At 38.6% G+C, this 69,056-nt stretch overlaps 9 protein-coding genes across 14 annotated transcripts; all 9 read left to right on the top strand.

The window, feature by feature from the left end:
* Nucleotides 1–2,831: 2,831 nt before the first annotated feature.
* LOC130407024 (uncharacterized) lies at nt 2,832–4,975 on the top strand. 2 transcript variants are annotated; one of them, XM_056729653.1, is made up of 6 exons: nt 2,832–3,195; nt 3,278–3,397; nt 3,484–3,603; nt 3,692–3,754; nt 3,834–4,103; nt 4,191–4,975. In XM_056729653.1, exons 1-6 carry the CDS (start codon nt 2,874–2,876, stop codon nt 4,826–4,828), a joined length of 1,533 nt encoding a protein of 510 aa, XP_056585631.1. In that variant the 5' UTR covers nt 2,832–2,873; the 3' UTR covers nt 4,829–4,975. The 2 variants fall into 2 exon arrangements, with proteins under 2 accessions (XP_056585631.1, XP_056585632.1); XM_056729654.1 differs by having other exon boundaries at nt 2,833–3,195; nt 3,852–4,103.
* An 11,847-nt stretch (nt 4,976–16,822) lies between these two features.
* Nucleotides 16,823–17,618, top strand: LOC130406915 (uncharacterized). The gene is made up of 3 exons (XM_056729495.1): nt 16,823–16,828; nt 16,908–17,160; nt 17,248–17,618. The coding sequence occupies exons 1-3, from the start codon at nt 16,823–16,825 to the stop codon at nt 17,616–17,618; spliced, it is 630 nt and encodes a 209-aa protein (XP_056585473.1).
* A 5,034-nt stretch (nt 17,619–22,652) lies between these two features.
* On the top strand, nt 22,653–24,396 carry LOC130406993 (uncharacterized). Its single transcript, XM_056729606.1, has 6 exons — nt 22,653–22,685; nt 22,768–22,887; nt 22,974–23,093; nt 23,182–23,244; nt 23,324–23,575; nt 23,663–24,396. The coding sequence occupies exons 1-6, from the start codon at nt 22,655–22,657 to the stop codon at nt 24,298–24,300; spliced, it is 1,224 nt and encodes a 407-aa protein (XP_056585584.1). The 5' UTR covers nt 22,653–22,654; the 3' UTR covers nt 24,301–24,396.
* A 4,585-nt stretch (nt 24,397–28,981) lies between these two features.
* LOC130406914 (uncharacterized) lies at nt 28,982–30,938 on the top strand. Its single transcript, XM_056729494.1, has 6 exons — nt 28,982–29,101; nt 29,184–29,303; nt 29,390–29,509; nt 29,598–29,660; nt 29,766–30,008; nt 30,096–30,938. The coding sequence occupies exons 1-6, from the start codon at nt 29,071–29,073 to the stop codon at nt 30,464–30,466; spliced, it is 948 nt and encodes a 315-aa protein (XP_056585472.1). The 5' UTR covers nt 28,982–29,070; the 3' UTR covers nt 30,467–30,938.
* A 1,482-nt stretch (nt 30,939–32,420) lies between these two features.
* LOC130406913 (uncharacterized) lies at nt 32,421–37,663 on the top strand. Its single transcript, XM_056729493.1, has 8 exons — nt 32,421–32,927; nt 33,046–34,788; nt 35,245–35,548; nt 35,631–35,750; nt 35,837–35,965; nt 36,044–36,106; nt 36,186–36,455; nt 36,543–37,663. Exons 2-8 carry the CDS (start codon nt 34,711–34,713, stop codon nt 37,178–37,180), a joined length of 1,602 nt encoding a protein of 533 aa, XP_056585471.1. The 5' UTR covers nt 32,421–32,927; nt 33,046–34,710; the 3' UTR covers nt 37,181–37,663.
* Nucleotides 37,664–38,743: 1,080 nt separating this feature from the next.
* Nucleotides 38,744–44,108, top strand: LOC130439801 (uncharacterized). 3 transcript variants are annotated; one of them, XM_056772353.1, is made up of 8 exons: nt 38,744–39,372; nt 39,491–41,234; nt 41,689–41,992; nt 42,075–42,194; nt 42,281–42,400; nt 42,489–42,551; nt 42,631–42,900; nt 42,988–44,108. In XM_056772353.1, the coding sequence occupies exons 2-8, from the start codon at nt 41,157–41,159 to the stop codon at nt 43,623–43,625; spliced, it is 1,593 nt and encodes a 530-aa protein (XP_056628331.1). In that variant the 5' UTR covers nt 38,744–39,372; nt 39,491–41,156; the 3' UTR covers nt 43,626–44,108. The 3 variants fall into 3 exon arrangements, with proteins under 3 accessions (XP_056628331.1, XP_056628330.1, XP_056628332.1); XM_056772352.1 differs by having other exon boundaries at nt 38,744–41,234; XM_056772354.1 differs by having other exon boundaries at nt 38,745–41,234; nt 42,649–42,900.
* Nucleotides 44,109–45,198: 1,090 nt separating this feature from the next.
* On the top strand, nt 45,199–50,277 carry LOC130439798 (uncharacterized). 3 transcript variants are annotated; one of them, XM_056772348.1, is made up of 8 exons: nt 45,199–45,818; nt 45,937–47,680; nt 48,135–48,438; nt 48,521–48,640; nt 48,727–48,846; nt 48,935–48,997; nt 49,077–49,346; nt 49,434–50,277. In XM_056772348.1, the coding sequence occupies exons 2-8, from the start codon at nt 47,603–47,605 to the stop codon at nt 50,069–50,071; spliced, it is 1,593 nt and encodes a 530-aa protein (XP_056628326.1). In that variant the 5' UTR covers nt 45,199–45,818; nt 45,937–47,602; the 3' UTR covers nt 50,072–50,277. The 3 variants fall into 3 exon arrangements, with proteins under 3 accessions (XP_056628326.1, XP_056628327.1, XP_056628325.1); XM_056772349.1 differs by having other exon boundaries at nt 45,199–47,680; nt 49,095–49,346; XM_056772347.1 differs by having other exon boundaries at nt 45,199–47,680.
* A 2,747-nt stretch (nt 50,278–53,024) lies between these two features.
* Nucleotides 53,025–56,695, top strand: LOC130439799 (uncharacterized). Its single transcript, XM_056772350.1, has 7 exons — nt 53,025–54,124; nt 54,579–54,882; nt 54,965–55,084; nt 55,171–55,290; nt 55,379–55,441; nt 55,521–55,772; nt 55,860–56,695. The coding sequence occupies exons 1-7, from the start codon at nt 54,047–54,049 to the stop codon at nt 56,495–56,497; spliced, it is 1,575 nt and encodes a 524-aa protein (XP_056628328.1). The 5' UTR covers nt 53,025–54,046; the 3' UTR covers nt 56,498–56,695.
* A 3,551-nt stretch (nt 56,696–60,246) lies between these two features.
* LOC130439792 (cardiac-enriched FHL2-interacting protein-like) lies at nt 60,247–62,998 on the top strand. The gene is made up of 7 exons (XM_056772333.1): nt 60,247–60,527; nt 60,983–61,286; nt 61,369–61,488; nt 61,575–61,694; nt 61,783–61,845; nt 61,943–62,194; nt 62,282–62,998. The coding sequence occupies exons 1-7, from the start codon at nt 60,450–60,452 to the stop codon at nt 62,917–62,919; spliced, it is 1,575 nt and encodes a 524-aa protein (XP_056628311.1). The 5' UTR covers nt 60,247–60,449; the 3' UTR covers nt 62,920–62,998.
* The last annotated feature ends 6,058 nt before the right edge of the window (nt 62,999–69,056 follow it).

Here is a 69,056-nt window from a genome sequence, read left to right as displayed (position 1 = left end):
CACACACGAGTTAAAAGAAATCGCTCAAAACATCTACATGTCAATTTTAGAATGGAGCTGAAAGTCTAATGTATATAATACTGAGACTGAGCTCACATGTGAGTTTTATTCGTTTCTCTTCTTGTAGAGTCTACGACTTTATTGATAAATCTCACACCGAATTTTTATCAACGACAATGAAAACCTCCAGACTTAAATCACCTCAGCTGCTCCGCGCAGATCGCGCGTCAACGGGAGCAGCGTGATCTCGCGACACTTGGATGTTTAACGCGAGCGGCTTATTTAATCGAACAGATTCGTTTAAATAATACACTTAGTTCAAAAAAATAAAGTCGCTAGATGTTCTCTGCTTGTTAAACATTTGACTCATGCTTTCAGCTGTTACGAATAGACAAAAAATTCCAACTTAAACGATTATTGTATTTTATGTCTTTATTTCAATGGTTTATTTTTAAGGCTCGCTTTGGTTTCCATTGGTTACTAATATTGTCGATGACGTCAGAGATCAACGCAAACTTGTTGACAGCGCGAGCAACTGCAGGAGTTACTAGTCTGTTTTCGCGATTACTTTTACATTTGCGGTTTGCAAAGAAGTACCATAAATACTTTTTTTAAGTTTAGTATTAAAGTAAGTAGGCTAGTTTGGTGTAGTTTCACATCATGGGACAAGTGAACTGTGGATGCTTGGGCCACGAGACGCCAGATCCGGAATACAACCAAACACAGGAGCAGTGTTGGGTAAGTTACTCTGAAACAGTGATAATTACTAATTACATATTCAATAGTGTCATTACATTACCGTACAAATTACTCCATCCAAAAAGTTTCATTACTTATTCCTAATTACTTTCTATATCTTACATCAATCTTGATTAGAAGTGATTCAAGGATAGACATCGAACGGCTTAATTAATTATTTCTAATAAATAACTACATCACTCATTCTTACTAACTGACCAAAGTATACCAATGTGAGAAGGATCATTAAAGCATACATTTAAACTTAGACTTGGTGTTAATGTCATGTCGACTATTGGATATATTACACTGTATTTAGTAGGGCTGCAACTAACGATTATTTTAATAATCGATTAATCTGTAAATAATTTTTTCGATTAATCGATGAATCGGATAAAAAAAAAAACCAAGAAAAGCATTCATTTCCAACCCTTTATTCAAAAACAGAACTAAAATCTTTAGAAAGTGCACAAGCATGTTGCTCCTTGAACATCCCTGAGCTGTTATAAAAATAATAAAATCAAATAAAAATGGACTAACACAAAAAACATACACATGTATGCTTTACATCTGCCAAATATATAGACTTTTTTTTAAAAAAAGTGCCACCTGAGCTGCCAGAACAATAAATAATTTATAAAAACTAAAGAACAATACAAATCAGAAAACTTAACAGGATTTGTTTGAATGTAAGAACTTGTTCTCTACACTACACTGCAGACAGACACTCGCAGATGCACACACTCGCAAACGCACACACTTTTGCAGACGCACACACTCACAAACACTGACACACACACTCTCTCTCAAATTCACTTGAAGGTTATTCATTCAATTACTACCATCATTGTAGTAAGTGCAAGCTTCATTTATACACCACATTTTAACAAAGCTTAAGATGACCAAGAGCTATAAAAGAACTTTAAAATTAAATTAAAAAGTACAACACACACAAATATATTTGTCAATAATAACCTATATGGGAGAAAGCACAGAATATACACTGCAAAAATTGCTTTTCTAACTTAGTAGTTTTGTCCCGTTGTCAGTCCAAATTTAAAAAAAAATCTTATGTCAAGAAACATGTACTAGACACATGAAAAAGCATAAGAAATTATGTCTTGTTTTCTGAAAAAACACCTCAAATTAAGTGATTGTTTGCTTAAAGCAAGAAAAATTATCTGCCAATGGGGTACAAAAATAATCTTAATGAGATATAATTTCAAACAGAAGTTTTAAGCATCAATTAATTTTCTTGTCTAGTAATCTTGATTTAAGATTTTTTTGATATTTGGACTGGAAATTAGACAAAATTACTAAGGAAGTTTTGCAGTGTAGCTATACATGACAACAGATTGATAAATGAATGGTCCAAAAAAGGCGAGTGAATAAAAACGTGTCTTTAGTCTTACAATGCAAAGTGCAAAGTAACTACACCACCCCTGATTATACTGTTATTAACGAGCTAATGCTAAATTGTGATGCTTGTCAATCTGGATAACGAGTAAACATCCGCACCAGGGACATTACGTTCTTCACTTCGAAACGGAACAAAAGTAGGATTCTGTAATGACTTAACCTGCTGTTGAACTCCTCATCACAGACTCAAACATGTTTGAGTTTCAGGTGTTGGATCATTGCCGCGTTGCTCCCGCCATGTCGCGTTTGCATATTTTGCAGTTAACAAACTTTTTCTGTTTATTTAGTGTGAAATGCTCCCGCAACTATGATGACTTGGGTCGTGGGGATTTCTCTGCCTCCGTCATGTATCTTTCCTCCGCTCGTTTTTTTATTTTTGCTCCGCCCTGTATATGAGGCGCCGAACTCTGCTAGCATCAGTGCGCGAGAGAGACCGAGTGTGTTTACTTCGCTCCGCGCTCAAATAAAGTTTTTTTTTAATAACCAAACGTCTCCGCGTCGCGCGACACAACGAATCGATAATGAAATTCGTTGACAACTTTTTTACTAATCGATTTTTATCGATTTTATCGATTCGTTGTTGCAGCCCTAGTATTTAGTTCAATTACATCATAAGAAACTGTAATTAAATGACAGAAAACTAAGAGTAATCCATCACATACTTTTTCAAGGGGATAGTAATTGAATTACAGTAACTAATTACTCAGTAACTAGTTATGACCAACACTGTACAGGAGCAAGAACAGAGAGGAGCACAGCGTCAAGATGACTCCACACCGAAGTCAGGGAAGGGATCCCGAGATGCTTGTCCATTGAGCATCGATACGTTGACACTTTCACCATCTCCTCCACCGATACAAGTCGCTCCATGCCCACCAGCTTCAACAGCTGAGAGGGTAAAATCCCGTCATCCGTCAAGGCTGGAACCGTTGGTTCTACGTTTTGATCCTCAACCCTCAACTGCAACACCTGAGAGATCAGAGGTGAGACGTTCAAGGAGGAAACGGATGAAAAGGGCTAAAAACATGTATCATGAAGGTAAGAATTTTTTTATAAAGACATGACAATATTACATGTGTCGAGGTAAAACTTTGAAACTCTCTTTCTCTTCATCCATCAGTGCCTAAACCGCTGGTGATACGTGTTGATCCTCAACCCGCGACTGCATCACCTGAGAGATCAGAGCAGAGAGTTTCAGCAAATAAACTGAAGAAGGGTGACAAGAAAACGGATCATGAAGGTAAGAGAAAGTTTATTAAGATGTGACAAGAGTGCATTTTGCTGGGGTAAAAACATCGTGACTCTCTAAATCCCATCATTCATCAGTGCCTGAACCGCTGGTGAGACATTTTGCACCTAAACCATCAACTTCATCACCTGAGAGATCAAAGATGAGACGTTCAAGGAGGAAACTGACGAAGGAAGCTCAAAACATGGATCCTGAAGGTAACAGAAAGTTTATAAAGATTTCACAGTTCAAACACTGTGTATGTTGAGGTAAAACCTTGAGACTCTCCATCTCTTCATTCATCAGGGTTTCATAGATCTGCCTCACCCGACCGGAATCCTGAACAGACGGAGGTGACAAAATATGAAGGTAAGAGAAAGTCTAGTTATGTATGACAAGACGAAACTAAGAAAATCAAGACTCACTTCATCTCCTTTGCCAATATCAGCTGGTCCACCAACACCAGCTCCAACAGTGCCTGAACCGCTGGTCACGTCACAGTTTGATCTCTTTAAACACCTGGTCCTCGTGGACATTGAAGATGAAGATGAGGTGCATATCATCTCTCCATTTGGGCTGAAGGACACCAGACACAGGAGACCTAAGCCCATCAGGAAAAAACAACCCATGTTTAGTTGGATGGAGGAGAACACAGAGATGCTGGAGAGTGAAAGATCAGGGAAGAAACCGAACAGTGGCAAAAAAACGGACCATGAAGGTAAGAGAAAGTGTATCATATGTGACGAGATAGTTCATTGTGTCGAGATAAAAACATTGTAACTCTTTCAATGTCTTCATTCTTCAGGATCATCCCCGTACATCCCATCCGAATATACCGAGGCGATATCACTGTCAGCACCTTCATCACAGTCTGATCTCATCCTCATGGACATGAATGATAACAGCGAGTCTGATGAGCCTGAGGTGGAGTTCATCTCTCCATTTGAGCTGAAGGACCATAGACACAGAAGACCGAAGCCCGTGACAAAAGATCAACCGATGTTTTGTTGGATGGAGAACACCGAAATGCAGGAGAGTGAAAGTGAAATGGATGAAGTCCACCCAGAAGCTCCAGAGCAGCAGGAGACACCTGTGAAAAAATCCCATCAAGAGAGCAACACTGACAAACAACAAACCCTTCAGAAGGAGACAGACGCTCATGAAAACATCATCATGACAGGTCCTTATGGTCCCGCTGGAGAAACCCAAGATCACCTGAATGGTCCAGAGAAGACAAAAGCTGCCAGCAAAACTAAAGGATTATTTGTTCTTCATCACTGGGTTGAGAAAAAGACCAAAGAACGACGGGAGAAGAAAATGAGAAAAGAAAGGGAAATAACAGAAACACAGTTACTGCGGGAGAGATACTTGAACAGTCCAGCATTGAAGCATTTGTGTGTTAATAAGAACAACTCTAACTATATCCCCATACTCCTTCTATAACTTATGTGCAAAATAATTAAGTTTATGTGCAAATAATTAAGTTTATGTGTGATAAAAAATAAGTATGTGTGCAAAAAAAATGAAGTATATGTGCAAAAAAAATGAAGTATATGTGTTAAAAAATGAAGTTTATGTGCAATAAACAATGAAGTATATGTGTTAAAAAATGTGTGCAAAAAAATTCTCTATATGTGCAATAAAATAAGTATGTGCAAATTTCCCTCCTGTACAGTTTTACTTAACATGTGTGCAATGAATAAACTTGTCTTCTTTTGAAAACATATTTTTGAAAATATTGAAAATATTACATACTGTACTGTGAGAATCTGGATTTCGTCCTGTCCTCTACAAATATTGCATCTGTGTTTAATACAAAGTTCATGTATCATATGTATTCATTCCTATTAATTCCTATTAATATTAGCTTCTATTCATATAAGATGTGCCTTTCATTCTTGTTGTTTAACCTCGTTGGAAGTTCTATCATGTCATGCTGTCTTATGTTGATATAAGTATCTGTTGTTCTCCATATCAAGGTTCCTAATGATGCCTATGGACGATTGTTCTGTTATTGTAATAATGAATATGTAATCATATCTGATTGTTCAGGAGGAAAGACTAAACAGATAGTCTGGTGATTTTCCACTGTTTTGGTGGTTTTATATGACGCCTCCTAAGACAAAATTATAAGTATTAGTCCTAAAACAATAAACATTGGACTCTGATTGAACAAGCACTTGTGTCTGTGTCAAACTTTGTCTCCTGGATCCAGAAACTCTGTGTGTTCCGTCGACTAGACTCTTCAACCGTAGAATATTGTTAGACAAGGGGACGTAAGAAGTTTACATTCTTTCAAGTACTTATAGCAATCTAGCAAAATATTGAAAATGAACATTCTGTATGATGGAAGAAACAATTATTAATAGTTTTTGTGAATGTGTTTTCATTAAATCTTTTTGGAATTAGTTTTGCACAGTATCTCTCACAAAAAAAAATATCAGAACATATTTGAATTCTTTTGATATTATTCTATACTTTTCTATAGTATCTAATATATTTGTCACGACCCAGGTCGGATCGGGACTTCTTCTGCACGTGGGTGTGTTGTTGTTTGTTGAGCACGAGGCTGGCTACCCGCTAACCGTGTGCTCAGTGTCTACGTCTCTCTCCCCGCCCCCGTGTTTCCTTAGGATTCCCCAACCACGGGTGATTTTCCACTCATGCTCACACACCTGTTTAGAATCTCACTTCTAGCTCATTAACTCCATCACACCTGTTAACCATGTTATCTCGTTAAGTTTCCTATATTACCCCTCTGTATCTGTTGTCCGTTGTCTGACCGTTGCATTGTATCTTGCCAGTTCAGACTGCCCTAGACGTAGCTGCGGCTCGTCTAAAGAAGTCTTTATTTTGTTCCTGCCTAGTCTGTCGTGTACTACCTTGTCACAGTTTTTCTCGAGCTTCTCTCCACGCTTCCACGCCTGCCTGTGAGTACACCAACCGGTGGCATCTGCCTTCCTCGTCTAATCTGTGGGGCTTTTTCCTACAGCTCGATCTGACGCCCCGGGACTACTCTTCCGTGTTTCACGAAACCCCGCACGGGATTGAGCTGCGCCTCTACTACCGGTCTACCGGTACCCGGAAGTCGGCCTCATCTCGCTGTGATAAAGCCCCGAGTTTTTGGACTTTCCCTGTGCTATTGACTTTGTCTCTCCAATAAAATCTTTTGTTCACCCCGCAATTGGGTCTCGCCTGTGTATTGACCATGACAGAACGGTCAGACCAAACTCATGACCCAGCGGGACAAGATCCACTGCGAGCGGCGTTAGTGCAGCAAGGAATTCTGCTTGGACAGCAAGCGTCTCGTCTCGCCGCAACCGCTCAGGAGATGGACTTACTCCAAGGACAGATGGCAGCACTGAAACACCAGGTCGCCGATGTCCTGCAAGGTTCCTTACAGTCGGCTGGAGCTCATCACTCGTCGACCCAGGGAACTCCGCTTCACCCTGAGCCACATGCCAACAGTCCTCCACTGTACGACGGAGACCCCAATTCGTGCCGAGCATTTCTCTCCCAGTGCGCCCTGGTATTCGCTCTCCAGCCCCGTCGGTATGGCTCTGAGGAAGTTCGGATCGCCTACATACTCACCTTGCTCACCGGGAAAGCCCGTCAGTGGGGAGTTGCGGTCTGGGAGTCCCAGGACCCCTGCTGCCGTTCTTTCCAGGAGTTCCGTGAGGAGATGACCAGACTGTTCGACAGGTCCGTTCGCGGTGATGAGGCGGCGGCTCAACTCTCTCGCACTTCCCAGGGTAAATTATCCATCACAGATTATGCCATTCAATTCAAAACCCTAGCAGCGGCATGTGAGTGGAATAGTGAAGCCCTACGAGCACGTTTCTTGGACGGTCTCAACCACTCTATTGCTGACGAGATCGCCGCACTGGACCCACCCAGAGACTTGGAGGACCTGATATGCCTATGTCTGAGAATCGAAAATCGGGTCAATGCTCGTCGTCGAAGACGTATTTCTCCCACCTCCTGGCGACGTCGAGACCACCACCAGCAGACTGACGGGGAGTCCGGACGGGAGCCCGTCCGGGAGACCAGTGTCATACATCGTCCGTCGACGGATGCAGAGCCTATGCAGGTCGGCCGTTCCCGTCTGACGCCCGCCCAGAAACATCAGCGGTTAGTGGATGGTCTCTGCTTCTATTGTGGCACCGGATCACATCGTTACACACTGTCCGGTAAAAGCCAGCGCTCACCCGTAGAAAGGAGAGTCCGGGTGGGCGTCATCGAAAGAACCTCTCCATCCCTACGCACCATGCTACCTTTTCGTCTTACCTTCGGTCACTCTACCCACATCGGGAAGGCTTTGATTGACTCGGGTGCTGAGGGAAACTTCCTGGATGCTACCACGGCTCGGAAGTGGGGTATCCCTGCCGTTCCTCTTCACCCGCCCATCTCAGCCGTGACTCTGACGGGCATGCCACTGTTCACTGTCACTCACACCACTCCTCACGTAAGTCTCTTCCTTTCGGGAAATCATTGTGAAAAGATTAGGCTGTTCATCCTCGATTCCCCCACAACCCCACTGGTATTAGGGCATCCGTGGTTGACACAGCATAATCCTCACATTGATTGGGTAAACACTTCTGTCTTAGCGTGGAGCCCTGCATGTCATGTGTCTTGTCTTGGTCCTGCTCCCTCGCCTGTTTCTGTGTTTCCTGTGTTGCAGGTTGATGTTGCCGATCTTACCGGGGTCCCGGGGGAATACCATGATCTTCGTACCGTGTTCTGCAAGTCCCGTGCCATGTCTCTCTGTAATACGATTCAAGTATGGAAGGAAGGAGTCGGGAACCGGAAGACATTTAAACAAACATTTAATAAAGTAATAATAGCCGGCGGCCCCTCACGGACGACCGCCGGCGCAATAACATTAACATTAACATAAACATAAACATAAACACAAATACAAACACAAGTTCGGGCCCGGTCCTCTCTCCTCGACGGTCCGGTCGCCATTGTTTCTTTATACGCTCCCAATCTCCTACGTGGTGCGAGGCCGGTGCGCGCACCACTGGCGCTAATTAACAATCACTTACCGGCCTCGAACCACGGTCTCGCCCCGCCTACTCTACTACACTCTCCCTCCTCATCGACCTTACGACTGTGCCATTGATCTTCTCCCAGGCACTTCTCCGCCCAGGGGTCGACTATTTTCTCTATCTGCTCCTGAAAGAGAGGCCATGGAGAAGTATATACGTACATCACTCAATGCCGGGCTCATTCGCCCTTCCTCCTCGCCAGCTGGTGCGGGTTTCTTCTTCGTAGAGAAGAAGGACGGCTCCCTGCGCCCTTGTATTGACTATCGGGGTTTGAACGAGATTACGGTAAAGAATAAATTCCCCTTACCTTTGATGTCGTCTGCCTTCGAATTGTTACAGGGGGCTCGGGTCTTTACCAAGCTAGACCTCCGCAATGCGTATCATCTGGTTCGCATCCGCGAGGGGGATGAGTGGAAGACGGCGTTTAATACACCATCGGGACACTATGAGTACTTGGTTCTTCCGTTTGGTCTAACCAATGCTCCTGCCGTCTTCCAGGGTCTCATTAATGACGTGCTGGGTGATATGATTAATCGATTCGTCTTCGTGTACCTGGACGACATTTTGATTTTTTCCCCTTCTCTACAGGAGCACACCCAGCATGTTCGTGAGGTCCTCCGGTGTCTTCTTGAGAACCAATTATTTGTCAAGGCGGAGAAGTGCGAGTTCCACTCCGATACGGTTTCGTTCCTCGGCCATGTGATCTCTCCTCGGGGCATTGGACCGGACGACTCCAAGGTCAAGGCTGTCGCTACATGGCCAGTTCCCGACTCTCGTAAAGCGTTGCAGCGGTTCCTGGGGTTCGCCAATTTCTATAGGCGCTTCATCCGGGGTTTCGGCCAAGTGGCTGCACCGCTCACTGCATTAACCTCCTCTAAGATCCCGTTTGGTTGGAACTCTCTTGCTCAGGTAGCCTTTGATAAACTTAAGTCCCGTTTTGTCTCTGCACCTGTGCTCTGTTTTCCAGACCCGGATCGCCAATTTATTGTCGAGGTCGATGCATCCGACGTCGGGGTAGGCGCAGTCTTGTCCCAACGTGCCGGCCATGATGAGAAGGTGCACCCCTGTGCCTTCTTCTCCCATCGCCTCAGCCCTGCCGAACGGAATTATGATATCGGTAACAGAGAGCTGCTGGCGGTTCGTCTAGCATTGGGGGAGTGGCGTCACTGGCTGGAAGGTGCAACACAACCATTTTTGGTCTGGACGGACCATAAGAATCTGGAATACGTCCGTTCAGCCAAAAGGTTGAATTCACGTCAGGCTCGCTGGGCACTGTTTTTTGGCAGATTCCACTTCACCCTCTCGTACCGGCCTGGCTCTAAAAACATCAAGCCAGACGCCCTGTCTCGCCTCTTCGAGGAACCAGGTAGAGAGAATCCCGTCGATCCCATCCTGCCTAGGGAGATGGTCGTCGGGGCTCTTGCCTGGGACATCGAACGGCGAGTAGAGGAGGCCGGCCGTGGGGTGCAAGTGCCGGAAGGTTGCCCAGCGGGTCGGTTGTTCGTGCCCGCTCCACTACGTTCTGCAGTCCTCCAGTGGTGTCACTCTTCAAAGCTGGTCGGCCATCCAGGAATTAAGGGGACCCTGGCTTCCGTACTCCAGCGGTTTTGGTGGCCATCAACCACCAACGATGTCAGACAGTTCGTGTTGGCTTGCCCGGTCTGTGCACAAAGTAAGACCACCCGTCGTCCACCCACAGGTCTGCTCCGCCCCCTTCCTATTCCCTCCCGGCCATGGTCTCACATAGCCCTGGATTTTGTCACTGGTCTTCCCCCGTCCAGAGGGTGCACTGTGATTCTCACGGTGGTGGACCGTTTCTCCAAAGCGGCTCATTTCGTCCCTCTCCCCAAACTTCCTTCGGCCCGAGAGATGGCTCAACTGATGGTGGATCACATCTTCCGGCTACACGGTCTTCCTGTAGATGTCGTTTCCGATAGGGGTCCTCAGTTTACCTCTCGGTTTTGGAAGGAGTTCTGTCGACAGATCGGGGCCTCAGCGAGTCTGTCTTCAGGTTTTCATCCTCAGACCAATGGACAATGTGAGCGAGCCAACCAGGATCTCGGACGGAGACTCCGCTGTCTGTCATCTAACAACCCTAATTCCTGGAGTCAACAGCTCTCTTGGGTGGAATACGCTCACAACTCCCTCCCTGCCTCTGCCACAGGTATGTCCCCTTTTGAATGTGCACTCGGTTATCAACCACCTCTGTTTCCCTCCCAGGAACTCGATGCTGCGGTTCCCTCAGCTCTGGCGTTCGTCCGGCGTTGCCATCGGACCTGGACGAGGGCCAGAGAGGTTTTGGCCCAAACCAATCTGAGAACCAAGTCAGCGGCCGATCGCCACCGGATCTCTCCTCCTGCCTATGTGTGTGGTCAACGGGTATGGCTTTCTACCAAGGATCTGCCTCTCCGGACGCCTTCTCGTAAGCTGGCGCCCAGGTTCATAGGGCCATTCCGGATCACCAAGGTGGTTAATCCGGTAGCCTTACGACTCAAGCTCCCTCCGACTCTTGGTCGAGTTCACCCTGTATTCCACGTTTCCAGGGTCAAGCCTTTTGTCACCTCCCCCCTTAATCCGGCCAGTTCCCAACCCACCCCCCCCCCGCCTCGTCTGGTGGATGGCGTCCCCGTTTATACCGTCAAGAAGTTACTTGATGTCCGCCGTCGGGGTAGGGGTTTCCAATACCTAGTGGACTGGGAGGGTTATGGCGCAGAAGAAAGGTCGTGGGTTCCCTCGCGAGATGTGTTGGACCGGTCGTTGATAGTGGAGTTCCACCGGAGGCAAGGTAAGCCCCCTCCCTGATCGCCCTGTGGCGCTGGTGGGGAGGGGGGTACTGTCACGACCCAGGTCGGATCGGGACTTCTTCTGCACGTGGGTGTGTTGTTGTTTGTTGAGCACGAGGCTGGCTACCCGCTAACCGCGTGCTCAGTGTCTACGTCTCTCTCCCCGCCCCCGTGTTTCCTTAGGATTCCCCAACACGGGTGATTTTCCACTCATGCTCACACACCTGTTTAGAATCTCACTTCTAGCTCATTAACTCCATCACACCTGTTAACCATGTTATCTCGTTAAGTTTCCTATATTACCCCTCTGTATCTGTTGTCCGTTGTCTGACCGTTGCATTGTATCTTGCCAGTTCAGACTGCCCTAGACGTAGCTGCGGCTCGTCTAAAGAAGTCTTTATTTTGTTCCTGCCTAGTCTGTCGTGTACTACCTTGTCACAGTTTTTCTCGAGCTTCTCTCCACGCTTCCACGCCTGCCTGTGAGTACACCAACCGGTGGCATCTGCCTTCCTCGTCTAATCTGTGGGGCTTTTTCCTACAGCTCGATCTGACGCCCCGGGACTACTCTTCCGTGTTTCACGAAACCCCGCACGGGATTGAGCTGCGCCTCTACTACCGGTCTACCGGTACCCGGAAGTCGGCCTCATCTCGCTGTGATAAAGCCCCGAGTTTTTGGACTTTCCCTGTGCTATTGACTTTGTCTCTCCAATAAAATCTTTTGTTCACCCCGCAATTGGGTCTCGCCTGTGTATTGACCATGACAATATTGTTAAAACAATTCTATTATACTTGGTAAATGATTTATTCCCAAATGCAAATGTTTGGTAAAAATCTATACTATTGTCAATTTTTTGGTTGATTTTAATGCCTAAGTTAAATCCTTTGTGGGCATAAAGAACAAAAAATGTTTAAAAAGTCAAAAATTGCTCTTTAGGTTCAATCTTATATAATTCCTCCCTCTGCCTTATGTTATTTTTATTTTTTCTCTTCCTCCTTGTATGATTATGATTTTTTGTGAGTGTAACTATCAATATTGTTTTCAATAGTTTCTGTGTGTTATATTGGTTTATTGGCATTAATAATAATAAGGTACTTACAAGGTCAACAAAGGAGACACAAACACACTGTGAGTCACTTTCCTTAATATAGGTAAGAATTTTTTCCTGTGGTTCTTTAAAAGCATAATTTGTGTTGCTTTGGGTTGTGTCAGTATGGAGGATTTTATTGGAAAGGATAGGAAAAAAACATGTTTATCGGTATAATGTATAGATTTTAGTTTGCCTCATCATGCTAGTTTTGAGGTAAATGAAGTCTTTAATTATCACTAACATTCAAATGTTGAGACACAGCCGACTGAACGTTTGCAACTACTTAAATTAAAATTGTAAAGTTGGACAGTCACTTCTACACAAAACATAAAATGTGTAAAAAATTGTGACACATATTCATTAGGTGTGCCCCAAACATTTTTTTAGCTGCAGTTTATTTGTAATTAAAGACACATTCAAACATATTTCCTGACAGACAGTGTTAAGTAGATTTTTAAGGTTTTTGTATGTGTGTTTTTTTTTTTTTGCTGGTTTTTACAGGAAGTCTGTTAAACTGGTGTTTCTTGGATTAGACGATGCAGGAAATCAAAGCTTCTACACACGCTGAAAGATGATCGATTAGGACAACATGTGCCTACACTTCATCACAGTGAGACATCATCAGTATTACACACCTGTACGATAAGTTATTCATATGGAAGCTCTGACTGCTTTCTTTTGCTTCTTTAACATCAGTTAACCATTGCTGGTTTGACAGAAGTAGGGGTCGCAAGATGGTTTCCAGAAAACATTTTTTATTATTAGGAACAGCTTATTTAATCAGTAAGTGTAACAAAACATAAAAATATAAGTTTAGTTAAAAGCCTTTGGAATCTCATCCCCCTCGATCATGACCCCTGAGGTAATTACATCACAATTTGATTGGCTGTACGGATGACCTCAGTCAGCTTACATTCAGGCACCATGTGCATTAAGGAGAGTTTGAGGGTCCACCTGCCCGTTCTGGCTCTGACCCGATGAAGACATGAAGATTCCAGGAGACCTTGTCATTCCACAGGCTACTCACTTCAGTGATGTCACATCAAATCCAGAGACTTCACTGCTGTAAGACAGGTATGATAACAATATTTAAAACAGATGCTAATCATATTATTCTCTCTGTAGGATGTTTGTGCTTGATAAGTATTTCCGGTATTCATAGGAATCCTGTTATCTGGAGCGATCCAGCGATAAGACTCTCATCGACACAGAAACAAATGAAAACATTGGGAATGATGTCTGCAGTCTCTCTCATCAGGTGTTTGACCCCATGCGGTTTGATCCACAGAGGCCAAAGGGAAGATCACCTCATGCTTTAATAGCATTCTCTGCAGCACCCAGGTACAGTTCACACTATAGTATACACTCACAAATTAATCTTGTTCATTAAGACAGTTCATTTGTGCTGGACTCGCCAATCAAATCCTTCTACTGTTTCTCTTCTGTGTATGTCTGCTAGGCACTGCGTCGGTCAAGAACTTTTCTATGGCAGAAATGAAGGTGGTGGTCGCTAAAACGGTGTCAAGGTTCAGAATTCTGCCCGGACCCAAACCAGTGCGTCGCATCTAAAACCTGCTCATGAGAGAAGAAGGAGGAATGATTTTAAACTTTCAACCTCTCACGCCGTCTCAGGACTAATAGCCTCCAAAAATACATTTAGAGAAAGCTGGACCCTTATACATTTCACTGTGATTTATATAAATATACATTAAACCTGTATGTCATTTTGTTTTAGAAATCTGTTCGTAAATGTTTATGGAAATTAAATATTTCACACAAGACGCCACTGATATATCTGCACAGGTGACACGCACTCAACCTGTGAAGTCCAGGACCCGGTTGCATAAAGTACTTTGAGTGTAATTTTCCCTTAAGCGTGCCCTTAAATATACCTTAAGTTTTACTTAAGTTATTCTCCTATTGTCTTTGGTGAAGGGAAATCACTTAGGAAAAACTTTAGGTGCTTTATGCAACTGGGCACAGGGGACTGTAGATGAGATGAGCGACATCTGGTGTTCACTGCTCGTGCAAAACACACCTGAAATAAACACAAGCAGAAAACAACCACGATATATTATAAACATTTTCAAGAAAAAACTTGACATTAGTTTAAATGATATAACAGCAAATACAGAAATAGTTTGTGGTGTTGTTACATTATTCCACCACTAGATGGCACTCAAACTTCTTGAGTTGTATAGATGTGTATAGGAAGGAGAGACGAGTGAGAAGAATTACTGAGCGTGTGCATGCATGTTAAGATGACCGATAGTGCTGATTAATAAAGTGAATAAGAAGGATTAACATTTCCAGTTTCTTGTCTTCATGAAGAAATAACATACTTTTAATGATATTACAGCAAATACAGTAAGAAAATACACCCTGGAGCTGCTTTAGGCAGACTATAAACCAATATATACTCCCTCACATCTGTTACTAACATGAGAGAATATTCAATAACACACACACGAGTTAAAAGAAATCGCTCAAAACATCTACATGTCAATTTTAGAATGGAGCTGAAAGTCTAATGTATATAATACTGAGACTGAGCTCACATGTGAGTTTTATTCGTTTCTCTTCTTGTAGAGGTCTACGACTTTATTGATAAATCTCACGCCGAATTTTTATCAACGACAATGAAAACCTCCAGACTTAAATCACCTCAGCTGCTCTGCGCAGATCGCGCGTCAACGGGAGCAGCGTGATCTCGCGACACTTGGATGTTTAACGCGAGCGGCTTATTTAATCGAACAGATTCGTTTAAATAATACACTTAGTTCAAAAAAATAAAGTCGCTAGATGTTCTCTGCTTGTTAAACATTTGACTCATGCTTTCAGCTGTTACGAATAGACAAAAAATTCCAACTTAAACGATTATTGTATTTTATGTCTTTATTTCAATGGTTTATTTTTAAGGCTCGCTTTGGTTTCCATTGGTTACTAATATTGTCGATGACGTCAGAGATCAGCGCAAACTTGTTGACAGCGCGAGCAACTGCAGGAGTTACTAGTCTGTTTTCGCGATTACTTTTACATTTGCGGTTTGCAAAGAAGTACCATAAATACTTTTTTTAAGTTTAGTATTAAAGTAAGTAGGCTAGTTTGGTGTAGTTTCACATCATGGGACAAGTGAACTGTGGATGCTTGGGCCACGAGACGCCAGATCCGGAATACAACCAAACACAGGAGCAGTGTTGGGTAAGTTACTCTGAAACAGTGATAATTACTAATTACATATTCAATAGTGTCATTACATTACCGTACAAATTACTCCATCCAAAAAGTTTCATTACTTATTCCTAATTACTTTCTATATCCTACATCAATCTTGATTAGAAGTGATTCAAGGATAGACATCGAACGGCTTAATTAATTATTTCTAATAAATAACTACATCAATCATTCTTACTAACTGACCAAAGTATACCAATGTGAGAAGGATACATTAAAGCATACATTTAAACTTAGACTTGGTGTTAATGTCATGTCGACTATTGGATATATTACACTGTATTTAGTTCAATTACATCATAAGAAACTGTAATTAAATGACAGAAAACTAAGAGTAATCCATCACATACTTTTTCAAGGGGAAAGTAATTGAATTACAGTAACTAATTTCTCAGTAACTAGTTATGACCAACACTGTACAGGAGCAAGAACAGAGAGGAGCACAGCGTCAAGATGACTCCACACCGAAGTCAGGGAAGGGATCCCGAGATGCTTGTCCATTGAGCATCGATACGTTGACACTTTCACCATCTCCTCCACCGATACAAGTCGCTCCATGCCCACCAGCTTCAACAGCTGAGAGGGTAAAATCCCGTCATCCGTCAAGGCTGGAACCGTTGGTTGTACGTTTTGATCCTCAACCCTCAACTGCAACACCTGAGAGATCAGAGGTGAGACGTTCAAGGGAGGAAACGGATGAAAAGGGCTAAAAACATGTATCATGAAGGTAAGAATTTTTTTTATAAAGACATGACAATATTACATGTGTCGAGGTAAAACGTTGAAACTCTCTTTCTCTTCATCCATCAGTGCCTAAACCGCTGTTGATACGTGTTGATCCTCAACCCGCGACTGCATCACCTGAGAGATCAGAGCAGAGAGTTTCAGCAAATAAACTGAAGAAGGGTGACAAGAAAACGGATCATGAAGGTAAGAGAAAGTTTATTAAGATGTGACAAGAGTGCATTTTGCTGGGGGTAAAAACATCGTGACTCTCTAAATCCATCATTCATCAGTGCCTGAACCGCTGGTGAGACATTTTGCACCTAAACCATCAACTTCATCACCTGAGAGATCAAAGATGAGACGTTCAAGGAGGAAACTGACGAAGGAAGCTCAAAGCATGGATCCTGAAGGTAACAGAAAGTTTATAAAGATTTCACAGTTCAAACACTGTGTATGTTGAGGTAAAACCTTGAGACTCTCCATCTCTTCATTCATCAGGGTTTCATAGATCTGCCTCACCCGACCGGAATCCTGAACAGACGGAGGTGACAAAATATGAAGGTAAGAGAAAGTCTAGTTATGTATGACAAGACGAAACTAAGAAAATCAAGACTCACTTCATCTCCTTTGCCAATATCAGCTCCAACAGTGCCTGAACCGCTGGTCACGTCACAGTTTGATCTCTTTAAAACACCTGGTCCTCGTGGACATTGAAGATGAAGATGAGGTGCATATCATCTCTCCATTTGGGCTGAAGGACACCAGACACAGGAGACCTAAGCCCATCAGGAAAAAACAACCCATGTTTAGTTGGATGGAGGAGAACACAGAGATGCTGGAGAGTGAAAGATCAGGGAAGAAACCGAACAGTGGCAAAAAAACGGACCATGAAGGTAAGAGAAAGTGTATCATATGTGACGAGATAGTTCATTGTGTCGAGATAAAAACATTGTAACTCTTTCAATGTCTTCATTCTTCAGGATCATCCCCGTACATCCCATATGAATATACCGAGGCGATATCACTGTCAGCACCTTCATCACAGTCTGATCTCATCCTCATGGACATGAATGATAACAGCGAGTCTGATGAGCCTGAGGTGGAGTTCATCTCTCCATTTGAGCTGAAGGACCATAGACACAAAAGACCGAAGCCCGTGACAAAAGATCAACCGATGTTTTGTTGGATGGAGAACACCGAAATGCAGGAGAGTGAAAGTGAAATGGATGAAGTCCACCCAGAAGCTCCAGAGCAGCAGGAGACACCTGTGAAAAAATCCATCCAGAGAGCAACACTGACAAACAACAAACCCTTCAGAAGGAGACAGACGCTCATGAAAACATCATCATGACAGGTCTTATGGTCCCGCTGGAGAAACCCAAGATCACCTGAATGGTCCAGAGAAGACAAAAGCTGCCAGCAAAACTAAAGGATTATTTGTTCTTCATCACTGGGTTGAGAAAAAGACAAAGAACGACGGGAGAAGAAAATGAGAAAAGAAAGGGAAATAACAGAAACACAGTTACTGCGGGAGAGATACTTGAACAGTCCAGCATTGAAGCATTTGTGTGTTAATAAGAACAACTCTAACTATATCCCCATACTCCTTCTATAACTTATGTGCAAAATAATTAAGTTTATGTGCAAATAATTAAGTTTATGTGTGATAAAAAATAAGTATGTGTGCAAAAAAAATGAAGTATATGTGCAAAAAAAATGAAGTATATGTGTTAAAAAATGAAGTTTATGTGCAATAAAAAATGAAGTATATGTGTTAAAAAATGTGTGCAAAAAAATTCTCTATATGTGCAATAAAATAAGTATGTGCAAATTTCCCTCCTGTACAGTTTTACTTAACATGTGTGCAATGAATAAACTTGTCTTCTTTTGAAAACATATTTTTGAAAATATTGAAATATTACATACTGTAGATGTTATCCCTGTAAAAGTACTTATAGCAATCTAGCAAAATATTGAAAATGAACATTCTGTATGACGGAAGAAACAATTATTAATAGTTTTTGTGAATGTGTTTTCATTAAATCTTTTTGGAATTAGTTTGCACAGTATCTCTCACAAAAAAAAATATCAGAACATATTTGAATTCTTTTGATATTATTCTATACTTTTCTATAGTATCTAATATATTGTTAAAACAATTCTATTATACTTGGTAAATGATTTATTCCCAAATGCAAATTTTAGGTAAAAATCTATACTATTGTCAATTTTTTGGTTGATTTTAATGCCTAAGTTAAATCCTTTGTGGGCATAAAGAACAAAAAATGTTTAAAAAGTCAAAAATTGCTCTTTAGGTTCAATCTTATATAATTCCTCCCTCTGCCTTATGTTATTTTTATTTTTTCTCTTCCTCCTTGTATGATTATGATTTTTTGTGAAGTGTAACTATCAATATTGTTTTCAATAGTTTCTGTGTGTTATATTGGTTTATTGGCATTAATAATAATAAGGTACTTACAAGGTCAACAAAGGAGACACAAACACACTGTGAGTCACTTTCCTTAATATAGGTAAGAATTTTTTCCTGTGGTTCTTTAAAAGCATAATTTGTGTTGCTTTGGGTTGTGTCAGTATGGAGGATTTTTATTGGAAAGGATAGGAAAAAACATGTTTATCGGTATAATGTATAGATTTTAGTTTGCCTCATCATGCTAGTTTTGAGGTAAATGAAGTCTTTAATTATCACTAACATTCAAATGTTGAGACACAGCCGACTGAACGTTTGCAACTACTTAAATTAAAATCGTAAAGTTGGACAGTCACTTCTACACAAAACATAAAATGTGTAAAAAATTGTGACACATATTCATTAGGTGTGCCCAAACATTTTTTTAGCTGCAGTTTATTTGTAATTAAAGACACATTCAAACATATTTCCTGACAGACAGTGTTAAGTAGATTTTTAAGGTTTTTGTATGTGTGTTTTTTTTTTTGCAGGTTTTTCCAGGAAGTCTGTTAAACTGGTGTTTCTTGGATTAGACAATGCAGGAAATCAAAGCTTCTACACACGCTGAAAGATGATCGATTAGGACAACATGTGCCTACACTTCATCACAGTGAGACATCATCAGTATTACACACCTGTACGATAAGTTATTCATATGGAAGCTCTGACTGCTTTCTTTTGCTTCTTTAACATCAGTTAACCATTGCTGGTTTGACAGAAGTAGGGGCTGGTTTCCAGAAAACATTTTTTATTATTAGGAACAGCTTATTTAATCAGTAAGTGTAACAAAACATAAAAATATAAGTTTAGTTAAAAGCCTTTGGAATCTCATCCCCCTCGATCATGACCCCTGAGGTAATTACATCACAATTTGATTGGCTGTAGGGATGACCTCAGTCAGCTTACATTCAGCACCATGTGCATTAAGGAGAGTTTGAGGGTCCACCTGCCCGTTCTGGCTCTGACCCGATGAAGACATGAAGATTCCAGGAGACCTTGTCATTCCACAGGCTACTCACTTCAGTGATGTCACATCAAATCCAGAGACTTCATTGCTGTAACACAGGTATGATAACAATATTTAAAACAGATGCTAATCATATTATTCTCTCTGTAGGATGTTTGTGCTTGATAAGTATTTCCGGCTATTCATCGGAATCCTGTTATCTGGAGCGATCCAGCGATAAGACTCTCATTGACACAGAAACAAATGAAAACATTGGGAATGATGTCTGCAGTCTCTCTCATCAGGTGTTTGACCCCATGCGGTTTGATCCACAGAGGCCAAAGGGAAGATCACCTCATGCTTTAATAGCATTCTCTGCAGCACCCAGGTACAGTTCACACTATAGTATACACTCACAAATTAATCTTGTTCATTAAGACAGTTCATTTGTGTTGGACTCGCCAATCAAATCCTTCTACTGTTTCTCTTCTGTGTATGTCTGCTAGGCACTGCGTCGGTCAAGAACTTTTCTATGGCAGAAATGAAGGTGGTGGTCGCTAAAACGGTGTCAAGGTTCAGAATTCTGCCCGGACCCAAACCAGTGCGTCGCCTCTAAAACCTGCTCATGAGAGAAGAAGGAGGAATGATTTTAAACTTTCAACCTCTCACGCCGTCTCAGGACTAATAGCCTCCAAAAATACATTTAGAGAAAGCTGGACCCTTATACATTTCACTGTGATTTATATAAATGTACATTAAACCTGTATGTCATTTTGTTTAAGAAATCTGTTCGTAAATGTTTATGGAAATTAAATATTTCACACAGCACGCCACTGATATATCTGCACAGGTGACACGCACTCAACCTGTGAAGTCCAGACCCGGTTGCATAAAGTACTTTGAGTGTAATTTTCCCTTAAGCGTGCCCTTAAATATACCTTAAGTTTTACTTAAGTTATTCTCCTATTGTCTTTGGTGAAGGGAAATCACTTAGGAAAAACTTTAGGTGCTTTATGCAACTGGGCACAGGGACTGTAGATGAGATGAGCGACATCTGGTGTTCACTGCTCGTGCAAAACACACCTGAAATAAACACAAGCAGAAAACAACCACGATATATTATAAACATTTTCAAGAAAAAACTTCACATTAGTTTAAATGATATAACAGCAAATACAGAAATAGTTTGTGGTGTTGTTACATTATTGCACCACTAGATGGCACTCAAACTTCTTGAGTTGTATAGATGTGTATAGGAAGGAGAGACGAGTGAGAAGAATTACTGAGCGTGTGCATGCATGTTAAGATGACCGATAGTGCTGATTAATAAAGTGAATAAGAAGGATTAACATTTCCAGTTTCTTGTCTTCATGAAGACATAACATAGTTTTAATGATATTACAGCAAATACAGTAAGAAAATACACTCTGGAGCTGCTTTAGGCAGACTATAAACCAATATATACTCTCTCACATCTGTTACTAACATGAGAGAATATTCAATAACACACACACGAGTTAAAAGAAATCGCTCAAAACATCTACATGTCAATTTTAGAATGGAGCTGAAAGTCTAATGTATATAATACTGAGACTGAGCTCACATGTGAGTTTTATTCGTTTCTCTTCTTGTAGAGTCTACGACTTTATTGATAAATCTCACACCGAATTTTTATCAACGACAATGAAAACCTCCAGACTTAAATCACCTCAGCTGCTCTGCGCAGATCGCGCGTCAACGGGAGCAGCGTGATCTCGCGACACTTGGATGTTTAAACGCGAGCGGCTTATTTAATCGAACAGATTCGTTTAAATAATACACTTAGTTCAAAAAAATAAAGTCGCTAGATGTTCTCTGCTTGTTAAACATTTGACTCATGCTTTCAGCTGTTACGAATAGACAAAAAATTCCAACTTAAACGATTATTGTATTTTATGTCTTTATTTCAATGGTTTATTTTTAAGGCTCGCTTTGGTTTCCATTGGTTACTAATATTGTCGATGACGTCAGAGATCAACGCAAACTTGTTGACAGCGCGAGCAACTGCAGGAGTTACTAGTCTGTTTTTCGCGATTACTTTTACATTTGCGGTTTGCAAAGAAGTACCATAAATACTTTTTTTAAGTTTAGTATTAAAGTAAGTAGGCTAGTTTGGTGTAGTTTCACATCATGGGACAAGTGAACTGTGGATGCTTGGGCCACGAGACGCCAGATCCGGAATACAACCAAACACAGGAGCAGTGTTGGGTAAGTTACTCTGAAACAGTGATAATTACTAATTACATATTCAATAGTGTCATTACATTACCGTACAAATTACTCCATCCAAAAAGTTTCATTACTTATTCCTAATTACTTTCTATATCCTACATCAATCTTGATTAGAAGTGATTCAAGGATAGACATCGAACGGCTTAATTAATTATTTCTAATAAATAACTACATCACTCATTCTTACTAACTGACCAAAGTATACCAATGTGAGAAGGTACATTAAAGCAACATTTAAACTTAGACTTGGTGTTAATGTCATGTCGACTATTGGATATATTACACTGTATTTAGTTCAATTACATCATAAGAAACTGTAATTAAATGACAGAAAACTAAGAGTAATCCATCACATACTTTTTCAAGGGGAAAGTAATTGAATTACAGTAACTAATTACTCAGTAACTAGTTATGACCAACACTGTACAGGAGCAAGAACAGAGAGGAGCACAGCGTCAAGATGACTCCACACCGAAGTCAGGGAAGGGATCCCGAGATGCTTGTCCATTGAGCATCGATACGTTGACACTTTCACCATCTCCTCCACCGATACAAGTCGCTCCATGCCCACCAGCTTCAACAGCTGAGAGGGTAAAATCCCGTCATCCGTCAAGGCTGGAACCGTTGGTTGTACGTTTTGATCCTCAACCCTCAACTGCAACACCTGAGAGATCAGAGGTGAGACGTTCAAGGCAGGAAACGGATGAAAAGGGCTAAAAACATGTATCATGAAGGTAAGAATTTTTTTATAAAGACATGACAATATTACATGTGTCGAGGTAAAACGTTGAAACTCTCTTTCTCTTCATCCATCAGTGCCTAAACCGCTGGTGATACGTGTTGATCCTCAACCCGCGACTGCATCACCTGAGAGATCAGAGCAGAGAGTTTCAGCAAATAAACTGAAGAAGGGTGACAAGAAAACGGATCATGAAGGTAAGAGAAAGTTTATTAAGATGTGACAAGAGTGCATTTTGCTGGGGTAAAAACATCGTGACTCTCTAAATCCCATCATTCATCAGTGCCTGAACCGCTGGTGAGACATTTTGCACCTAAACCATCAACTTCATCACCTGAGAGATCAAAGATGAGACGTTCAAGGAGGAAACTGACGAAGGAAGCTCAAAACATGGATCCTGAAGGTAACAGAAAGTTTATAAAGATTTCACAGTTCAAACACTGTGTATGTTGAGGTAAAACCTTGAGACTCTCCATCTCTTCATTCATAAGGGTTTCATAGATCTGCCTCACCCGACCGGAATCCTGAACAGACGGAGGTGACAAAATATGAAGGTAAGAGAAAGTCTAGTTATGTATGACAAGACGAAACTAAGAAAATCAAGACTCACTTCATCTCCTTTGCCAATATCAGCTCCAACAGTGCCTGAACCGCTGGTCACGTCACAGTTTGATCTCTTTAAACACCTGGTCCTCGTGGACATTGAAGATGAAGATGAGGTGCATATCATCTCTCCATTTGGGCTGAAGGACACCAGACACAGGAGACCTAAGCCCATCAGGAAAAAACAACCCATGTTTAGTTGGATGGAGGAGAACACAGAGATGCTGGAGAGTGAAAGATCAGCGAAGAAACCGAACAGTGGCAAAAAAACGGACCATGAAGGTAAGAGAAAGTGTATCATATGTGACGAGATAGTTCATTGTGTCGAGATAAAAACATTGTAACTCTTTCAATGTCTTCATTCTTCAGGATCATCCCCGTACATCCCATATGAATATACCGAGGCGATATCACTGTCAGCACCTTCATCACAGTCTGATCTCATCCTCATGGACATGAATGATAACAGCGAGTCTGATGAGCCTGAGGTGGAGTTCATCTCTCCATTTGAGCTGAAGGACCATAGACACAGAAGACCGAAGCCCGTGACAAAAGATCAACCGATGTTTTGTTGGATGGAGAACACCGAAATGCAGGAGAGTGAAAGTGAAATGGATGAAGTCCACCCAGAAGCTCCAGAGCAGCAGGAGACACCTGTGAAAAAATCCCATCCAGAGAGCAACACTGACAAACAACAAACCCTTCAGAAGGAGACAGACGCTCATGAAAACATCATCATGACAGGTCCTTATGGTCCCGCTGGAGAAACCCAAGATCACCTGAATGGTCCAGAGAAGACAAAAGCTGCCAGCAAAACTAAAGGATTATTTGTTCTTCATCACTGGGTTGAGAAAAAGACCAAAGAACGACGGGAGAAGAAAATGAGAAAAGAAAGGGAAATAACAGAAACACAGTTACTGCGGGAGAGATACTTGAACAGTCCAGCATTGAAGCATTTGTGTGTTAATAAGAACAACTCTAACTATATCCCCATACTCCTTCTATAACTTATGTGCAAAATAATTAAGTTTATGTGCAAATAATTAAGTTTATGTGTGATAAAAAATAAGTATGTGTGCAAAAAAAATGAAGTATATGTGCAAAAAAAATGAAGTATGTTTAAAAAATGAAGTTTATGTGCAATAAAAAATGAAGTATATGTGTTAAAAAATGTGTGCAAAAAAATTCTCTATATGTGCAATAAAATAAGTATGTGCAAATTTCCCTCCTGTACAGTTTTACTTAACATGTGTGCAATGAATAAACTTGTCTTCTTTTGAAAACATATTTTTGAAAATATTGAAAATATTACATACTGTAGATGTTATCCCTGTAAAAGTACTTATAGCAATCTAGCAAAATATTGAAAATGAACATTCTGTATGATGGAAGAAACAATTATTAATAGTTTTTGTGAATGTGTTTTCATTAAATCTTTTTGGAATTAGTTTTGCACAGTATCTCTCACAAAAAAAATATCAGAACATATTTGAATTCTTTTGATATTATTCTATACTTTTCTATAGTATCTAATATATTGTTAAAACAATTCTATTATACTTGGTAAATGATTTATTCCCAAATGCAAATTTTGGTAAAAATCTATACTATTGTCAATTTTTTGGTTGATTTTAATGCCTAAGTTAAATCCTTTGTGGGCATAAAGAACAAAAAATGTTTAAAAAGTAAAAAATTGCTCTTTAGGTTCAATCTTATATAATTCCTCCCTCTGCCTTATGTTATTTTTATTTTTTCTCTTCCTCCTTGTATGATTATGATTTTTTGTGAAGTGTAACTATCAATATTGTTTTCAATAGTTTCTGTGTGTTATATTGGTTTATTGGCATTAATAATAATAAGGTACTTACAAGGTCAACAAAGGAGACACAAACACACTGTGAGTCACTTTCCTTAATATAGGTAAGAATTTTTTCCTGTGGTTCTTTAAAAGCATAATTTGTGTTGCTTTGGGTTGTGTCAGTATGGAGGATTTTTATTGGAAAGGATAGGAAAAAACATGTTTATCGGTATAATGTATAGATTTTAGTTTGCCTCATCATGCTAGTTTTGAGGTAAATGAAGTCTTTAATTATCACTAACATTCAAATGTTGAGACAGAGCCGACTGAACGTTGCAACTACTTGAATTAAAATCGTAAAGTTGGACAGTCACTTCTACACAAAACATAAAATGTGTAAAAAATTGTGACACATATTCATTAGGTGTGCCCAAACATTTTTTTAGCTGCAGTTTATTTGTAATTAAAGACACATTCAAACATATTTCCTGACAGACAGTGTTAAGTAGATTTTTAAGGTTTTTGTATGTGTGGTTTTTTTTTTTGCAGGTTTTTACAGGAAGTCTGTTCAACTGGTGTTTCTTGGATTAGACAATGCAGGAAATCAAAGCTCTACACACGCTGAAAGATGATCGATTAGGACAACATGTGCCTACACTTCATCACAGTGAGACATCATCAGTATTACACACCTGTACGATAAGTTATTCATATGGAAGCTCTGACTGCTTTCTTTTGCTTCTTTAACATCAGTTAACCATTGCTGGTTTGACAGAAGTAGGGGTCGCAAGATGATTCCAGAAAACATTTTTTATTATTAGGAACAGCTTATTAATCAGTAAGTGTAACAAAACATAAAAATATAAGTTTAGTTAAAAGCCTTTGGAATCTCATCCCCCTCGATCATGACCCCTGAGGTAATTACATCACAATTTGATTGGCTGTAGGGATGACCTCAGTCAGCTTACATTCAGCACCATGTGCATTAAGGAGAGTTTGAGGGTCCACCTGCCCGTTCTGGCTCTGACCCGATGAAGACATGAAGATTCCAGGAGACCTTGTCATTCCACAGGCTACTCACTTCAGTGATGTCACATCAAATCCAGAGACTTCACTGCTGTAAGACAGGTATGATAACAATATTTAAAACAGATGCTAATCATATTATTCTCTCTGTAGGATGTTTGTGCTTGATAAGTATTTCCGGTATTCATCGGAATCCTGTTATCTGGAGCGATCCAGCGATAAGACTCTCATCGACACAGAAACAAATGAAAACATTGGGAATGATGTCTGCAGTCTCTCTCATCAGGTGTTTGACCCCATGCGGTTTGATCCACAGAGGCCAAAGGGAAGATCACCTCATGCTTTAATAGCATTCTCTGCAGCACCCAGGTACAGTTCACACTATAGTATACACTCACAAATTAATCTTGTTCATTAAGACAGTTCATTTGTGTTGGACTCGCCAATCAAATCCTTCTACTGTTTCTCTTCTGTGTATGTCTGCTAGGCACTGCGTCGGTCAAGAACTTTTCTATGGCAGAAATGAAGGTGGTGGTCGCTAAAACGGTGTCAAGGTTCAGAATTCTGCCCGGACCCAAACCAGTGCGTCGCCTCTAAAACCTGCTCATGAGAGAAGAAGGAGGAATGATTTTAAACTTTCAACCTCTCACGCCGTCTCAGGACTAATAGCCTCCAAAAATACATTTAGAGAAAGCTGGACCCTTATACATTTCACTGTGATTTATATAAATGTACATTAAACCTGTATGTCATTTTGTTTTAGAAATCTGTTCGTAAATGTTTATGGAAATTAAATATTTCACACAGCACGCCACTGATATATCTGCACAGGTGACACGCACTCAACCTGTGAAGTCCAGGACCCGGTTGCATAAAGTACTTTGAGTGTAATTTTCCCTTAAGCGTGCCCTTAAATATACCTTAAGTTTTACTTAAGTTATTCTCCTATTGTCTTTGGTGAAGGGAAATCACTTAGGAAAAACTTTAGGTGCTTTATGCAACTGGGCACAGGGACTGTAGATGAGATGAGCGACATCTGGTGTTCACTGCTCGTTGCAAAACACACCTGAAATAAACACAAGCAGAAAACAACCACGATATATTATAAACATTTTCAAGAAAAAACTTCACATTAGTTTAAATGATATAACAGCAAATACAGAAATAGTTTGTGGTGTTGTTACATTATTGCACCACTAGATGGCACTCAAACTTCTTGAGTTGTATAGATGTGTATAGGAAGGAGAGACGAGTGAGAAGAATTACTGAGCGTGTGCATGCATGTTAAGATGACCGATAGTGCTGATTAATAAAGTGAATATGACCAGGATCAACATTTCCAGTTTCTTGTCTTCATGAAGACATAACATAGTTTTAATGATATTACAGCAAATACAGTAAGAAAATACACTCTGGAGCTGCTTTAGGCAGACTATAAACCAATATATACTCCTCACATCTGTTACTAACATGAGAGAATATTCAATAACACACACACGAGTTAAAGAAATCGCTCAAAACATCTACATGTCAATTTTAGAATGGAGCTGAAAGTCTAATGTATATAATACTGAGACTGAGCTCACATGTGAGTTTTATTCGTTTCTCTTCTTGTAGAGTCTACGACTTTAGTGATAAATCTCACACCGAATTTTATCAACGACAATGAAAACCTCCAGACTTAAATCACCTCAGCTGCTCTGCGCATATCGCGCGTCAACGGGAGCAGCGTGATCTCGCGACATTTGGATGTTTAACGCGAGCGGCTTATTTAATCGAACAGATTCGTTTAAATAATACACTTAGTTCAAAAAAAAAGTCGCTAGATGTTCTCTGCTTGTTAAACATTTGACTCATGCTTTCAGCTGTTACGAATAGACAAAAAATTCCAACTTAAACGATTATTGTATTTTATGTCTTTATTTCAATGGTTTATTTTTAAGGCTCGCTTTGGTTTCCATTGGTTACTAATATTGTCGATGACGTCAGAGATCAACGCAAACTTGTTGACAGCGCGAGCAACTGCAGGAGTTACTAGTCTGTTTTCGCGATTACTTTTACATTTGCGGTTTGCAAAGAAGTACCATAAATACTTTTTTTAAGTTTAGTATTAAAGTAAGTAGGCTAGTTTGGTGTAGTTTCACATCATGGGACAAGTGAACTGTGGATGCTTGGGCCACGAGACGCCAGATCCTGAATACAACCAAACACAGGAGCAGTGTTGGGTAAGTTACTCTGAAACAGTGATAATTACTAATTACATATTCAATAGTGTCATTACATTACCGTACAAATTACTCCATCCAAAAAGTTTCATTACTTATTCCTAATTACTTTCTATATCCTACATCAATCTTGATTAGAAGTGATTCAAGGATAGACATCGAACGGCTTAATTAATTATTTCTAATAAATAACTACATCAATCATTCTTACTAACTGACCAAAGTATACCAATGTGAGAAGGATCATTAAAGCATACATTTAAACTTAGACTTGGTGTTAATGTCATGTCGACTATTGGATATATTACACTGTATTTAGTTCAATTACATCATAAGAAACTGTAATTAAATGACAGAAAACTAAGAGTAATCCATCACATACTTTTTCAAGGGGAAAGTAATTGAATTACAGTAACTAATTACTCAGTAACTAGTTATGACCAACACTGTACAGGAGCAAGAACAGAGAGGAGCACAGCGTCAAGATGACTCCACACCGAAGTCAGGGAAGGGATCCCGAGATGCTTGTCCATTGAGCATCGATACGTTGACACTTTCACCATCTCCTCCACCGATACAAGTCGCTCCATGCCCACCAGCTTCAACAGCTGAGAGGGTAAAATCCCGTCATTCCGTCAAGGCTGGAACCGTTGGTTGTACGTTTTGATCCTCAACCCTCAACTGCAACACCTGAGAGATCAGAGGTGAGACGTTCAAGGAGGAAACGGATGAAAAGGGCTAAAAACATGTATCATGAAGGTAAGAATTTTTTTATAAAGACATGACAATATTACATGTGTCGATGTAAAACGTTGAAACTCTCTTTCTCTTCATCCATCAGTGCCTAAACCGCTGGTGATACGTGTTGATCCTCAACCCGCGACTGCATCACCTGAGAGATCAGAGCAGAGAGTTTCAGCAAATAAACTGAAGAAGGGTGACAAGAAAACGGATCATGAAGGTAAGAGAAAGTTTATTAAGATGTGACAAGAGTGCATTTTGCTGGGGTAAAAACATCGTGACTCTCTAAATCCCATCATTCATCAGTGCCTGAACCGCTGGTGAGACATTTTGCACCTAAACCATCAACTTCATCACCTGAGAGATCAAAGATGAGACGTTCAAGGAGGAAACTGACGAAGGAAGCTCAAAACATGGATCCTGAAGGTAACAGAAAGTTTATAAAGATTTCACAGTTCAAACACTGTGTATGTTGAGGTAAAACCTTGAGACTCTCCATCTCTTCATTCATCAGGGTTTCATAGATCTGCCTCACCCGACCGGAATCCTGAACAGACGGAGGTGACAAAATATGAAGGTAAGAGAAAGTCTAGTTATGTATGACAAGACGAAACTAAGAAAATCAAGACTCACTTCATCTCCTTTGCCAATATCAGCTGGTCACCAACACCAGCTCCAACAGGGCCTGAACCGCTGGTCACGTCACAGTTTGATCTCTTTAAACACCTGGTCCTCGTGGACATTGAAGATGAAGATGAGGTGCATATCATCTCTCCATTTGGGCTGAAGGACACCAGACACAGGAGACCTAAGCCCATCAGGAAAAAACAACCCATGTTTAGTTGGATGGAGAAGAACACAGAGATGCTGGAGAGTGAAAGATCAGGGAAGAAACGGAACAGTGGCAAAAAAACGGACCATGAAGGTAAGAGAAAGTGTATCATATGTGACGAGATAGTTCATTGTGTCGAGATAAAAACATTGTAACTCTTTCAATGTCTTCATTCTTCAGGATCATCCCCGTACATCCCATATGAATATACCGAGGCGATATCACTGTCAGCACCTTCATCACAGTCTGATCTCATCCTCATGGACATGAATGAGAACAGCGAGTCTGATGAGCCTGAGGTGGAGTTCATCTCTCCATTTGAGCTGAAGGACCATAGACACAGAAGACCGAAGCCCGTGACAAAAGATCAACCGATGTTTTGTTGGATGGAGAACACCGAAATGCAGGAGAGTGAAAGTGAAATGGATGAAGTCCACCCAGAAGCTCCAGAGCAGCAGGAGACACCTGTGAAAAAATCCCATCCAGAGAGCAACGTGACAAACAACAAACCCTTCAGAAGGAGACAGACGCTCATGAAAACATCATCATGACAGGTCCTTATGGTCCCGCTGGAGAAACCCAAGATCACCTGAATGGTCCAGAGAAGACAAAAGCTGCCAGCAAAACTAAAGGATTATTTGTTCTTCATCACTGGCTTGAGAAAAAGACCAAAGAACGACGGGAGAAGAAAATGAGAAAAGAAAGGGAAATAACAGAAACACAGTTACTGCGGGAGAGATACTTGAACAGTCCAGCATTGAAGCATTTGTGTGTTAATAAGAACAACTCTAACTATATCCCCATACTCCTTCTATAACTTATGTGCAAAATAATTAAGTTTATGTGCAAATAATTAAGTTTATGTGTGATAAAAAATAAGTATGTGTGCAAAAAAAATGAAGTATATGTGCAAAAAAAATGAAGTATATGTGTTAAAAAATGAAGTTTATGTGCAATAAAAAATGAAGTATATGTGTTAAAAAATGTGTGCAAAAAAATTCTCTATATGTGCAATAAAATAAGTATGTGCAAATTTCCCTCCTGTACAGTTTTACTTAACATGTGTGCAATGAATAAACTTGTCTTCTTTTGAAAACATATTTTTGAAAATATTGAAAATATTACATACTGTAGATGTTATCCCTGTAAAAGTACTTATAGCAATCTAGCAAAATATTGAAAATGAACATTCTGTATGACGGAAGAAACAATTATTAATAGTTTTTGTGAATGTGTTTTTCATTAAATCTTTTGAATTAGTTTTGCACAGTATCTCTCACAAAAAAAATATCAGAACATATTTGAATTCTTTTGATATTATTCTATACTTTTCTATAGTATCTAATATATTGTTAAAACAATTCTATTATACTTGGTAAATGATTTATTCCCAAATGCAAATGTTTGGTAAAAATCTATACTATTGTCAATTTTTTGGTTGATTTTAATGCCTAAGTTAAATCCTTTGTGGGCATAAAGAACAAAAAATGTTTTAAAAAGTCAAAAATTGCTCTTTAGGTTCAATCTTATATAATTCCTCCCTCTGCCTTATGTTATTTTTATTTTTTCTCTTCCTCCTTGTATGATTATGATTTTTTGTGAAGTGTAACTATCAATATTGTTTTCAATAGTTTCTGTGTGTTATATTGGTTTATTGGCATTAATAATAATAAGGTACTTACAAGGTCAACAAAGGAGACACAAACACACTGTGAGTCACTTTCCTTAATATAGGTAAGAATTTTTTCCTGTGGTTCTTTAAAAGCATAATTTGTGTTGCTTTGGGTTGTGTCAGTATGGAGGATTTTTATTGGAAAGGATAGGAAAAAACATGTTTATCGGTATAATGTATAGATTTTAGTTTGCCTCATCATGCTAGTTTTGAGGTAAATGAAGTCTTTAATTATCACTAACATTCAAATGTTGAGACACAGCCGACTGAACGTTTGCAACTACTTAAATTAAAATCGTAAAGTTGGACAGTCACTTCTACACAAAACATAAAATGTGTAAAAAATTGTGACACATATTCATTAGGTGTGCCCAAACATTTTTTTAGCTGCAGTTTATTTGTAATTAAAGACACATTCAAACATATTTCCTGACAGACAGTGTTAAGTAGATTTTTAAGGTTTTTGTATGTGTGGTTTTTTTTTTTGCAGGTTTTTACAGGAAGTCTGTTCAACTGGTGTTTCTTGGATTAGACAATGCAGGAAATCAAAACTTCTACACACGCTGAAAGATGATCGATTAGGACAACATGTGCCTACACTTCATCACAGTGAGACATCATCAGTATTACACACCTGTACGATAAGTTATTCATATGGAAGCTCTGACTGCTTTCTTTTGCTTCTTTAACATCAGTTAACCATTGCTGGTTTGACAGAAGTAGGGGTCGCAAGATGGTTTCCAGAAAACATTTTTTATTATTAGGAACAGCTTATTTAATCAGTAAGTGCTAACCAAACATAAAAATATAAGTTTAGTTAAAAGCCTTTGGAATCTCATCCCCCTCGATCATGACCCCTGAGGTAATTACATCACAATTTGATTGGCTGTAGGGATGACCTCAGTCAGCTTACATTCAGCACCATGTGCATTAAGGAGAGTTTGAGGGTCCACCTGCCCGTTCTGGCTCTGACCCGATGAAGACATGAAGATTCCAGGAGACCTTGTCATTCCACAGGCTACTCACTTCAGTGATGTCACATCAAATCCAGAGACTTCACTGCTGTAAGACAGGTATGATAACAATATTTAAAACAGATGCTAATCATATTATTCTCTCTGTAGGATGTTTGTGCTTGATAAGTATTTCCGGTATTCATCGGAATCCTGTTATCTGGAGCGATCCAGCGATAAGACTCTCATCGACACAGAAACAAATGAAAACATTGGGAATGATGTCTGCAGTCTCTCTCATCAGGTGTTTGACCCCATGCGGTTTGATCCACAGAGGCCAAAGGGAAGATCACCTCATGCTTTAATAGCATTCTCTGCAGCACCCAGGTACAGTTCACACTATAGTATACACTCACAAATTAATCTTGTTCATTAAGACAGTTCATTTGTGTTGGACTCGCCAATCAAATCCTTCTACTGTTTCTCTTCTGTGTATGTCTGCTAGGCACTGCGTCGGTCAAGAACTTTTCTATGGCAGAAATGAAGGTGGTGGTCGCTAAAACGGTGTCAAGGTTCAGAATTCTGCCCGGACCCAAACCAGTGCGTCGCCTCTAAAACCTGCTCATGAGAGAAGAAGGAGGAATGATTTTAAACTTTCAACCTCTCACGCCGTCTCAGGACTAATAGCCTCCAAAAATACATTTAGAGAAAGCTGGACCCTTATACATTTCACTGTGATTTATATAAATGTACATTAAACCTGTATGTCATTTTGTTTAAGAAATCTGTTCGTAAATGTTTATGGAAATTAAATATTTCACACAGCACGCCACTGATATATCTGCACAGGTGACACGCACTCAACCTGTGAAGTCCAGGACCCGGTTGCATAAAGTACTTTGAGTGTAATTTTCCCTTAAGCGTGCCCTTAAATATACCTTAAGTTTTACTTAAGTTATTCTCCTATTGTCTTTGGTGAAGGGAAATCACTTAGGAAAAACTTTAGGTGCTTTATGCAACTGGGCACAGGGACTGTAGATGAGATGAGCGACATCTGGTGTTCACTGCTCGTGCAAAACACACCTGAAATAAACACAAGCAGAAAACAACCACGATATATTATAAACATTTTCAAGAAAAAACTTGACATTAGTTTAAATGATATAACAGCAAATACAGAAATAGTTTGTGGTGTTGTTACATTATTGCACCACTAGATGGCACTCAAACTTCTTGAGTTGTATAGATGTGTATAGGAAGGAGAGACGAGTGAGAAGAATTACTGAGCGTGTGCATGCATGTTAAGATGACCGATAGTGCTGATTAATAAAGTGAATATTACATCAGGATTAACATTTCCAGTTTCTTGTCTTCATGAAGACATAACATAGTTTTAATGATATTACAGCAAATACTGTAAGAAAATACACTCTGGAGCTGCTTTAGGCAGACTATAAACCAATATATACTCCCTCACATCTGTTACTAACATGAGAGAATATTCAATAACACACACACGAGTTAAAAGAAATCGCTCAAAACATCTACATGTCAATTTTAGAATGGAGCTGAAAGTCTAATGTATATAATACTGAGACTGAGCTCACATGTGAGTTTTATTCGTTTCTCTTCTTGTAGAGTCTACGACTTTATTGATAAATCTCACACCGAATTTTTATCAACGACAATGAAAACCTCCAGACTTAAATCACCTCAGCTGCTCTGCGCAGATCGCGCGTCAACGGGAGCAGCGTGATCTCGCGACACTTGGATGTTTAACGCGAGCGGCTTATTTAATCGAACAGATTCGTTTAAATAATACACTTAGTTCAAAAAATAAAGTCGCTAGATGTTCTCTGCTTGTTAAACATTTGACTCATGCTTTCAGCTGTTACGAATAGACAAAAAATTCCAACTTAAACGATTATTGTATTTTATGTCTTTATTTCAATGGTTTATTTTTAAGGCTCGCTTTGGTTTCCATTGGTTACTAATATTGTCGATGACGTCAGAGATCAACGCAAACTTGTTGACAGCGCGAGCAACTGCAGGAGTTACTAGTCTGTTTTCGCGATTACTTTTACATTTGCGGTTTGCAAAGAAGTACCATAAATACTTTTTTTAAGTTTAGTATTAAAGTAAGTAGGCTAGTTTGGTGTAGTTTCACATCATGGGACAAGTGAACTGTGGATGCTTGGGCCACGAGACGCCAGATCCGGAATACAACCAAACACAGGAGCAGTGTTGGGTAAGTTACTCTGAAACAGTGATAATTACTAATTACATATTCAATAGTGTCATTACATTACCGTACAAATTACTCCATCCAAAAAGTTTCATTACTTATTCCTAATTACTTTCTATATCCTACATCAATCTTGATTAGAAGTGATTCAAGGATAGACATCGAACGGCTTAATTAATTATTTCTAATAAATAACTACATCACTCATTCTTACTAACTGACCAAAGTATACCAATGTGAGAAGGATACATTAAAGCATACATTTAAACTTAGACTTGGTGTTAATGTCATGTCGACTATTGGATATATTACACTGTATTTAGTTCAATTACATCATAAGAAACTGTAATTAAATGACAGAAAACTAAGAGTAATCCATCACATACTTTTTCAAGGGGAAAGTAATTGAATTACAAGTAACTAATTACTCAGTAACTAGTTATGACCAACACTGTACAGGAGCAAGAACAGAGAGGAGCACAGCGTCAAGATGACTCCACACCGAAGTCAGGGAAGGGATCCCGAGATGCTTGTCCATTGAGCATCGATACGTTGACACTTTCACCATCTCCTCCACCGATACAAGTCGCTCCATGCCCACCAGCTTCAACAGCTGAGAGGGTAAAATCCCGTCATCCGTCAAGGCTGGAACCGTTGGTTGTACGTTTTGATCCTCAACCCTCAACTGCAACACCTGAGAGATCAGAGGTGAGACGTTCCAGGAGGAAACGGATGAAAAGGGCTAAAAACATGTATCATGAAGGTAAGAATTTTTTTATAAAGACATGACAATATTACATGTGTCGAGGTAAAACGTTGAAACTCTCTTTCTCTTCATCCATCAGTGCCTAAACCGCTGGTGATACGTGTTGATCCTCAACCCGCGACTGCATCACCTGAGAGATCAGAGAAGAGAGTTTCAGCAAATAAACTGAAGAAGGGTGACAAGAAAACGGATCATGAAGGTAAGAGAAAGTTTATTAAGATGTGACAAGAGTGCATTTTGCTGGGGTAAAAACATCGTGACTCTCTAAATCCCATCATTCATCAGTGCCTGAACCGCTGGTGAGACATTTTGCACCTAAACCATCAACTTCATCACCTGAGAGATCAAAGATGAGACGTTCAAGGAGGAAACTGACGAAGGAAGCTCAAAACATGGATCTGAAGGTAACAGAAAGTTTATAAAGATTTCACAGTTCAAACACTGTGTATGTTGAGGTAAAACCTTGAGACTCTCCATCTCTTCATTCATCAGGGTTTCATAGATCTGCCTCACCCGACCGGAATCCTGAACAGACGGAGGTGACAAAATATGAAGGTAAGAGAAAGTCTAGTTATGTATGACAAGACGAAACTAAGAAAATCAAGACTCACTTCATCTCCTTTGCCAATATCAGCTGGTCCACCAACACCAGCTCCAACAGTGCCTGAACCGCTGGTCACGTCACAGTTTGATCTCTTTAAACACCTGGTCCTCGTGGACATTGAAGATGAAGATGAGGTGCATATCATCTCTCCATTTGGGCTGAAGGACACCAGACACAGGAGACCTAAGCCCATCAGGAAAAAACAACCCATGTTTAGTTGGATGGAGGAGAACACAGAGATGCTGGAGAGTGAAAGATCAGGGAAGAAACCGAACAGTGGCAAAAAAACGGACCATGAAGGTAAGAGAAAGTGTATCATATGTGACGAGATAGTTCATTGTGTCGAGATAAAAACATTGTAACTCTTTCAATGTCTTCATTCTTCAGGATCATCCCCGTACATCCCATATGAATATACCGAGGCGATATCACTGTCAGCACCTTCATCACAGTCTGATCTCATCCTCATGGACATGAATGAGAACAGCGAGTCTGATGAGCCTGAGGTGGAGTTCATCTCTCCATTTGAGCTGAAGGACCATAGACACAGAAGACCGAAGCCCGTGACAAAAGATCAACCGATGTTTTGTTGGATGGAGAACACCGAAATGCAGGAGAGTGAAAGTGAAATGGATGAAGTCCACCCAGAAGCTCCAGAGCAGCAGGAGACACCTGTGAAAAAATCCCATCCAGAGAGCAACACTGACAAACAACAAACCCTTCAGAAGGAGACAGACGCTCATGAAAACATCATCATGACAGGTCCTTATGGTCCCGCTGGAGAAACCCAAGATCACCTGAATGGTCCAGAGAAGACAAAAGCTGCCAGCAAAACTAAAGGATTATTTGTTCTTCATCACTGGCTTGAGAAAAAGACCAAAGAACGACGGGAGAAGAAAATGAGAAAAGAAAGGGAAATAACAGAAACACAGTTACTGCGGGAGAGATACTTGAACAGTCCAGCATTGAAGCATTTGTGTGTTAATAAGAACAACTCTAACTATATCCCCATACTCCTTCTATAACTTATGTGCAAAATAATTAAGTTTATGTGCAAATAATTAAGTTTATGTTTGATAAAAAATAAGTATGTGTGCAAAAAAAATGAAGTATATGTGCAAAAAAAATGAAGTATATGTGTTAAAAAATGAAGTTTATGTGCAATAAAAAATGAAGTATATGTGTTAAAAAATGTGTGCAAAAAAATTCTCTATATGTGCAATAAAATAAGTATGTGCAAATTTCCCTCCTGTACAGTTTTACTTAACATGTGTGCAATGAATAAACTTGTCTTCTTTTGAAAACATATTTTTGAAAATATTGAAAATATTACATACTGTAGATGTTATCCCTGTAAAAGTACTTATAGCAATCTAGCAAAATATTGAAAATGAACATTCTGTATGACGGAAGAAACAATTATTAATAGTTTTTGTGAATGTGTTTTCATTAAATCTTTTTGGAATTAGTTTTGCACAGTATCTCTCACAAAAAAAAATATCAGAACATATTTGAATTCTTTTGATATTATTCTATACTTTTCTATAGTATCTAATATATTGTTAAAACAATTCTATTATACTTGGTAAATGATTTATTCCCAAATGCAAATTTTTGGTAAAAATCTATACTATTGTCAATTTTTTGGTTGATTTTAATGCCTAAGTTAAATCCTTTGTGGGCATAAAGAACAAAAAATGTTTAAAAAGTCAAAAATTGCTCTTTAGGTTCAATCTTATATAATTCCTCCCTCTGCCTTATGTTATTTTTATTTTTTCTCTTCCTCCTTGTATGATTATGATTTTTTGTGAAGTGTAACTATCAATATTGTTTTCAATAGTTTCTGTGTGTTATATTGGTTTATTGGCATTAATAATAATAAGGTACTTACAAGGTCAACAAAGGAGACACAAACACACTGTGAGTCACTTTCCTTAATATAGGTAAGAATTTTTTCCTGTGGTTCTTTAAAAGCATAATTTGTGTTGCTTTGGTTTGTGTCAGTATGGAGGATTTTTATTGGAAAGGATAGGAAAAAACATGTTTATCGGTATAATGTATAGATTTTAGTTTGCCTCATCATGCTAGTTTTGAGGTAAATGAAGTCTTTAATTATCACTAACATTCAAATGTTGAGACAGAGCCGACTGAACGTTTGCAACTACTTAAATTAAAATCGTAAAGTTGGACAGTCACTTCTACACAAAACATAAAATGTGTAAAAAATTGTGACACATATTCATTAGGTGTGCCCAAACATTTTTTTAGCTGCAGTTTATTTGTAATTAAAGACACATTCAAACATATTTCCTGACAGACAGTGTTAAGTAGATTTTTAAGGTTTTTGTATGTGTGGTTTTTTTTTGCAGGTTTTTACAGGAAGTCTGTTAAACTGGTGTTTCTTGGATTAGACAATGCAGGAAATCAAAACTTCTACACACGCTGAAAGATGATCGATTAGGACAACATGTGCCTATACTTCATCACAGTGAGACATCATCAGTATTACACACCTGTACGATAAGTTATTCATATGGAAGCTCTGACTGCTTTCTTTTGCTTCTTTAACATCAGTTAACCATTGCTGGTTTGACAGAAGTAGGGGTCGCAAGATGATTTCCAGAAAACATTTTTTATTATTAGGAACAGCTTATTTAATCAGTAAGTGTAACAAAACATAAAAATATAAGTTTAGTTAAAAGCCTTTGGAATCTCATCCCCCTCGATCATGACCCCTGAGGTAATTACATCACAATTTGATTGGCTGTAGGGATGACCTCAGTCAGCTTACATTCAGCACCATGTGCATTAAGGAGAGTTTGAGGGTCCACCTGCCCGTTCTGGCTCTGACCCGATGAAGACATGAAGATTCCAGGAGACCTTGTCATTCCACAGGCTACTCACTTCAGTGATGTCACATCAAATCCAGAGACTTCACTGCTGTAAGACAGGTATGATAACAATATTTAAAACAGATGCTAATCATATTATTCTCTCTGTAGATGTTTGTGCTTGATAAGTATTTCCGGTATTCATCGGAATCCTGTTATCTGGAGCGATCCAGCGATAAGACTCTCATCGACACAGAAACAAATGAAAACATTGGGAATGATGTCTGCAGTCTCTCTCATCAGGTGTTTGACCCCATGCGGTTTGATCCACAGAGGCCAAAGGGAAGATCACCTCATGCTTTAATAGCATTCTCTGCAGCACCCAGGTACAGTTCACACTATAGTATACACTCACAAATTAATCTTGTTCATTAAGACAGTTCATTTGTGTTGGACTCGCCAATCAAATCCTTCTACTGTTTCTCTTCTGTGTATGTCTGCTAGGCACTGCGTCGGTCAAGAACTTTTCTATGGCAGAAATGAAGGTGGAGGTCGCTAAAACGGTGTCAAGGTTCAGAATTCTGCCCGGACCCAAACCAGTGCGTCGCCTCTAAAACCTGCTCATGAGAGAAGAAGGAGGAATGATTTTAAACTTTCAACCTCTCACGCCGTCTCAGGACTAATAGCCTCCAAAAATACATTTAGAGAAAGCTGGACCCTTATACATTTCACTGTGATTTATATAAATGTACATTAAACCTGTATGTCATTTTGTTTAAGAAATCTGTTCGTAAATGTTTATGGAAATTAAATATTTCACACAGCACGCCACTGATATATCTGCACAGGTGACACGCACTCAACCTGTGAAGTCCAGGACCCGGTTGCATAAAGTACTTTGAGTGTAATTTTCCCTTAAGCTTGCCCTTAAATATACCTTAAGTTTTACTTAAGTTATTCTCCTATTGTCTTTGGTGAAGGGAAATCACTTAGGAAAAACTTTAGGTGCTTTATGCAACTGGGCACAGGGACTGTAGATGAGATGAGCGACATCTGGTGTTCACTGCTCGTGCAAAACACACCTGAAATAAACACAAGCAGAAAACAACCACGATATATTATAAACATTTTCAAGAAAAAACTTGACATTAGTTTAAATGATATAACAGCAAATACAGAAATAGTTTGTGGTGTTGTTACATTATTGCACCACTAGATGGCACTCAAACTTCTTGAGTTGTATAGATGTGTATAGGAAGGAGAGACGAGTGAGAAGAATTACTGAGCGTGTGCATGCATGTTAAGATGACCGATAGTGCTGATTAATAAAGTGAATATTACATCAGGATTAACATTTCCAGTTTCTTGTCTTCATGAAGACATAACATAGTTTTAATGATATTACAGCAAATACAGTAAGAAAATACACTCTGGAGCTGCTTTAGGCAGACTATAAACCAATATATACTCCCTCACATCTGTTACTAACATGAGAGAATATTCAATAACACACACACGAGTTAAAAGAAATCGCTCAAAACATCTACATGTCAATTTTAGAATGGAGCTGAAAGTCTAATGTATATAATACTGAGACTGAGCTCACATGTGAGTTTTATTCGTTTCTCTTCTTGTAGAGTCTACGACTTTATTGATAAATCTCACACCGAATTTTTATCAACGACAATGAAAACCTCCAGACTTAAATCACCTCAGCTGCTCTGCGCAGATCGCGCGTCAACGGGAGCAGCGTGATCTCGCGACACTTGGATGTTTAACGCGAGCGGCTTATTTAATCGAACAGATTCGTTTAAATAATACACTTAGTTCCAAAAAATAAAGTCGCTAAATGTTCTCTGCTTGTTAAACATTTGACTCATGCTTTCAGCTGTTACGAATAGACAAAAAATTCCAACTTAAACGATTATTGTATTTTATGTCTTTATTTCAATGGTTTATTTTTAAGGCTCGCTTTGGTTTCCATTGGTTACTAATATTGTCGATGACGTCAGAGATCAACGCAAACTTGTTGACAGCGCGAGCAACTGCAGGAGTTACTAGTCTGTTTTCGCGATTACTTTTACATTTGCGGTTTGCAAAGAAGTACCATAAATACTTTTTTTAAGTTTAGTATTAAAGTAAGTAGGCTAGTTTGGTGTAGTTTCACATCATGGGACAAGTGAACTGTGGATGCTTGGGCCACGAGACGCCAGATCCGGAATACAACCAAACACAGGAGCAGTGTTGGGTAAGTTACTCTGAAACAGTGATAATTACTAATTACATATTCAATAGTGTCATTACATTACCGTACAAATTACTCCATCCAAAAAGTTTCATTACTTATTCCTAATTACTTTCTATATCCTACATCAATCTTGATTAGAAGTGATTCAAGGATAGACATCGAACGGCTTAATTAATTATTTCTAATAAATAACTACATCAATCATTCTTACTAACTGACCAAAGTATACCAATGTGAGAAGGATCATTAAAGCATACATTTAAACTTAGACTTGGTGTTAATGTCATGTCGACTATTGGATATATTACACTGTATTTAGTTCAATTACATCATAAGAAACTGTAATTAAATGACAGAAAACTAAGAGTAATCCATCACATACTTTTTCAAGGGGAAAGTAATTGAATTACAGTAACTAATTACTCAGTAACTAGTTATGACCAACACTGTACAGGAGCAAGAACAGAGAGGAGCACAGCGTCAAGATGACTCCACACCGAAGTCAGGGAAGGGATCCCGAGATGCTTGTCCATTGAGCATCGATACGTTGACACTTTCACCATCTCCTCCACCGATACAAGTCGCTCCATGCCCACCAGCTTCAACAGCTGAGAGGGTAAAATCCCGTCATCCGTCAAGGCTGGAACCGTTGGTTGTACGTTTTGATCCTCAACCCTCAACTGCAACACCTGAGAGATCAGAGGTGAGACGTTCCAGGAGGAAACGGATGAAAAGGGCTAAAAACATGTATCATGAAGGTAAGAATTTTTTTATAAAGACATGACAATATTACATGTGTCGAGGTAAAACGTTGAAACTCTCTTTCTCTTCATCCATCAGTGCCTAAACCGCTGGTGATACGTGTTGATCCTCAACCCGCGACTGCATCACCTGAGAGATCAGAGAAGAGAGTTTCAGCAAATAAACTGAAGAAGGGTGACAAGAAAACGGATCATGAAGGTAAGAGAAAGTTTATTAAGATGTGACAAGAGTGCATTTTGCTGGGGTAAAAACATCGTGACTCTCTAAATCCCATCATTCATCAGTGCCTGAACCGCTGGTGAGACATTTTGCACCTAAACCATCAACTTCATCACCTGAGAGATCAAAGATGAGACGTTCAAGGAGGAAACTGACGAAGGAAGCTCAAAACATGGATCTTGAAGGTAACAGAAAGTTTATAAAGATTTCACAGTTCAAACACTGTGTATGTTGAGGTAAAACCTTGAGACTCTCCATCTCTTCATTCATCAGGGTTTCATAGATCTGCCTCACCCGACCGGAATCCTGAACAGACGGAGGTGACAAAATATGAAGGTAAGAGAAAGTCTAGTTATGTATGACAAGACGAAACTAAGAAAATCAAGACTCACTTCATCTCCTTTGCCAATATCAGCTGGTCCACCAACACCAGCTCCAACAGTGCCTGAACCGCTGGTCACGTCACAGTTTGATCTCTTTAAACACCTGGTCCTCGTGGACATTGAAGATGAAGATGAGGTGCATATCATCTCTCCATTTGGGCTGAAGGACACCAGACACAGGAGACCTAAGCCCATCAGGAAAAAACAACCCATGTTTAGTTGGATGGAGGAGAACACAGAGATGCTGGAGAGTGAAAGATCAGGGAAGAAACCGAACAGTGGCAAAAAAACGGACCATGAAGGTAAGAGAAAGTGTATCATATGTGACGAGATAGTTCATTGTGTCGAGATAAAAACATTGTAACTCTTTCAATGTCTTCATTCTTCAGGATCATCCCCGTACATCCCATATGAATATACCGAGGCGATATCACTGTCAGCACCTTCATCACAGTCTGATCTCATCCTCATGGACATGAATGAGAACAGCGAGTCTGATGAGCCTGAGGTGGAGTTCATCTCTCCATTTGAGCTGAAGGACCATAGACACAGAAGACCGAAGCCCGTGACAAAAGATCAACCGATGTTTTGTTGGATGGAGAACACCGAAATGCAGGAGAGTGAAAGTGAAATGGATGAAGTCCACCCAGAAGCTCCAGAGCAGCAGGAGACACCTGTGAAAAAATCCCATCCAGAGAGCAACACTGACAAACAACAAACCCTTCAGAAGGAGACAGACGCTCATGAAAACATCATCATGACAGGTCCTTATGGTCCCGCTGGAGAAACCCAAGATCACCTGAATGGTCCAGAGAAGACAAAAGCTGCCAGCAAAACTAAAGGATTATTTGTTCTTCATCACTGGCTTGAGAAAAAGACCAAAGAACGACGGGAGAAGAAAATGAGAAAAGAAAGGGAAATAACAGAAACACAGTTACTGCGGGAGAGATACTTGAACAGTCCAGCATTGAAGCATTTGTGTGTTAATAAGAACAACTCTAACTATATCCCCATACTCCTTCTATAACTTATGTGCAAAATAATTAAGTTTATGTGCAAATAATTAAGTTTATGTTTGATAAAAAATAAGTATGTGTGCAAAAAAAATGAAGTATATGTGCAAAAAAAATGAAGTATATGTGTTAAAAAATGAAGTTTATGTGCAATAAAAAATGAAGTATATGTGTTAAAAAATGTGTGCAAAAAAATTCTCTATATGTGCAATAAAATAAGTATGTGCAAATTTCCCTCCTGTACAGTTTTACTTAACATGTGTGCAATGAATAAACTTGTCTTCTTTTGAAAACATATTTTTGAAAATATTGAAAATATTACATACTGTAGATGTTATCCCTGTAAAAGTACTTATAGCAATCTAGCAAAATATTGAAAATGAACATTCTGTATGACGGAAGAAACAATTATTAATAGTTTTTGTGAATGTGTTTTCATTAAATCTTTTTGGAATTAGTTTTGCACAGTATCTCTCACAAAAAAAAATATCAGAACATATTTGAATTCTTTTGATATTATTCTATACTTTTCTATAGTATCTAATATATTGTTAAAACAATTCTATTATACTTGGTAAATGATTTATTCCCAAATGCAAATTTTTGGTAAAAATCTATACTATTGTCAATTTTTTGGTTGATTTTAATGCCTAAGTTAAATCCTTTGTGGGCATAAAGAACAAAAAATGTTTAAAAAGTCAAAAATTGCTCTTTAGGTTCAATCTTATATAATTCCTCCCTCTGCCTTATGTTATTTTTATTTTTTCTCTTCCTCCTTGTATGATTATGATTTTTTGTGAAGTGTAACTATCAATATTGTTTTCAATAGTTTCTGTGTGTTATATTGGTTTATTGGCATTAATAATAATAAGGTACTTACAAGGTCAACAAAGGAGACACAAACACACTGTGAGTCACTTTCCTTAATATAGGTAAGAATTTTTTCCTGTGGTTCTTTAAAAGCATAATTTGTGTTGCTTTGGTTTGTGTCAGTATGGAGGATTTTTATTGGAAAGGATAGGAAAAAACATGTTTATCGGTATAATGTATAGATTTTAGTTTGCCTCATCATGCTAGTTTTGAGGTAAATGAAGTCTTTAATTATCACTAACATTCAAATGTTGAGACAGAGCCGACTGAACGTTTGCAACTACTTAAATTAAAATCGTAAAGTTGGACAGTCACTTCTACACAAAACATAAAATGTGTAAAAAATTGTGACACATATTCATTAGGTGTGCCCAAACATTTTTTTAGCTGCAGTTTATTTGTAATTAAAGACACATTCAAACATATTTCCTGACAGACAGTGTTAAGTAGATTTTTAAGGTTTTTGTATGTGTGGTTTTTTTTTTGCAGGTTTTTACAGGAAGTCTGTTAAACTGGTGTTTCTTGGATTAGACAATGCAGGAAATCAAAACTTCTACACACGCTGAAAGATGATCGATTAGGACAACATGTGCCTATACTTCATCACAGTGAGACATCATCAGTATTACACACCTGTACGATAAGTTATTCATATGGAAGCTCTGACTGCTTTCTTTTGCTTCTTTAACATCAGTTAACCATTGCTGGTTTGACAGAAGTAGGGGTCGCAAGATGATTTCCAGAAAACATTTTTTATTATTAGGAACAGCTTATTTAATCAGTAAGTGTAACAAAACATAAAAATATAAGTTTAGTTAAAAGCCTTTGGAATCTCATCCCCCTCGATCATGACCCCTGAGGTAATTACATCACAATTTGATTGGCTGTAGGGATGACCTCAGTCAGCTTACATTCAGCACCATGTGCATTAAGGAGAGTTTGAGGGTCCACCTGCCCGTTCTGGCTCTGACCCGATGAAGACATGAAGATTCCAGGAGACCTTGTCATTCCACAGGCTACTCACTTCAGTGATGTCACATCAAATCCAGAGACTTCACTGCTGTAAGACAGGTATGATAACAATATTTAAAACAGATGCTAATCATATTATTCTCTCTGTAGATGTTTGTGCTTGATAAGTATTTCCGGTATTCATCGGAATCCTGTTATCTGGAGCGATCCAGCGATAAGACTCTCATCGACACAGAAACAAATGAAAACATTGGGAATGATGTCTGCAGTCTCTCTCATCAGGTGTTTGACCCCATGCGGTTTGATCCACAGAGGCCAAAGGGAAGATCACCTCATGCTTTAATAGCATTCTCTGCAGCACCCAGGTACAGTTCACACTATAGTATACACTCACAAATTAATCTTGTTCATTAAGACAGTTCATTTGTGTTGGACTCGCCAATCAAATCCTTCTACTGTTTCTCTTCTGTGTATGTCTGCTAGGCACTGCGTCGGTCAAGAACTTTTCTATGGCAGAAATGAAGGTGGAGGTCGCTAAAACGGTGTCAAGGTTCAGAATTCTGCCCGGACCCAAACCAGTGCGTCGCCTCTAAAACCTGCTCATGAGAGAAGAAGGAGGAATGATTTTAAACTTTCAACCTCTCACGCCGTCTCAGGACTAATAGCCTCCAAAAATACATTTAGAGAAAGCTGGACCCTTATACATTTCACTGTGATTTATATAAATGTACATTAAACCTGTATGTCATTTTGTTTAAGAAATCTGTTCGTAAATGTTTATGGAAATTAAATATTTCACACAGCACGCCACTGATATATCTGCACAGGTGACACGCACTCAACCTGTGAAGTCCAGGACCCGGTTGCATAAAGTACTTTGAGTGTAATTTTCCCTTAAGCTTGCCCTTAAATATACCTTAAGTTTTACTTAAGTTATTCTCCTATTGTCTTTGGTGAAGGGAAATCACTTAGGAAAAACTTTAGGTGCTTTATGCAACTGGGCACAGGGACTGTAGATGAGATGAGCGACATCTGGTGTTCACTGCTCGTGCAAAACACACCTGAAATAAACACAAGCAGAAAACAACCACGATATATTATAAACATTTTCAAGAAAAAACTTGACATTAGTTTAAATGATATAACAGCAAATACAGAAATAGTTTGTGGTGTTGTTACATTATTGCACCACTAGATGGCACTCAAACTTCTTGAGTTGTATAGATGTGTATAGGAAGGAGAGACGAGTGAGAAGAATTACTGAGCGTGTGCATGCATGTTAAGATGACCGATAGTGCTGATTAATAAAGTGAATATTACATCAGGATTAACATTTCCAGTTTCTTGTCTTCATGAAGACATAACATAGTTTTAATGATATTACAGCAAATACAGTAAGAAAATACACTCTGGAGCTGCTTTAGGCAGACTATAAACCAATATATACTCCCTCACATCTGTTACTAACATGAGAGAATATTCAATAACACACACACGAGTTAAAAGAAATCGCTCAAAACATCTACATGTCAATTTTAGAATGGAGCTGAAAGTCTAATGTATATAATACTGAGACTGAGCTCACATGTGAGTTTTATTCGTTTCTCTTCTTGTAGAGTCTACGACTTTATTGATAAATCTCACACCGAATTTTTATCAACGACAATGAAAACCTCCAGACTTAAATCACCTCAGCTGCTCTGCGCAGATCGCGCGTCAACGGGAGCAGCGTGATCTCGCGACACTTGGATGTTTAACGCGAGCGGCTTATTTAATCGAACAGATTCGTTTAAATAATACACTTAGTTCCAAAAAATAAAGTCGCTAAATGTTCTCTGCTTGTTAAACATTTGACTCATGCTTTCAGCTGTTACGAATAGACAAAAAATTCCAACTTAAACGATTATTGTATTTTATGTCTTTATTTCAATGGTTTATTTTTAAGGCTCGCTTTGGTTTCCATTGGTTACTAATATTGTCGATGACGTCAGAGATCAACGCAAACTTGTTGACAGCGCGAGCAACTGCAGGAGTTACTAGTCTGTTTTCGCGATTACTTTTACATTTGCGGTTTGCAAAGAAGTACCATAAATACTTTTTTTAAGTTTAGTATTAAAGTAAGTAGGCTAGTTTGGTGTAGTTTCACATCATGGGACAAGTGAACTGTGGATGCTTGGGCCACGAGACGCCAGATCCGGAATACAACCAAACACAGGAGCAGTGTTGGGTAAGTTACTCTGAAACAGTGATAATTACTAATTACATATTCAATAGTGTCATTACATTACCGTACAAATTACTCCATCCAAAAAGTTTCATTACTTATTCCTAATTACTTTCTATATCCTACATCAATCTTGATTAGAAGTGATTCAAGGATAGACATCGAACGGCTTAATTAATTATTTCTAATAAATAACTACATCAATCATTCTTACTAACTGACCAAAGTATACCAATGTGAGAAGGATCATTAAAGCATACATTTAAACTTAGACTTGGTGTTAATGTCATGTCGACTATTGGATATATTACACTGTATTTAGTTCAATTACATCATAAGAAACTGTAATTAAATGACAGAAAACTAAGAGTAATCCATCACATACTTTTTCAAGGGGAAAGTAATTGAATTACAGTAACTAATTACTCAGTAACTAGTTATGACCAACACTGTACAGGAGCAAGAACAGAGAGGAGCACAGCGTCAAGATGACTCCACACCGAAGTCAGGGAAGGGATCCCGAGATGCTTGTCCATTGAGCATCGATACGTTGACACTTTCACCATCTCCTCCACCGATACAAGTCGCTCCATGCCCACCAGCTTCAACAGCTGAGAGGGTAAAATCCCGTCATCCGTCAAGGCTGGAACCGTTGGTTGTACGTTTTGATCCTCAACCCTCAACTGCAACACCTGAGAGATCAGAGGTGAGACGTTCAAGGAGGAAACGGATGAAAAGGGCTAAAAACATGTATCATGAAGGTAAGAATTTTTTTATAAAGACATGACAATATTACATGTGTCGAGGTAAAACGTTGAAACTCTCTTTCTCTTCATCCATCAGTGCCTAAACCGCTGGTGATACGTGTTGATCCTCAACCCGCGACTGCATCACCTGAGAGATCAGAGCAGAGAGTTTCAGCAAATAAACTGAAGAAGGGTGACAAGAAAACGGATCATGAAGGTAAGAGAAAGTTTATTAAGATGTGACAAGAGTGCATTTTGCTGGGGTAAAAACATCGTGACTCTCTAAATCCCATCATTCATCAGTGCCTGAACCGCTGGTGAGACATTTTGCACCTAAACCATCAACTTCATCACCTGAGAGATCAAAGATGAGACGTTCAAGGAGGAAACTGACGAAGGAAGCTCAAAACATGGATCCTGAAGGTAACAGAAAGTTTATAAAGATTTCACAGTTCAAACACTGTGTATGTTGAGGTAAAACCTTGAGACTCTCCATCTCTTCATTCATCAGGGTTTCATAGATCTGCCTCACCCGACCGGAATCCTGAACAGACGGAGGTGACAAAATATGAAGGTAAGAGAAAGTCTAGTTATGTATGACAAGACGAAACTAAGAAAATCAAGACTCACTTCATCTCCTTTGCCAATATCAGCTGGTCCACCAACACCAGCTCCAACAGTGCCTGAACCGCTGGTCACGTCACAGTTTGATCTCTTTAAACACCTGGTCCTCGTGGACATTGAAGATGAAGATGAGGTGCATATCATCTCTCCATTTGGGCTGAAGGACACCAGACACAGGAGACCTAAGCCCATCAGGAAAAAACAACCCATGTTTAGTTGGATGGAGGAGAACACAGAGATGCTGGAGAGTGAAAGATCAGCGAAGAAACCGAACAGTGGCAAAAAAACGGACCATGAAGGTAAGAGAAAGTGTATCATATGTGACGAGATAGTTCATTGTGTCGAGATAAAAACATTGTAACTCTTTCAATGTCTTCATTCTTCAGGATCATCCCCGTACATCCCATATGAATATACCGAGGCGATATCACTGTCAGCACCTTCATCACAGTCTGATCTCATCCTCATGGACATGAATGATAACAGCGAGTCTGATGAGCCTGAGGTGGAGTTCATCTCTCCATTTGAGCTGAAGGACCATAGACACAGAAGACCGAAGCCCGTGACAAAAGATCAACCGATGTTTTGTTGGATGGAGAACACCGAAATGCAGGAGAGTGAAAGTGAAATGGATGAAGTCCACCCAGAAGCTCCAGAGCAGCAGGAGACACCTGTGAAAAAATCCCATCCAGAGAGCAACACTGACAAACAACAAACCCTTCAGAAGGAGACAGACGCTCATGAAAACATCATCATGACAGGTCCTTATGGTCCCGCTGTAGAAACCCAAGATCACCTGAATGGTCCAGAGAAGACAAAAGCTGCCAGCAAAACTAAAGGATTATTTGTTCTTCATCACTGGGTTGAGAAAAAGACCAAAGAACGACGGGAGAAGAAAATGAGAAAAGAAAGGGAAATAACAGAAACACAGTTACTGCGGGAGAGATACTTGAACAGTCCAGCATTGAAGCATTTGTGTGTTAATAAGAACAACTCTAACTATATCCCCATACTCCTTCTATAACTTATGTGCAAAATAATTAAGTTTATGTGCAAATAATTAAGTTTATGTGTGATAAAAAATAAGTATGTGTGCAAAAAAAATGAAGTATATGTGCAAAAAAAATGAAGTATATGTGTTAAAAAATGAAGTTTATGTGCAATAAAAAATGAAGTATATGTGTTAAAAAATGTGTGCAAAAAAATTCTCTATATGTGCAATAAAATAAGTATGTGCAAATTTCCCTCCTGTACAGTTTTACTTAACATGTGTGCAATGGATAAACTTGTCTTCTTTTGAAAACATATTTTTGAAAATATTGAAAATATTACATACTGTAGATGTTATCCCTGTAAAAGTACTTATAGCAATCTAGCAAAATATTGAAAATGAACATTCTGTATGATGGAAGAAACAATTATTAATAGTTTTTGTGAATGTGTTTTCATTAAATCTTTTTGGAATTAGTTTTGCACAGTATCTCTCACAAAAAAAAATATCAGAACATATTTGAATTCTTTTGATATTATTCTATACTTTTCTATAGTATCTAATATATTGTTAAAACAATTCTATTATACTTGGTAAATGATTTATTCCCAAATGCAAATGTTTGGTAAAAATCTATACTATTGTCAATTTTTTGGTTGATTTTAATGCCTAAGTTAAATCCTTTGTGGGCATAAAGAACAAAAAATGTTTAAAAAGTCAAAAATTGCTCTTTAGGTTCAATCTTATATAATTCCTCCCTCTGCCTTATGTTATTTTTATTTTTTCTCTTCCTCCTTGTATGATTATGATTTTTTGTGAAGTGTAACTATCAATATTGTTTTCAATAGTTTCTGTGTGTTATATTGGTTTATTGGCATTAATAATAATAAGGTACTTACAAGGTCAACAAAGGAGACACAAACACACTGTGAGTCACTTTCCTTAATATAGGTAAGAATTTTTTCCTGTGGTTCTTTAAAAGCATAATTTGTGTTGCTTTGGGTTGTGTCAGTATGGAGGATTTTTTATTGGAAAGGATAGGAAAAAACATGTTTATCGGTATAATGTATAGATTTTAGTTTGCCTCATCATGCTAGTTTTGAGGTAAATGAAGTCTTTAATTATCACTAACATTCAAATGTTGAGACAGAGCCGACTGAACGTTTGCAACTACTTAAATTAAAATCGTAAAGTTGGACAGTCACTTCTACACAAAACATAAAATGTGTAAAAAATTGTGACACATATTCATTAGGTGTGCCCAAACATTTTTTTAGCTGCAGTTTATTTGTAATTAAAGACACATTCAAACATATTTCCTGACAGACAGTGTTAAGTAGATTTTTAAGGTTTTTGTATGTGTGTTTTTTTTTTTGCAGGTTTTTACAGGAAGTCTGTTCAACTGTTGTTTCTTGGATTAGACAATGCAGGAAATCAAAACTTCTACACACGCTGAAAGATGATCGATTAGGACAACATGTGCCTACACTTCATCACAGTGAGACATCATCAGTATTACACACCTGTACGATAAGTTATTCATATGGAAGCTCTGACTGCTTTCTTTTGCTTCTTTAACATCAGTTAACCATTGCTGGTTTGACAGAAGTAGGGGTCGCAAGATGATTTCCAGAAAACATTTTTTATTATTAGGAACAGCTTATTTAATCAGTAAGTGTAACAAAACATAAAAATATAAGTTTAGTTAAAAGCCTTTGGAATCTCATCCCCCTCGATCATGACCCCTGAGGTAATTACATCACAATTTGATTGGCTGTAGGGATGACCTCAGTCAGCTTACATTCAGCACCATGTGCATTAAGGAGAGTTTGAGGGTCCACCTGCCCGTTCTGGCTCTGACCCGATGAAGACATGAAGATTCCAGGAGACCTTGTCATTCCACAGGCTACTCACTTCAGTGATGTCACATCAAATCCAGAGACTTCACTGCTGTAAGACAGGTATGATAACAATATTTAAAACAGATGCTAATCATATTATTCTCTCTGTAGGATGTTTGTGCTTGATAAGTATTTCCGGTATTCATCGGAATCCTGTTATCTGGAGCGATCCAGCGATAAGACTCTCATCGACACAGAAACAAATGAAAACATTGGGAATGATGTCTGCAGTCTCTCTCATCAGGTGTTTGACCCCATGCGGTTTGATCCACAGAGGCCAAAGGGAAGATCACCTCATGCTTTAATAGCATTCTCTGCAGCACCCAGGTACAGTTCACACTATAGTATACACTCACAAATTAATCTTGTTCATTAAGACAGTTCATTTGTGTTGGACTCGCCAATCAAATCCTTCTACTGTTTCTCTTCTGTGTATGTCTGCTAGGCACTGCGTCGGTCAAGAACTTTTCTATGGCAGAAATGAAGGTGGTGGTCGCTAAAACGGTGTCAAGGTTCAGAATTCTGCCCGGACCCAAACCAGTGCGTCGCCTCTAAAACCTGCTCATGAGAGAAGAAGGAGGAATGATTTTAAACTTTCAACCTCTCACGCCGTCTCAGGACTAATAGCCTCCAAAAATACATTTAGAGAAAGCTGGACCCTTATACATTTCACTGTGATTTATATAAATGTACATTAAACCTGTATGTCATTTTGTTTTAGAAATCTGTTCGTAAATGTTTATGGAAATTAAATATTTCACACAGCACGCCACTGATATATCTGCACAGGTGACACGCACTCAACCTGTGAAGTCCAGGACCCGGTTGGATAAAGTACTTTGAGTGTAATTTTCCCTTAAGCGTGCCCTTAAATATACCTTAAGTTTTACTTAAGTTATTCTCCTATTGTCTTTGGTGAAGGGAAATCACTTAGGAAAAACTTTAGGTGCTTTATGCAACTGGGCACAGGGACTGTAGATGAGATGAGCGACATCTGGTGTTCACAGCTCGTGCAAAACACACCTGAAATAAACACAAGCAGAAAACAACCACGATATATTATAAACATTTTCAAGAAAAAACTTCACATTAGTTTAAATGATATAACAGCAAATACAGAAATAGTTTGTGGTGTTGTTACATTATTGCACCACTAGATGGCACTCAAACTTCTTGAGTTGTATAGATGTGTATAGGAAGGAGAGACGAGTGAGAAGAATTACTGAGCGTGTGCATGCATGTTAAAATGACCGATAGTGCTGATTAATAAAGTGAATAAGAAGGATTAACATTTCCAGTTTCTTGTCTTCATGAAGACATAACATAGTTTTAATGATATTACAGCAAATACAGTAAGAAAATACACTCTGGAGCTGCTTTAGGCAGACTATAAACCAATATATACTCCCTCACATCTGTTACTAACATGAGAGAATATTCAATAACACACACACGAGTTAAAAGAAATCGCTCAAAACATCTACATGTCAATTTTAGAATGGAGCTGAAAGTCTAATGTATATAATACTGAGACTGAGCTCACATGTGAGTTTTATTCGTTTCTCTTCTTGTAGAGTCTACGACTTTATTGATAAATCTCACACCGAATTTTTATCAACGACAATGAAAACCTCCAGACTTAAATCACCTCAGCTGCTCTGCGCAGATCGCGCGTCAACGGGAGCAGCGTGATCTCGCGACACTTGGATGTTTAACGCGAGCGGCTTATTTAATCGAACAGATTCGTTTAAATAATACACTTAGTTCAAAAAAATAAAGTCGCTAGATGTTCTCTGCTTGTTAAACATTTGACTCATGCTTTCAGCTGTTACGAATAGACAAAAAATTCCAACTTAAACGATTATTGTATTTTATGTCTTTATTTCAATGGTTTATTTTTAAGGCTCGCTTTGGTTTCCATTGGTTACTAATATTGTCGATGACGTCAGAGATCAACGCAAACTTGTTGACAGCGCGAGCAACTGCAGGAGTTACTAGTCTGTTTTCGCGATTACTTTTACATTTGCGGTTTGCAAAGAAGTACCATAAATACTTTTTTTTAGTTTAGTATTAAAGTAAGTAGGCTAGTTTGGTGTAGTTTCACATCATGGGACAAGTGAACTGTGGATGCTTGGGCCACGAGACGCCAGATCCGGAATACAACCAAACACAGGAGCAGTGTTGGGTAAGTTACTCTGAAACAGTGATAATTACTAATTACATATTCAATAGTGTCATTACATTACCGTACAAATTACTCCATCCAAAAAGTTTCATTACTTATTCCTAATTACTTTCTATATCCTACATCAATCTTGATTAGAAGTGATTCAAGGATAGACATCGAACGGCTTAATTAATTATTTCTAATAAATAACTACATCAATCATTCTTACTAACTGACCAAAGTATACCAATGTGAGAAGGATCATTAAAGCATACATTTAAACTTAGACTTGGTGTTAATGTCATGTCGACTATTGGATATATTACACTGTATTTAGTTCAATTACATCATAAGAAACTGTAATTAAATGACAGAAAACTAAGAGTAATCCATCACATACTTTTTCAAGGGGAAAGTAATTGAATTACAGTAACTAATTACTCAGTAACTAGTTATGACCAACACTGTACAGGAGCAAGAACAGAGAGGAGCACAGCGTCAAGATGACTCCACACCGAAGTCAGGGAAGGGATCCCGAGATGCTTGTCCATTGAGCATCGATACGTTGACACTTTCACCATCTCCTCCACCGATACAAGTCGCTCCATGCCCACCAGCTTCAACAGCTGAGAGGGTAAAATCCCGTCATCCGTCAAGGCTGGAACCGTTGGTTGTACGTTTTGATCCTCAACCCTCAACTGCAACACCTGAGAGATCAGAGGTGAGACGTTCAAGGAGGAAACGGATGAAAAGGGCTAAAAACATGTATCATGAAGGTAAGAATTTTTTTATAAAGACATGACAATATTACATGTGTCGAGGTAAAACGTTGAAACTCTCTTTCTCTTCATCCATCAGTGCCTAAACCGCTGGTGATACGTGTTGATCCTCAACCCGCGACTGCATCACCTGAGAGATCAGAGCAGAGAGTTTCAGCAAATAAACTGAAGAAGGGTGACAAGAAAACGGATCATGAAGGTAAGAGAAAGTTTATTAAGATGTGACAAGAGTGCATTTTGCTGGGGTAAAAACATCGTGACTCTCTAAATCCCATCATTCATCAGTGCCTGAACCGCTGGTGAGACATTTTGCACCTAAACCATCAACTTCATCACCTGAGAGATCAAAGATGAGACGTTCAAGGAGGAAACTGACGAAGGAAGCTCAAAACATGGATCCTGAAGGTAACAGAAAGTTTATAAAGACTTCACAGTTCAAACACTGTGTATGTTGAGGTAAAACCTTGAGACTCTCCATCTCTTCAATCATCAGGGTTTCATAGATCTGCCTCACCCGACCGGAATCCTGAACAGACGGAGGTGACAAAATATGAAGGTAAGAGAAAGTCTAGTTATGTATGACAAGACGAAACTAAGAAAATCAAGACTCACTTCATCTCCTTTGCCAATATCAGCTCCAACAGTGCCTGAACCGCTGGTCACGTCACAGTTTGATCTCTTTAAACACCTGGTCCTCGTGGACATTGAAGATGAAGATGAGGTGCATATCATCTCTCCATTTGGGCTGAAGGACACCAGACACAGGAGACCTAAGCCCATCAGGAAAAAACAACCCATGTTTAGTTGGATGGAGGAGAACACAGAGATGCTGGAGAGTGAAAGATCAGGGAAGAAACCGAACAGTGGCAAAAAAACGGACCATGAAGGTAAGAGAAAGTGTATCATATGTGACGAGATAGTTCATTGTGTCGAGATAAAAACATTGTAACTCTTTCAATGTCTTCATTCTTCAGGATCATCCCCGTACATCCCATATGAATATACCGAGGCGATATCACTGTCAGCACCTTCATCACAGTCTGATCTCATCCTCATGGACATGAATGATAACAGCGAGTCTGATGAGCCTGAGGTGGAGTTCATCTCTCCATTTGAGCTGAAGGACCATAGACACAGAAGACCGAAGCCCGTGACAAAAGATCAACCGATGTTTTGTTGGATGGAGAACACCGAAATGCAGGAGAGTGAAAGTGAAATGGATGAAGTCCACCCAGAAGCTCCAGAGCAGCAGGAGACACCTGTGAAAAAATCCCATCCAGAGAGCAACACTGACAAACAACAAACCCTTCAGAAGGAGACAGACGCTCATGAAAACATCATCATGACAGGTCCTTATGGTCCCGCTGGAGAAACCCAAGATCACCTGAATGGTCCAAAGAAGACAAAAGCTGCCAGCAAAACTAAAGGATTATTTGTTCTTCATCACTGGGTTGAGAAAAAGACCAAAGAACGACGGGAGAAGAAAATGAGAAAAGAAAGGGAAATAACAGAAACACAGTTACTGCGGGAGAGATACTTGAACAGTCCAGCATTGAAGCATTTGTGTGTTAATAAGAACAACTCTAACTATATCCCCATACTCCTTCTATAACTTATGTGCAAAATAATTAAGTTTATGTGCAAATAATTAAGTTTATGTGTGATAAAAAATAAGTATGTGTGCAAAAAAAATGAAGTATATGTGTTAAAAAATGAAGTTTATGTGCAATAAAAAATGAAGTATATGTGTTAAAAAATGTGTGCAAAAAAATTCTCTATATGTGCAATAAAATAAGTATGTGCAAATTTCCCTCCTGTACAGTTTTACTTAACATGTGTGCAATGGATAAACTTGTCTTCTTTTGAAAACATATTTTTGAAAATATTGAAAATATTACATACTGTAGATGTTATCCCTGTAAAAGTACTTATAGCAATCTAGCAAAATATTGAAAATGAACATTCTGTATGACGGAAGAAACAATTATTAATAGTTTTTGTGAATGTGTTTTCATTAAATCTTTTTGGAATTAGTTTTGCACAGTATCTCTCACAAAAAAAAATATCAGAACATATTTGAATTCTTTTGATATTATTCTATACTTTTCTATAGTATCTAATATATTGTTAAAACAATTCTATTATACTTGGTAAATGATTTATTCCCAAATGCAAATGTTTGGTAAAAATCTATACTATTGTCAATTTTTTGGTTGATTTTAATGCCTAAGTTAAATCCTTTGTGGGCATAAAGAACAAAAAATGTTTAAAAAGTCAAAAATTGCTCTTTAGGTTCAATCTTATATAATTCCTCCCTCTGCCTTATGTTATTTTTATTTTTTCTCTTCCTCCTTGTATGATTATGATTTTTTGTGAAGTGTAACTATCAATATTGTTTTCAATAGTTTCTGTGTGTTATATTGGTTTATTGGCATTAATAATAATAAGGTACTTACAAGGTCAACAAAGGAGACACAAACACACTGTGAGTCACTTTCCTTAATATAGGTAAGAATTTTTTCCTGTGGTTCTATAAAAGCATAATTTGTGTTGCTTTGGGTTGTGTCAGTATGGAGGATTTTTATTGGAAAGGATAGGAAAAAACATGTTTATCGGTATAATGTATAGATTTTAGTTTGCCTCATCATGCTAGTTTTGAGGTAAATGAAGTCTTTAATTATCACTAAAATTCAAATGTTGAGACACAGCCGACTGAACGTTTGCAACTACTTAAATTAAAATCGTAAAGTTGGACAGTCACTTCTACACAAAACATAAAATGTGTAAAAAATTGTGACACATATTCATTAGGTGTGCCCAAACATTTTTTTAGCTGCAGTTTATTTGTAATTAAAGACACATTCAAACATATTTCCTGACAGACAGTGTTAAGTAGATTTTTAAGGTTTTTGTATGTGTGGTTTTTTTTTTGCAGGTTTTTACAGGAAGTCTGTTCAACTGGTGTTTCTTGGATTAGACAATGCAGGAAATCAAAGCTTCTACACACGCTGAAAGATGATCGATTAGGACAACATGTGCCTACACTTCATCACAGTGAGACATCATCAGTATTACACACCTGTACGATAAGTTATTCATATGGAAGCTCTGACTGCTTTCTTTTGCTTCTTTAACATCAGTTAACCATTGCTGGTTTGACAGAAGTAGGGGTCGCAAGATGATTTCCAGAAAACATTTTTTATTATTAGGAACAGCTTATTTAATCAGTAAGTGTAACAAAACATAAAAATATAAGTTTAGTTAAAAGCCTTTGGAATCTCATCCCCCTCGATCATGACCCCTGAGGTAATTACATCACAATTTGATTGGCTGTAGGGATGACCTCAGTCAGCTTACATTCAGCACCATGTGCATTAAGGAGAGTTTGAGGGTCCACCTGCCCGTTCTGGCTCTGACCCGATGAAGACATGAAGATTCCAGGAGACCTTGTCATTCCACAGGCTACTCACTTCAGTGATGTCACATCAAATCCAGAGACTTCACTGCTGTAAGACAGGTATGATAACAATATTTAAAACAGATGCTAATCATATTATTCTCTCTGTAGGATGTTTGTGCTTGATAAGTATTTCCGGTATTCATCGGAATCCTGTTATCTGGAGCGATCCAGCGATAAGACTCTCATCGACACAGAAACAAATGAAAACATTGGGAATGATGTCTGCAGTCTCTCTCATCAGGTGTTTGACCCCATGCGGTTTGATCCACAGAGGCCAAAGGGAAGATCACCTCATGCTTTAATAGCATTCTCTGCAGCACCCAGGTACAGTTCACACTATAGTATACACTCACAAATTAATCTTGTTCATTAAGACAGTTCATTTGTGTTGGACTCGCCAATCAAATCCTTCTACTGTTTCTCTTCTGTGTATGTCTGCTAGGCACTGCGTCGGTCAAGAACTTTTCTATGGCAGAAATGAAGGTGGTGGTCGCTAAAACGGTGTCAAGGTTCAGAATTCTGCCCGGACCCAAACCAGTGCGTCGCCTCTAAAACCTGCTCATGAGAGAAGAAGGAGGAATGATTTTAAACTTTCAACCTCTCACGCCGTCTCAGGACTAATAGCCTCCAAAAATACATTTAGAGAAAGCTGGACCCTTATACATTTCACTGTGATTTATATAAATATACATTAAACCTGTATGTCATTTTGTTTTAGAAATCTGTTCGTAAATGTTTGTGGAAATTAAATATTTCACACAGCACGCCACTGATATATCTGCACAGGTGACACGCACTCAACCTGTGAAGTCCAGGACCCGGTTGCATAAAGTACTTTGAGTGTAATTTTCCCTTAAGCGTGCCCTTAAATATACCTTAAGTTTTACTTAAGTTATTCTCCTATTGTCTTTGGTGAAGGGAAATCACTTAGGAAAAACTTTAGGTGCTTTATGCAACTGGGCACAGGGACTGTAGATGAGATGAGCGACATCTGGTGTTCACTGCTCGTGCAAAACACACCTGAAATAAACACAAGCAGAAAACAACCACGATATATTATAAACATTTTCAAGAAAAAACTTCACATTAGTTTAAATGATATAACAGCAAATACAGAAATAGTTTGTGGTGTTGTTACATTATTGCACCACTAGATGGCACTCAAACTTCTTGAGTTGTATAGATGTGTATAGGAAGGAGAGACGAGTGAGAAGAATTACTGAGCGTGTGCATGCATGTTAAGATGACCGATAGTGCTGATTAATAAAGTGAATAAGAAGGATTAACATTTCCAGTTTCTTGTCTTCATGAAGACATAACATAGTTTTAATGATATTACAGCAAATACAGTAAGAAAATACACTCTGGAGCTGCTTTAGGCAGACTATAAACCAATATATACTCCCTCACATCTGTTACTAACATGAGAGAATATTCAATAACACACACACGAGTTAAAAGAAATCGCTCAAAACATCTACATGTCAATTTTAGAATGGAGCTGAAAGTCTAATGTATATAATACTGAGACTGAGCTCACATGTGAGTTTTATTCGTTTCTCTTCTTGTAGAGTCTACGACTTTATTGATAAATCTCACACCGAATTTTTATCAACGACAATGAAAACCTCCAGACTTAAATCACCTCAGCTGCTCTGCGCAGATCGCGCGTCAACGGGAGCAGCGTGATCTCGCGACACTTGGATGTTTAACGCGAGCGGCTTATTTAATCGAACAGATTCGTTTAAATAATACACTTAGTTCAAAAAAATAAAGTCGCTAGATGTTCTCTGCTTGTTAAACATTTGACTCATGCTTTCAGCTGTTACGAATAGACAAAAAATTCCAACTTAAACGATTATTGTATTTTATGTCTTTATTTCAATGGTTTATTTTTAAGACTCGCTTTGGTTTCCATTGGTTACTAATATTGTCGATGACGTCAGAGATCAACGCAAACTTGTTGACAGCGCGAGCAACTGCAGGAGTTACTAGTCTGTTTTCGCGATTACTTTTACATTTGCGGTTTGCAAAGAAGTACCATAAATACTTTTTTTAAGTTTAGTATTAAAGTAAGTAGGCTAGTTTGGTGTAGTTTCACATCATGGGACAAGTGAACTGTGGATGCTTGGGCCACGAGACGCCAGATCCGGAATACAACCAAACACAGGAGCAGTGTTGGGTAAGTTACTCTGAAACAGTGATAATTACTAATTACATATTCAATAGTGTCATTACATTACCGTACAAATTACTCCATCCAAAAAGTTTCATTACTTATTCCTAATTACTTTCTATATCCTACATCAATCTTGATTAGAAGTGATTCAAGGATAGACATCGAACGGCTTAATTAATTATTTCTAATAAATAACTACATCAATCATTCTTACTAACTGACCAAAGTATACCAATGTGAGAAGGATACATTAAAGCATACATTTAAACTTAGACTTGGTGTTAATGTCATGTCGACTATTGGATATATTACACTGTATTTAGTTCAATTACATCATAAGAAACTGTAATTAAATGACAGAAAACTAAGAGTAATCCATCACATACTTTTTCAATGGGAAAGTAATTGAATTACAGTAACTAATTACTCAGTAACTAGTTATGACCAACACTGTACAGGAGCAAGAACAGAGAGGAGCACAGCGTCAAGATGACTCCACACCGAAGTCAGGGAAGGGATCCCGAGATGCTTGTCCATTGAGCATCGATACGTTGACACTTTCACCATCTCCTCCACCGATACAAGTCGCTCCATGCCCACCAGCTTCAACAGCTGAGAGGGTAAAATCCCGTCATCCGTCAAGGCTGGAACCGTTGGTTCTACGTTTTGATCCTCAACCCTCAACTGCAACACCTGAGAGATCAGAGGTGAGACGTTCAAGGAGGAAACGGATGAAAAGGGCTAAAAACATGTATCATGAAGGTAAGAATTTTTTTATAAAGACATGACAATATTACATGTGTCGAGGTAAAACGTTGAAACTCTCTTTCTCTTCATCCATCAGTGCCTAAACCGCTGGTGATACGTGTTGATCGTCAACCCGCGACTGCATCACCTGAGAGATCAGAGCAGAGAGTTTCAGCAAATAAACTGAAGAAGGGTGACAAGAAAACGGATCATGAAGGTAAGAGAAAGTTTATTAAGATGTGACAAGAGTGCATTTTGCTGGGGTAAAAACATCGTGACTCTCTAAATCCCATCATTCATCAGTGCCTGAACCGCTGGTGAGACATTTTGCACCTAAACCATCAACTTCATCACCTGAGAGATCAAAGATGAGACGTTCAAGGAGGAAACTGACGAAGGAAGCTCAAAACATGGATCCTGAAGGTAACAGAAAGTTTATAAAGATTTCACAGTTCAAACACTGTGTATGTTGAGGTAAAACCTTGAGACTCTCCATCTCTTCATTCATCAGGGTTTCATAGATCTGCCTCACCCGACCGGAATCCTGAACAGACGGAGGTGACAAAATATGAAGGTAAGAGAAAGTCTAGTTATGTATGACAAGACGAAACTAAGAAAATCAAGACTCACTTCATCTCCTTTGCCAATATCAGCTGGTCCACCTACACCAGCTCCAACAGTGCCTGAACCGCTGGTCACGTCACAGTTTGATCTCTTTAAACACCTGGTCCTCGTGGACATTGAAGATGAAGATGAGGTGCATATCATCTCTCCATTTGGGCTGAAGGACACCAGACACAGGAGACCTAAGCCCATCAGGAAAAAACAACCCATGTTTAGTTGGATGGAGGAGAACACAGAGATGCTGGAGAGTGAAAGATCAGGGAAGAAACCGAACAGTGGCAAAAAAACGGACCATGAAGGTAAGAGAAAGTGTATCATATGTGACAAGATAGTTCATTGTGTCGAGATAAAAACATTGTAACTCTTTCAATGTCTTCATTCTTCAGGATCATCCCCGTACATCCCATATGAATATACCGAGGCGATATCACTGTCAGCACCTTCATCACAGTCTGATCTCATCCTCATGGACATGAATGATAACAGCGAGTCTGATGAGCCTGAGGTGGAGTTCATCTCTCCATTTGAGCTGAAGGACCATAGACACAGAAGACCGAAGCCCGTGACAAAAGATCAACCGATGTTTTGTTGGATGGAGAACACCGAAATGCAGGAGAGTGAAAGTGAAATGGATGAAGTCCACCCAGAAGCTCCAGAGCAGCAGGAGACACCTGTGAAAAAATCCCATCCAGAGAGCAACACTGACAAACAACAAACCCTTCAGAAGGAGACAGACGCTCATGAAAACATCATCATGACAGGTCCTTATGGTCCCGCTGGAGAAACCCAAGATCACCTGAATGGTCCAGAGAAGACAAAAGCTGCCAGCAAAACTAAAGGATTATTTGTTCTTCATCACTGGGTTGAGAAAAAGACCAAAGAACGACGGGAGAAGAAAATGAGAAAAGAAAGGGAAATAACAGAAACACAGTTACTGCGGGAGAGATACTTGAACAGTCCAGCATTGAAGCATTTGTGTGTTAATAAGAACAACTCTAACTATATCCCCATACTCCTTCTATAACTTATGTGCAAAATAATTAAGTTTATGTGCAAATAATTAAGTTTATGTGTGATAAAAAATAAGTATGTGTAAAAAATGAAGTATATGTGCAAACAAAATGAAGTATATGTGTTAAAAAATGAAGTTTATGTGCAATAAAAAATGAAGTATATGTGTTAAAAAATGAAGTTTATGTGCAATAAAAAATGAAGTATTTGTGTTAAAAAATGTGTGCAAAAAAATGCTCTATATGTGCAATAAAATAAGTATGTGCAAATTTCCCTCCTGTACAGTTTTACTTAACATGTGTGCAATGAATAAACTTGTCTTCTTTTGAAAACATATTTTTGAAAATATTGAAAATATTACATACTGTAGATGTTATCCCTGTAAAAGTACTTATAGCAATCTAGCAAAATATTGAAAATGAACATTCTGTATGATGGAAGAAACAATTATTAATAGTTTTTGTGAATGTGTTTTCATTAAATCTTTTTGGAATTAGTTTTGCACAGTGTCTCTCACAAAAAAAAATATCAGAACATATTTGAATTCTTTTGATATTATTCTATACTTTTCTATAGTATCTAATATATTGTTAAAACAATTCTATTATACTTGGTAAATGATTTATTCCCAAATGCAAATGTTTGGTAAAAATCTATACTATTGTCAATTTTTTGGTTGATTTTAATGCCTAAGTTAAATCCTTTGTGGGCATAAAGAACAAAAAATATTTAAAAAGTCAAAAATTGCTCTTTAGGTTCAATCTTATATAATTCCTCCCTCTGCATTATGTTATTTTTATTTTTTCTCTTCCTCCTTGTATGATTATGATAGATTCTCAGATTGTCCAGCAAAACTTGTGCTTCCTTCAATGAACTGATGGGAACAGGGTATGCATTTGTAACATTCATTGTGACTGAAAAAGGGTCTCCAAACTTGAAGTTATACATTTGCTTAACTTGATGTTTGTAACTCAATGTTTTAGAAATGTTTTTGAAGATTCCAACAACATGAGCATGTCTTTATAATGGGTGGTGCTTGGCCTCGAATCTGATACACCAAAGCTGAGAAAGTGGTCTGAACATTACCATCATCCTTGGATAATGAACCATAAAATGAGGTTTAGGAATCAGATTTTTGCTAAATAGCTGCTTAAATAATGTGTGGTGGTCTATAATGAGTTGTTTCAGAAACACAGCCAGCCCGTGGGTAACAACAAGTGCAAAAACAATGCTGCATATTTCTCTCCACAGGATGAAGAGATTCCAGTGTTGACTTTTTTTGTCAACCAGATCACCAACAAAGAAGTGCAAGGTCTGCAAAAGGCACCACATTTGTGACGCAGTCTGTTTTATGGCATTTTCAGAGGTTTTCAGGTTGAGTTTAACACTTGGCTTGTTCTTCTCATTCCCATAACCATAGTTGAAACTGAAAATTCTCTTATTCAGCAGTTCAAGGGTAAAAAGTTTTTCCCTATAAATAAAGTGGTGTAGCATTAATCTTACCTCCAATGGGGCTACACCCTCAAGGATATCATGCATAATGTCAACACATGTGTTCTCTGTAAGATGAAAATACTGTAACGTATTTAAACAGGAGTCCTCTTTTATTGTTTTATTTGTTTTACCAGTTGAGCTTGGGTCATTAAGTGTGACATGTTGCGCATCTCAGAGTCCTCTTCATCGTAAACAGACTAAGCAACTGTTTTGTCAACTGTGCAAAAGTGACAAAACTTGTTAACTGAAAAGCTTTCCAAATATCCACAAAGAGAATGAATAGCTAAATTGTCTGCAGTTAAGACACAGATTGTTCCAAACAGTTGAAACTGTTGAACTTGCATCTCCACCTGTACACAGAACTTTCAAGAATTCTTATGTCTTCCAACAGTGGTTCAAAAAATTCTACCAAATCCATTTAAGTGAATATTTGAAAGCGTTGAATTGCATTCAAGTGACAGATTTTACACACTGAATTAAACAGTGGCCATTTTATGAATTTTTGTTTTGGATCCCAAAGGGTTTGTAGTTTCAAAATCATCAAAATACAACTGTATTTTAAGTGCTTGAGGACATTTTCTAAACAATAAGTGAGATGAAAATTGAGAGCCATCACAATAGTTATGCATTTTTACTTCATTTTGTTTATTTTAAGGTATACTTTTTGCATCTGGTCATTACTGAATAAGAATTTGATGGTCTCAATTACTGATAAATATTGACACGTGTCTGCTGCCAACACTTGTTTTATTTGTCCACATTTTCTTGCAGTGTCTGCCCTATGACCAAGAAATATTTATTTTGGCTTTACAAGATCAAACTTCTTTGAAAAGTATTTGTTCATTTTGAAAGGAGTGTCTACATCTTTAAACGCATGTTTTGCATTTTCAAACTTGCTAATCAATGACTGAACAGATTCACTGTCAAGTGGTATCTCTAAATTATTCAATAATTCAGCTGTTGAATGTTGCAGACTTTCTACAGTTCTTTCTAGCACCTCTTGTGTACAAGTTATACTTCTTGCTACATCCCTTACAGTTGTATTTGATGAAGAACACATTTTGGCCAAAAAAGAGGCCACAACGTCAGTAGGTGTGGCCGTGTTACATTGCACAGCGGCTGGCATTTCCTCAATACTAGATGTCCCTGGCTCAGTTATATCTAATGAACTTTGGTCAATAGTTTGAAATGACACATTGTCCATTTGTGTTGCTGTGGACTGCATCTCTATGAAGATGTTTGTAAAATGAATGTTTCACGTCGATGCCAAATTATTTTCTTTACTTCAGTGCACTCTAAAAATGGCTGGGTTATTTTTTAACCCATACCGCTGGGTTGAGTCCGTTGGGTTGTTTTGTTGGGTTATTTTTCCACATGTTTAACACTTTTTGGGTAGTTTTAGTTTTCAAGGTGTTGAGTTAAACCCGCTGGGTTAATGTGCTGGGTTGTTTCTGCTCACTGCTGGGTTATTTGAAGAGTCTCGAGCGCTTACCGCCCTGAAGACGTTGAGTGTACTTCGCAACTTTCATTTTTATAAAGAACAAAGGGGCAAAGTCACTGGCTGGAGCAATTTAAAGCTAAGTTTTTTTACGTTATAATTGAATATTTATTGAAATAAGCATAATTTGTAACGTTTTGCAAGGCAACGGTGTCTTAACTAACATTAGTGATGTAATTTAGACGACCAACAACTGTCACCTCAGATCACCATTACAGATAAATTGACCTCGCATAGTCCTGTGAAGATGCGCGAAAATGCGAATTAATAAAATTTTAGTGTACCCCATCACATGTAAGCTAAGTTATGAACTTTATTGAGAATTTAACAAAATTTGAGTCAAACCGTCGAGTGCCCCTCGAGCGCGGTCATGCATTCACGGTTCAGGAACGCCTCTCTCGGTGTCCACTCTGGATATTAAGCGGCCAGTCAATTATGTTGCTCCCTATGTGTTAAATCAAACATTTCAAGGTTTGTGCACATATTAAAGAAAGACGAGTGTGGTAGTCTGAATTTAATGAGTTGATTTGCTGCACGTGTGGTTTCCTAGTGTATTAAGTGGTGTAATTCATAATGTATTATACATAATTTATATGTCTTTAGTTATTTTTATTAATTGACATTTGTTGCTACATATTGTGGAGTATGTTTATTAGTCATTTATAATGTTATTTATAATGCATGTTAATGTTTGATATTAAACATGTTTATTTATTATAATTAAACTGTTTTCTTTTAATTATGCAAATCTAAAAAAAATTGCTGTTACTGGGTGTAAAAGTTGACATTTTTATTAACAATTACTTTTACAATCAAATAAAAATTTTTTTTTTAAAACAAATGTCAATTGTCTTGATTGACAATGAAGTACAGAACAAATTAAGAATAACCCAGCAAGAATAACCCAGAATTAAACACATGAATAGTTAAAATGACTACATTTTGGGTTTTTTCAATAACCCAGCATGCTGGGTTATCATGTGTAACCCAGTGTGCTGGGTTACTTTAACCCAGCATGTGTTCTGTCCAATATTTACCCAGCGCTGGGTTGCCAATTGGGTTGTTTTTAACCCAGCCAGTTTTAGAGTGTGGATATTGTTTGTCTGCACTTGTACATTCTCGAGTGATTTACTGTACAGCCTGAAGTTTTGAGTTAAGTTCTAGTACCTTGGCTCTTCTGTTGGTTATCATAGATGTTTTCAAAGAAGGTGATCACAGAGCTGAGTTGTGGTGGATAGGACACGTTGCACACCCAGTAGAGCTTGAAGAGCTTGTCCACACACACTAACAATGGCTGGGTTAAAAACAACCCAATTGGCAACCCAGCGCTGGGTAAATATTGGACAGAACACATGCTGGGTTAAAGTTACAAAGTTACACATGATAACCCAGCATGCTGGGTTATTGAAAAAACCCAAAATGTAGTCATTTTAACTATTCATGTGTTTAATTCTGGGTTATTCTTGCTGGGTTATTCTTAATTTGTTCTGTACTTCATTGTCAATCAAGACAATTGACATCTGTTTTAAAAAAAAAAAAATTTATTTGACTGTAAAAATAATTGTTAATAAAAATGTCAACTTTTACACCTAGTAACAGCAATATTTTTAGATTTGCATAATTAAAAGAAAACAGTTTAATTATAATAAATAAACATGTTTAATATCAAACATTAACAAGCATTATAAATAACATTATAAATGACTAGTAAACATACTCCACAATATGTAGCCACAAATGTCAATTAATAAAACTAACTAAAGACATATAAATTATGTATAATACATTATGAATTACACCACTTAATACACTAAGAAACCACACGTGCAGCAAATCAACTCATTAAATTCAGACTACCACACTCGTCTTTCTTTAATATGTGCACAAACCTTGAAATGTTTGATTTAACACATAGGGAGCAACATAATTGACTGGCCGCTTAATATCCAGAGTGGACACCGAGAGAGGCGTTCCTGAACCGTGAATGCATGACCGCGCTCGAGGGGCACTCGACGGTTTGACTCAAATTTTGTTAAATTCTCAATAAAGTTCATAACTTAGCTTACATGTGATGGGGTACACTAAAATTTTATTAATTCGCATTTTCGCGCATCTTCACAGGACTATGCGAGGTCAATTTATCTGTAATGGTGATCTGAGGTGACAGTTGCTTGTCGTCTAAATTACATCACTAATGTTAGTTAAGACACCGTTGCCTTGCAAAACGTTAAAAATTATGTTTATTTCAATAAATATTCAATTATAACGTAAAAAAACTTAGCTTTAAATTGCTCCAGCCAGTGACTTTGCCCCTTTGTTCTTTATAAAAATGAAAGTTGCGAAGTACACTCAACGTCTTCAGGGCGGTAAGCGCTCGAGACTCTTCAAATAACCCAGCAGTGAGCAGAAACAACCCAGCACATTAACCCAGCGGGTTTAACTCAACACCTTGAAAACTAAAACTACCCAAAAAGTGTTAAACATGTGGAAAAATAACCCAACAAAACAACCCAACGGACTCAACCCAGCGGTATGGGTTAAAAAATAACCCAGCCATTTTTAGAGTGCAGCACATGTCAAGCCATCATCTACAGCAATGGTCACTCTGTCATTTCTCGCAATGATGATAAACTGTCGTGTTGTACTACTAAAACTGCCAATGCAGATTAGCTGTGGTTGGGTCCTTGATGTGGTCTCAGAGTTGCCGTAGAGGGATGCAATGCTGGTTCCCGACTTAGAATAGAAAATAATAGAAGTTAAAAATCTATACCTAATTAGGTAAAATATAAGGTATTATTTTTGCAACCGTTCTTGCAAATCATAGCGGCACAAAGTCAAGTAGAAATGAAACTGCAGATTTAACACTGCAGCGACTCCTAGGCAATTGTGGCAGAAGATGTGTGAGCACGACCAGCACTGTGTAGCACTATTCATCTGAAAATGAAATAACAGATTATTTGTTATTCTGATCTTGTTTGCCTGTGTCGAGTATTCTTTATTAATGAAGTCTGCATTGGAATAAGTCTTTTAATACCCCCATTTTAAAGCGCTAAATCTGTGCCACCTAACACACTTTCTTTTATAATGGTTTATTATGAAATACATGTGTAGCAGAACTTTGTGTTGTTTCGCTCATCTCTTTACGTGTAGATTTACAA

Source organism: Triplophysa dalaica, chromosome 18, assembly GCF_015846415.1.
Source record: "Triplophysa dalaica isolate WHDGS20190420 chromosome 18, ASM1584641v1, whole genome shotgun sequence".
Lineage (NCBI taxonomy): Eukaryota > Metazoa > Chordata > Actinopteri > Cypriniformes > Nemacheilidae > Triplophysa > Triplophysa dalaica.
Note: the sequence above shows the minus strand (reverse complement) of the source record. Positions and strands in the feature narration are given on the sequence as shown.

What these genes read in the sequence shown, in the direction of transcription:
- LOC130407024 (XM_056729653.1), top strand. Translation starts at nt 2,874, where the DNA reads ATGACCAACACTGTACAGGAGCAAGAACAGAGAGGAGCACAGCGTCAA. An exon ending in CAAGAAAACGGATCATGAAG is followed by an intron (nt 3,398 to 3,483) that starts GTAAGAGAAAGT and finishes ATCATTCATCAG; the next exon opens with TGCCTGAACCGCTGGTGAGA. An exon ending in CAAAAAAACGGACCATGAAG is followed by an intron (nt 4,104 to 4,190) that starts GTAAGAGAAAGT and finishes TTCATTCTTCAG; the next exon opens with GATCATCCCCGTACATCCCA.
- LOC130406915 (XM_056729495.1), top strand. An exon ending in CAAAAAAACGGACCATGAAG is followed by an intron (nt 17,161 to 17,247) that starts GTAAGAGAAAGT and finishes TTCATTCTTCAG; the next exon opens with GATCATCCCCGTACATCCCA.
- LOC130406993 (XM_056729606.1), top strand. Translation starts at nt 22,655, where the DNA reads ATGAAAAGGGCTAAAAACATGTATCATGAAG. An exon ending in TAAAAACATGTATCATGAAG is followed by an intron (nt 22,686 to 22,767) that starts GTAAGAATTTTT and finishes TTCATCCATCAG; the next exon opens with TGCCTAAACCGCTGGTGATA. An exon ending in TCAAAACATGGATCCTGAAG is followed by an intron (nt 23,094 to 23,181) that starts GTAACAGAAAGT and finishes TTCATTCATAAG; the next exon opens with GGTTTCATAGATCTGCCTCA.
- LOC130406914 (XM_056729494.1), top strand. Translation starts at nt 29,071, where the DNA reads ATGAAAAGGGCTAAAAACATGTATCATGAAG. An exon ending in TAAAAACATGTATCATGAAG is followed by an intron (nt 29,102 to 29,183) that starts GTAAGAATTTTT and finishes TTCATCCATCAG; the next exon opens with TGCCTAAACCGCTGGTGATA. An exon ending in TCAAAACATGGATCCTGAAG is followed by an intron (nt 29,510 to 29,597) that starts GTAACAGAAAGT and finishes TTCATTCATCAG; the next exon opens with GGTTTCATAGATCTGCCTCA.
- LOC130406913 (XM_056729493.1), top strand. Translation starts at nt 34,711, where the DNA reads ATGGGACAAGTGAACTGTGGATGCTTGGGCCACGAGACGCCAGATCCG. An exon ending in AAACACAGGAGCAGTGTTGG is followed by an intron (nt 34,789 to 35,244) that starts GTAAGTTACTCT and finishes AACACTGTACAG; the next exon opens with GAGCAAGAACAGAGAGGAGC. An exon ending in TAAAAACATGTATCATGAAG is followed by an intron (nt 35,549 to 35,630) that starts GTAAGAATTTTT and finishes TTCATCCATCAG; the next exon opens with TGCCTAAACCGCTGGTGATA.
- LOC130439801 (XM_056772353.1), top strand. Translation starts at nt 41,157, where the DNA reads ATGGGACAAGTGAACTGTGGATGCTTGGGCCACGAGACGCCAGATCCG. An exon ending in TAAAAACATGTATCATGAAG is followed by an intron (nt 41,993 to 42,074) that starts GTAAGAATTTTT and finishes TTCATCCATCAG; the next exon opens with TGCCTAAACCGCTGGTGATA. An exon ending in TCAAAACATGGATCTTGAAG is followed by an intron (nt 42,401 to 42,488) that starts GTAACAGAAAGT and finishes TTCATTCATCAG; the next exon opens with GGTTTCATAGATCTGCCTCA.
- LOC130439798 (XM_056772348.1), top strand. Translation starts at nt 47,603, where the DNA reads ATGGGACAAGTGAACTGTGGATGCTTGGGCCACGAGACGCCAGATCCG. An exon ending in CAAGAAAACGGATCATGAAG is followed by an intron (nt 48,641 to 48,726) that starts GTAAGAGAAAGT and finishes ATCATTCATCAG; the next exon opens with TGCCTGAACCGCTGGTGAGA. An exon ending in CAAAAAAACGGACCATGAAG is followed by an intron (nt 49,347 to 49,433) that starts GTAAGAGAAAGT and finishes TTCATTCTTCAG; the next exon opens with GATCATCCCCGTACATCCCA.
- LOC130439799 (XM_056772350.1), top strand. Translation starts at nt 54,047, where the DNA reads ATGGGACAAGTGAACTGTGGATGCTTGGGCCACGAGACGCCAGATCCG. An exon ending in AAACACAGGAGCAGTGTTGG is followed by an intron (nt 54,125 to 54,578) that starts GTAAGTTACTCT and finishes AACACTGTACAG; the next exon opens with GAGCAAGAACAGAGAGGAGC. An exon ending in GGAGGTGACAAAATATGAAG is followed by an intron (nt 55,442 to 55,520) that starts GTAAGAGAAAGT and finishes TGCCAATATCAG; the next exon opens with CTCCAACAGTGCCTGAACCG.
- LOC130439792 (XM_056772333.1), top strand. Translation starts at nt 60,450, where the DNA reads ATGGGACAAGTGAACTGTGGATGCTTGGGCCACGAGACGCCAGATCCG. An exon ending in CAAGAAAACGGATCATGAAG is followed by an intron (nt 61,489 to 61,574) that starts GTAAGAGAAAGT and finishes ATCATTCATCAG; the next exon opens with TGCCTGAACCGCTGGTGAGA. An exon ending in GGAGGTGACAAAATATGAAG is followed by an intron (nt 61,846 to 61,942) that starts GTAAGAGAAAGT and finishes CACCTACACCAG; the next exon opens with CTCCAACAGTGCCTGAACCG.